This window comes from Schistocerca gregaria, chromosome 2, assembly GCF_023897955.1.
Source record: "Schistocerca gregaria isolate iqSchGreg1 chromosome 2, iqSchGreg1.2, whole genome shotgun sequence".
Lineage (NCBI taxonomy): Eukaryota > Metazoa > Arthropoda > Insecta > Orthoptera > Acrididae > Schistocerca > Schistocerca gregaria.
The window spans coordinates 537268815-537340903 of record NC_064921.1 but is presented as its reverse complement, the minus strand read 5'-3'; positions in this window follow the sequence as shown (position 1 = coordinate 537340903).

Sequence of the window (72089 nt, the reverse complement as noted above, 5' to 3'; positions counted from 1 at the left end):
GTTAGCTCTAGCCGTCTTTTGTTTTCACTACTCATGCCTTGTTGAATCACATCACAATAGTGGAGGTTCGGTAGAACGAGTGCTTGCACGAGCTGGCGTTTCAAGTCCTGTGGGAATATGTTCCGAAACTTTTTGAGAGCATAGAGACAAGCAGACGTCTTTCGGCACACTGCGACTGTATTCTCCGCCCAGTTGAGATGCTCGTCCAAAGTTACACCCAAGTTCTTCACTGTTTTCTGATATGGTATTGGAGTACCTTCGAGCAGAATAGGAGGTAGCCGTTGGCGGAAATCTGAACTTATTAATTTCTGATGGGCTATTAAGATTACTTGCGTCTTTTTTGCATTTAATTTAAGCCCCAGATTTTTCGCCCATGTCACTACTGAAGACAGATCATCATTCATCAGAGCGATTGCAGTGTTTACGTCTTCAGGTCTGACGCTTAGGTAGAGCTGGAGGTCGTCGGCATAGAAATGATGTTTACAGGAGGACAAAACCGACGAAATATCGTTGACATATAAAGAAAACAAAAGTGGTCCTAAGACTGATCCTTGTGGCACTCCCGAAGAAACATGTTTCCAGGAAGATTTTTCATTTGCGCAGACAACACATTGCTGTCTGTCTTTTAAGTAGCTTTCAAACCATCTCATTGCACTATCAGAGAAATTAAGCTGTTGCATTTTTCTGAGTAATATGTCAAAGTTAACAGTGTCAAAAGCTTTGCTGAAGTCCAGTAGCGTCAATATTGTTGCCTTTCGATTGTCGATGGCATATTTCAGGTCATCAGTTACTTTAATTAGAGCAGTGTTTGTGCTGTGATGTTTACGGAAACCGGATTGAAATTTGTCATATAGACTGAATTCATGCAAGTGTTCAGTGATTTGGTCATGAACAATATATTCCAGTGCTTTGGAAACAGCAGGCAGTATGCTAATTGGTCGGTAATCACTAGGCAGTTGCGGGTTTTCGACCTTAGGGATGGGTCGAATTATGCTTCTTTTCCATGCAGTGGGGTATATTCCGTTCACGAGGGAAAAATTAAATATGTCAGTTAAGACAGGTACTAAGATATCGGCAACATTCTTAATCATGGCTATACCGATACTGTCGTTGCCTATTGCATCAGAAGAGATTCTCATTATTGCTTTTCTTGCCGTATTTGTTGTTACATGTTTTAGATGGAAGGTATCGTTGTTAGTTATCCTGTTTGGAGATCCTTGTGGACGGTAATTATCAGCCGTGCTGGTATTCAGAGGTGCAGAGAAGAATTCATTTAATTCGTTAGCTGACACATGAAAAGTAGTTTCCGATTTTGCCTTTCCGACCCCCAAGCTACGGAGATTCTTCCATAGAGTCGTGGGTGTCAGATCGCTGCATACAAGGGAGCGAGCGTGCCTGATTTTGGCATTGCGAATGCATTGTTTCACTCTGTTCCGTAGCTTTCTATATTCTTCAAAACGTTCGGGTTTCGGATCTGCCTTGAAACGCCTGTGGGCAGCATCCCTATTAGTCATCATTTGACGTAATTCAGCTGTCAGCCATGGAGCAGGAGATTTTCTTACACGGACTGTGCGCACAGGTGCATGTTTGTCATAGAGGGCAGTGAGTTTATCACCAAGTTCATTAATTTTGCCGTCGATTGTAGGTTCTCTGATTATTTGATGCCATGAGATTTCTGAGCAATCGGCTGTTAGAGCGTCAAGGTCAATACGTTTCATGTTCCTACAAGTTATGTAACGCGATTTGATCCTTGGGGGCTGCACAGAGTAGGCCAGGAATATTACATCATGTGCTGAGAGGCCAGGGGCCGATGATTGACCAACATCTCTTACTTTGTCAGTCTGTTTCGTTGCGATCACGTCTATAAGAGTATGACTGTGCGCCGTATGGTGTGTAGGTTGCAATGGAAGAATGTTCATGCTATTGCAACTAAACAATCTTCTTAGGTTTATTGCGGAGGGAGTGTCTCTTAGCAGGTCTATGTTCAAGTCACCCATTACGATGACATGTTCGTATTGACACTGAAGTGAATGTAATTCCGACTGGAAGGAACTCATTGAGCTTATTTTTGGCGGCTTGTACACGACGCCAGTCAGGAATTTCCGACTTTGTATATTTATTTCAATGAACATGAATTCAGCCTCTTTTTGTTCAGCAGGATTTGACGTACATAAGACTTTCGCTTTGAGATCTGTTCGTATATATGCGCCGACCCCGCCACCTCGCTTTTTTGATCTGTCTGCCCTAAGAAATGTGTACCCTGGGAGATGAATAGATGCAGAGGATATGTGTGGTTTCAACCACGTTTCGGATAAGAGGATTACGTGGTAGTTTAGTTGGTGGAAGAGGAGGCTAAGTTCTTCGTAATGCGCAGGTAAAGACTGAATGTTGCAGTGAGCTGCTAAAACCTCGGACGCGTTCCGCTGAGCAGCCTGGAGTAGGGTGGCAGACTGGTTTGTCCCTTTGTTAGGCACTACCTGCCGCGAGGGGCACTGACCGGTGTTTCCGCCAAGTGACATATTACAGGGGTGTCCGAGATTTTGCGCGCCCTGTTTGTGACTCCACGAGAGCCGAAAGAAAAGCGACTGCAAGAGATTTCCTGAGGTTGCGGGAGTATAGAAAATGGATTAGTGGTATTCGGTGCAGGGAGAATATGACCAAAATGGTGACAGCTGTGTGTCACTGAGTATCCTATGTCGTAAGAGGAAAAATGTAATTAGAGTATTTGAAACAGCTTAGGGTGGAAATAAGGGAAAGAGGAGTGATTTAAGAGGCCGATGCTGCCAGCAGAGAGAAGTAAGCTTAATATTTAATAGAGTATCGTAGGAAGCTAGAATTAAATTGAAATTTGCTAAAGTGATACTGATAGTGATTTTTGTTATGAACAATTTAAACCGAAGAGATGGTTGACTAATGAACTAAAGGAGAGACTAATAATTGCAATAGAACTACTACAGAATGGAAGAGAATAAACTGAGAAAATGAAAAAAGTATTAGCAGTAACTAAAACTAAGCAATGGCTACAGCTAAAGACACAAAAAAATAGTAAAAAGTTAATACAGTTACAAAAACAATTAGTTGAAGGTACAAATAATTAAAAAGTCAATACAGTTACAAGAACAATTAGTTGAAGGTACAAATAATTAAAAAGTTAATACATTTACAAGACTATATCTGAGTATAGGACTGTTAAGATTTGCAAATGGTGTTAAGTTTGACTTTTGGCTCGAGTAGGTTCACTTAATACTATTTAGTTCTGTCATGTTTGTGACTGTCTTCTTTCCAGCTGCAGTCTTAATGATTACTCTGCCATCCAGAGTCCACACATTCTGAAGACCGAAATGGGATATGGCACTGTTTAAAATCTTTAGCCGCTCGTGTGTCAGATCTTCCCTTATTGTAATCCCTGTCCTTGCTAACTTCTTCTTCTGGGTAAAGATCTCAGCCCTTTTTCGGTACGACACAAATTTAATTATTATTGGACGAGGTTTGGTAGCACCTGGTAGTTTTCGTCCCACCCGGTGGCTCCTGTCAATGTCTGCCTTGGTCACTTCGACGCCTAATTTTTCACGCGCAACCTGTATAAGCAGGTTGTCCGTGTCTTCTTCTTTAGTTTCTGCTACTCCAAACAGTCGTAGACTATTTCGCCTTTGGTACTGTTCTAGCTCGTCTGTGGCGGCAGATAGTTTCACTTCCAACTCTCGTGCCTTTTTCTCGTATTCAGACACAGACTTTTTTAGTGCTGTAATTTCGGCAGTATTGGCCTCAACAGTTTCACGCATTTTGGCCAATACTGCTGCCGTTACAGTATATGATATGGTGCCTGCTATCAGATCGAGATTGTTTTTATCGCGAAGCGCAGCGTTTACCTCAGAGCGAACCAGCTCCGCTATACCGGGAGCCGCGGCCGCACCTTCCGCCAGGAGCAGGCCCGCCGCACCTGCTGCTTCCCCGCTGCTGGACGCGCTGCTGTTGATTCTTCTGTTTACCATTTTCTCACAGATATTGGCGGAGCACAGAAAAAAAACTACTACACAGAGCACTGTTGTTTACACGATTTCCACTTGTAGTAGACAACACCACCTGCGAGAAACACCTTCGAATTCGACTAAATTTCGCGAGCCGAACTTAACACGTGTTACACTGCAGCCGCCATGAGCTAAATTTACATAAAATGAAGGCAACTTTGGTCCTAAAGCAGAAGGTTGTGAGGCTAAACCAGAAGGTTGTGAGGCTATTTGGAAACTCGGTCTCCAGAGTTATAAATAAATCCCTATGCCTGAGGTGACAAATAAACAATGTAGTGTACGATTTGAGTGGAATAGGCTTTGTTTGTATTTGGGGTTGTGCAGGCATGTACTTGTTTTACAAAAACAATTATTAACGACAAAAATATCTGACAAAAAACAAATGATATGAACAGAATGTTAAACAAGAATAAGAAATCAGTGGTATTTGGTCTGTATCTAATCCTTTTACAATATGAGCATCAGACAATAACAGAATAAATAAGAAAGACTGTAAAAATATCATAAATACAACGAAATTTTGATTCAGCCCCTCTGACACATAAAAGAGGGCATCAAACAAGAACAAAAAAGGGGAATAAAATATTCCCAATCTCTTTCCATAGAACGTTACCATTGGGCGATAAACTCAATACAGAACAGTAAATGAATACAATTCCAATAGAATCTTTCTCGATTACCAAGGACCTCCATTAGCTACTGACTATTACTTCAGACAACAAGGCTACAAATTTCCTACGCTAAGACAAAAAGTAACCAAAAATATGTAGAAACTTATGGCTACATGCAATACAGGATACATACTCGCCTTGACCAAAAAAAAAAAAAAAATAAATAAATAAAAAAAAAATGCAGCAGTGACACATGTAGACAGCGTGTAGTGAAATACAGTACTGCGACATAATTCTGCCCTCTCGGCCACGATGTCCAATATTGTGGCTATAAGGAACACGTCGGACTCTAAACAGATATGTTATGCGCTTCACTGTACACGGTACCAGCTGTACCCTACTCTGAATCTGACCATTTGCCAAGTGCCTGAGAATCTCTACAAGCCACTAAAGCACACTCCTAGCACTCCCTATTTGCAGTAATAAGAAAACCACTCTTCTCCGTATCTGGCTGTAGTTGCAGTCTTCCCCGGCCACTGGTAAAAGACGCTGACCGCCCTCCAGGTAGGCGATTACAACTCTATCACGCCCCACACACACCATCGACTCAAGAGACTGCCCGGCTGCATGGCACAGCAGAGACCAGCTGACTCCATCTCGGGTGCTGGCCGCCAAACAACTCCTCCCTCAGCTTCACTCTGTGACTCCAGCTTAGCTCGACCGGCGCTGTCATCGAAGCCCACACACAGAGCGAGTTCTCTGGTGGAGTGCATCACGGAACGTCTGCCAAAACCTTGACCTGCTGGCCTCCATGGCACATTCTATCTCCCCCCCCTCCCCCCCCCCCCCCAAGAAAAAGGTTTTGACCCCTTAACCCAAGACCTGGGGCAGGAGGTTCACTGAATATAACCATACGGTAACTTACTTGAATGTTGCAATGAACTTTACAATAGCCACAAATATTACATTTAATTCTGACTACAGTATTGCGCTGTACTTAATTTACTTGGCACACCTGGGTGAAACTGAAACACTGCTCATAGCTAATGGAAGGAAGTCAATTCAGGCTAGCTAGTAAAAGTTACAATAGGAGTTACTTGCTGATATGGCAAGTACTGTGTCCTATGCATTAAGGTGGATAACCACATGCTACGTTGAAACAGAGGAACCAGAGGTGTAATAGAATTGATGAAACAGAACTCCCTGATTTAGTAAAGCAGAGACGAGTCAGTCCCTTATAGATACTATTCATTTCCAGAAAGAGGCATTACAAGTCTGTTGGCTACTAGCTTCGAGGGGGGTCCTAAGATGGTCTACAGGTCTACTAGTACATGGTTCAACAAGTCACTACTTGTGAACTCTGCTGCTGTTCGCTGAGGCCCTCATGTTTTCGATGAGTCTGATGCGGCTGACTTAGCGTCCTTCAACTGGTGAGCCACCTGCTGGCTTATTTCGGCCGTTCCATGGAGGAATGCAGTATGAGCCCGAGGTGATGCAGCTGCTCAGCTACCATTGCCCGTGTGGGCTAATTCTTTGCTGCCCGCCGGCGCTCGCGTGGGGGACACTGCCTCTGTGAGCTGTCTGGTCCACGTTAGATCCATGACGTGATTCTGTGCGCCACGGTGGGATCTGGCACAAGCAGACATGCTGCCTCTAGTCTTCATTGTGGGCTGCCACCCGCTGCTGGTGTCAGCCACCGTGTCGGGCCGCTGGCTCGTCTTTTCACCAGCCGTGTGATGCTGCGATCTACTGGGGTGCCTGGTGATGATCACACAACTTTGCCAGACATAAATAGCTTACGCTTTGGGGGCGTTGGCTTCCTCAAGCATTATCACTACTGGTGTAATTTCTTGAGCAATAATGAATGTTTTAACGATGTTGTCATGATACATCAGACGGCTACCTGTTATCCCTCGCCGCTCTATCACTACCCTACCTAGGGATCTCTGCCAACACAATTCCACCGCCAACCACAGAGGCCTGCCCGCTATCCTCTATAATAGGGCAGTTTAAGCTGGAAATAAGCTCCCTGTATACCCTTAATGTTGCCAGATCTTTACTTGAGCCTGTGACTGCGGTTACAAAAGGGATAATTGCATAGTGCGTCTTAAAGAATGGCGATAGTTTTACCATCAGTTTCGCCTTTGTTCTACTCATCTTGCCAAAAATGGATTGGAACCTTTTCCTCCCTATTGTATCCCTGAGAACTCTGCTCAAGGGCAGCCAATTTATTTTTCAAGGCTCTACACTACCTTCCCCTGATCTCCTTGCAGGATATCTTACCGGGTAATACTTCTTCGATCGACCATATAATAGCCAATGGGGAATTACTTCAAAAGACAAACATCAATCCCACTGGCGTATTCTTCTGTCCCTCATGTTTTGTCATATTAAATGCAGATGTTAACCATTCCATTTTGTATGATCTAATTGATGATATGCAATCAATGCCACCCTCGGCTAAGGGCTGCTCGTACTTTAGTGAACAAGGGTTGCAACAGTCTTACTTACAACTATTCATGACGTCGCCTTTCCGGCTTAGATCTTTTTTAATATGTGACTTGTAAGTATTGCATCTTTTTCCAGTCAGTACAAACTTTAATTTTATTAATGTATTATATACTTCATACCCCCCATGAACCATGGACCTTGCCGTTGGTGGCGAGGCTTGCGTGCTTCAGCGATACAGATGGCCGTACCGTAGGTGCAACCACAACGGAGAGGTATCTGTTGAGAGGCCAGACAAACGTGTGGTTCCTGAAGAGGGGCAGCAGCCTTTTCAGTAGTTGCAGGGGCAACAGTCTGGATGATTGACTGATCTGGCCTTGCAACATTAACCAAAACGGCCTTGCTGTGCTGGTACTGCGAACGGCTGAAAGCAAGGGGAAACTACAGCCGTAATTTTTCCCGAGGACATGCAGCTTTACTGTATGATTAAATGATGATGGCATCCTCTTGGGTAAAATATTCCGGAGGTAAAATAGTCCCCCATTCGGATCTCCGGGCGGGGACTACTCAGGAGGATGTCGTTATCAGGAGAAAGAAAACTGGCGTTCTACGGATCGGAGCGTGGAATGTCAGATCCCTTAATCGGGCAGGTAGGTTAGAAAATTTAAAAAGGGAAATGGATAGGTTAAAGTTAGATATAGTGGGAATTAGTGAAGTTCGGTGGCAGGAGGAACAAGACTTCTGGTCAGGTGACTACAGGGTTATAAACACAAAATCAAATAGGGGTAATGCAGGAGTAGGTTTAATAATGAATAGGAAAATAGGAATGCGGGTAAGCTACTACAAACAGCATAGTGAACGCATTATTGTGGCCAAGATAGATACGAAGCCCACACCTACTACAGTAGTACAAGTTTATAAGACAACTAGCTCTGCAGATGATGAAGAAATTGAAGAAATGTACGATGAAATAAAAGAAATTGTTCAGATAGTGAAGGGAGACGAAAATTTAATAGTAATGGGTGACTGGAATTCGAGTGTAGGAAAAGGGAGAAAAGGAAACATAGTAGGTGAATATGGATTGGGGCTAAGAAATGAAAGAGGAAGCCGCCTAGTAGAATTTTGCACAGAGCACAACTTAATCATAGCTAACACTTGGTTTAAGAATCATGAAAGAAGGTTGTATACGTGGAAGAACCCTGGAGATACTAAAAGGTATCAAATAGATTATATAATGGTAAGACAGAGATTTAGGAACCAGGTTTTAAATTGTAAGACATTCCCAGGGGCAGATGTGGACTCGGACCACAATCTATTGGTTATAACCTGTAGATTAAAACTGAAGAAACTGCAAAAATGTGGGAAATTAAGGAGATGGGACCTGGATAAACTGAAAGAACCAGAGGTTGTACAGAGTTTCAGGGAGAGCATAAGGGGACAATTGACAGGAATAGGGGAAAGAAATACAGTAGAAGAAGAATGGGTAGCTCTGAGGGATGAAGTAGTGAAGGCAGCAGAGGATAAAGTAGGTAAAAAGATGAGGGCTGCTAGAAATCCTTGGGTAACAGAAGAAATATTGAATTTAATTGATGAAAGGAGAAAATATAAAAATGCAGTAAATGAAGCAGACAAAAAGGAATACAGACGTCTCAAAAATGAGATCGACAGGAAGTGCAAAATGGCTAAACAGGGATGGCTAGAGGACAAATGTAAGGATGTAGAAGCTTATCTCACTAGGGGTAAGATAGATACTGCCTACAGGAAAATTAAAGTGACCTTTGGAGAGAAGAGAACCATGTGTATGAATATCAAGAGCTCAGATGGCAACCCAGTTCTAAGCAAAGAAGGGAAGGCAGAAAGGTGGAAGGAGTATATAGAAGGTTTATACAAGGGTGATGTACGTGAGGACAATATTATGGAAATGGAAGAGGATGTAGATGAAGACGAAATGGGAGATACGATACTGCGTGAAGAGTTTGACAGAGCACTGAAAGACCTGAGTCGAAACAAGGCCCCAGAAGTAGACAACATTCTATTAGAACTACTGACGGCCTTGGGAGAGCCAGTCATGACAAAACTCTACCAGCTGGTGAGCAATATGTATGAGACAGGCGAAATACCCTCAGACTTCAAGAAGAATATAATAATTCCAATCCCAAAGAAAGCAGGTGCTGACAGATGTGAAAATTACCGAACTATCAGTTTAATAAGTCACAGCTGCAAAATACTAACGCGAATTCTTTACAGACGAATGGAAAAACTGGTAGATGCGGACCTCGGGGAGGATCAGTTTGGATTCCGTCGAAATGTTGGAACACGTGAGGCAATACTGACCTTACGACTTATCTTAGAAGAAAGATTAAGAAAAGGCAAACCTACGTTTCTAGCATTTATAGACTTAGAGAAAGCTTTCGACAATGTTGACTGGAATACTCTTTTTCAAATTCTTAAGGTGGCAGGGGTAAAATACAGGGAGCGAAAGGCTATTTACAATTTGTACAGAAACCAGACGGCAGTCATAAAAGTCGAGGGGCATGAAAGGGAAGCAGTGGTTGGGAAAGGAGTAAGACAGGGTTGTAGCCTGTTATTCAATCTGTATATTGAGCAAGCAGTAAAGGAAACAAAAGAAAAATTTGGAGTAGGTATTAAAATTCATGGAGACGAAGTAAAAATTTGAGGTTCGCCGATGACATTGTAATTCTGTCAGAGACGGCAAAGGACTTGGAAGAGCAGTTGAACGGAATGGACAGTGTCTTGAAAGGAGGATATAAGATGAACATCAACAAAAGCAAAACGAGGATTATGGAATGTAGTCAAATTAAATCGGGTGATGCTGAGGGAATTAGATTAGGAAATGAGACACTTCAAGTAGTAAAGGAGTTTTGCTATTTAGGAAGTAAAATAACTGATGATGGTCGAAGTAGAGAGGATATAAAATGTAGACTGGCAATGGCAAGGAAAGCGTTTCTGAAGAAGAGAAATTTGTTAACATCGAAAGTATTTGTTTGGAGTGTAGCCATGTATGGAAGTGAAACATGGACGATAACTAGTTTGGACAAGAAGAGAATAGAAGCTTTCGAAATGTAGTGCTACAGAAGAATACTGAAGAGAAGGTGGATAGATCACGTAACTAATGAGGAGGTATTGAATAGGATTGGGGAGAAGAGAAGTTTGTGGCACAACTTGACTAGAAGAAGGGATCGGTTGGTAGGACATGTTTTGAGGCATCAAGGGATCACAAATTTAGCGTTAGAGGGCAGCGTGGAGGGTAAAAATCGTAGAGGGAGACCGAGAGGTGAGTACACTAAGCAGATTCAGAAGGATGTAGGTCGCAGTAGGTACTGGGAGATGAAGCAGCTTGCACAGGATAGAGTAGCATGGAGAGCTGCATCAAACCAGTCTCAGGACTGAAGACAACAACAACATATACTTCATATGTTTTAGAACAGTTAGTATAATTCTGAAGACGACGCTCATAGTAGCGTCGAAACCTGGTCAATTTTGACTTAATATTTATGACTGAGGGCTTATTTGTTCTAATACCAAACTCTTGTTTCTGCTTTCCCAGTGACACATATTGTATAAACATTTCATCCTCCCTGATATCGAATCTAACGAGAATTGATTTCTCAATACTCCTGCTAAAAGGTGAAATAACCCAATGAATAGTGTTTTCCATATCCTGCCCTCTTTTACATCTCTGCTTTCACTGTTGGGTTAACATCCTCTCACAGCACCAAAATTAAATCTACCCTGCTTCCCTACAAGAATGATGCTGGCAATAAATCACTAATTATATCTTCTACTCATGCTGTCCTAACCTATAGCTCACTCCCATTCTTTCACTCAGAACAAAAATCATCAACCTGTTGACATAATGTTTAGCCCTAGCTTACAACCTAAAGAGTTGTCCACAGGAAGGCGTCCCACTTTCGAAAAACTGGAGAAATAATTCGATCTCCCATGAGGACCATTCTAATGTTGTCTATTTCGCTCACATCTGTCTGCTCTCCCACTTTTTACTCCAACGGCTCACCCGTAAGCCGTCAAAGTTGCTGGGACAACTCAGCCTCATTGCTTGCAGGGGCCTGCTCATGAATGGATACTTTATACACTAATTTGTCCCTAGGCATCTGTGCCGCGCCCGGTACCTCTCTAGTAGTCATACCTTCCACAGAACATGGGAAAATAAGACATACTTACTAAATATTCTGAAACTAAGGCTACAAGTACCACAGCGGCATATCTCCCAATCACACTCTGCTACCAATGGTAGTGTAGGGTTTTCGGTGGGGTAGGATTTGAGAGGAGAGGCGGGGGGGGGGGGGGGGGAGTGTTGTGCAGATGTGGGCTTCTTTTACGAAGACATTTGTTAATGACATAAATACTTTCACACAAACAAATGACGTGTTCAGAATATAAAATGAGAATAATAAATCAGTGTTATATTGTACAGAACAAGTCCTTGTATAACCTGGGCATTATGCAATAACAGAATAAATAAGAAACACTTCGAGAACTGTAAATAGAGCCCAATTTTGATTCGGACCCTGTGATTCATAATAGGGGTATCAAGGAAGAACAACGAAATAGAGAATAGAACGTTACAAATAGGTTATCAACTCAGTACTGCAGACAACAGGACTACCAAGCTACCTATCCTACAACAAACAGCAACAAAAAATTTATAGTGAATTATAGCTATGTACAATAATGGATATGCTATCAGTGAGATAAAGAAAAAAATATATAGAGCTTACTATTTTGTACAACAGTAACACACGCCCCGTGCATGTAGTGAAGCACTATACAAGAACAATATTCCGCCTGAGGGCTGTGAAATACTGCAGATGTAACGAACACATCACACTCGAAACATCCATGTTATCCACTTCTATGTACACTGTACTGACGGTACCCTATGTTCTGGAGTAAGCTGGCGCCAGCACACCATGCGGCACTGAGGTCACAAGAAGATCGATCGAGGCCAACGACAGACTCCCTGGAAACGTTCCGCCAACGCCCTCTCGGCCGCCAGTATTTAGGATCGCCGCCGCAGACCGGAGGGCCTGTTAGTTTAGATTGCTCGAATTAGTTCGAGCCTGCTGCACCTAGTGAGTTCTAGCGTGTCACCGAGATGGAGCCGCAGTCACAATCTCTAGCTTAGAATCAGGCAGCACATAGCGAACATAATAGTGTTCGTAGCGGATTTTGTACTTCAACAACAGTAAGTGGACTATATAGGAGAGCTTGTACCACAGCACATTGAATCTTAAATTAAGTTTTTTAACTTTGTGTTCTGCCTTACGGCAGCTCTTATCGTCAGAGAGCCCCACCGCATGAGCATCTAGGGAAGCGATTCCAATGGTGGTTTCCCATTGCCTTCCACTGGTGATGACGAAATGATAATAACACAACAGCAGGCCCTCAGCGGAGGCAATATCAGACCCAGCTGGGTATCGAACCTGGGCCCCTTGGCATGACAGACCGCCATGCGGGGCGGACTAAGTAGCTCACTGTTTATGAATAAAAAACCTAGTTAATAATTGCGTCTAGTGTGTGTTGTAGAACGAGGATACCAGCCATCAACCGACACCCTCTCCCTAGCCTACCATGGTCCAGCTCTGCAGAGACAACGAGACGACATAAAAGCGTCTAGCGAGGATTCAACATCCTACTCTGAATATGACCACTTGTCGACTACCTGAGAGTCACTAAAAGCCACTAAAACATACTCCTAGTGGTCTCTGTTTATAATTAAAAAAAAAACGTTCTTCTTCGTATCTGGCTGCTGGAAAAAGACACTGACTACCCACCAAGTACGCGAGAACCACAACAGCCCGGTCACGATCAACATTGACCGTTGGCTCTATAGACTGTCCAGCTTCACGGCAGACCAGCTCCCAGCTGATTCCATCTCGGCTGCTGGCCTCCAACCAATTCCCCCTCTGCTTCGCTCCATGCCTCCAGCTTGGCCCAAGAGGCACTGGTCTCGAAGGGCGCGTAAAGGGCGGGCAAATCGCGCCACGGAAAATCCGCCAAAACTTCGGCGGAAAGTTAAAAAGTGCAGATTCACATGGCACAATCTGCCCCCTCCACCCCCACCCAAAATAATCACCAAAACACCCGAAAATCTGGCTTCCTCCGCCGCCATCTGGCAGAAGGAAATTCACAGAAATACAAAAATATTACATTTCTTTATGATCATAGGCCGGTGTAAGCCGTGAAATTTGCATCCTGCACAAAACGGAAAAATTTCATAGCACTGCCTCTGATTCTGTAACTTTCTAATTACCGAGCGAGGAGGTGCAGTGGTTAGCACACTGGACTCGCATTCGGGAGGACGACGGTTCAATCCCTTGTCCGGCCATCGTGATTTAGGTTATCCGTGATTTCCCTAAATCGCTTCAGGCAAATGCCGTGATGGTTCCTTTGACAGGGCACGGCCGACTTTCTTCCCCATCCTTCCCTAATCCAATGAGACCGATGACCTCGCTGTTTGGTCTCGTCCTCCAAATCAGTCCAGTCCAGATCTTTCTAATTTTCTTATAAGCAGAATGTTCTTCATCCAAATTCCCTCACAAAGTCACGAAAGTTTCTGTAAACTTTTGGAGCTTTTCCAAAGAGAAAATAAATTTTTCCGCAAATTAGAAACTGTAAGTTATTTGCTCAGGTGTCTAACAGCTATGTAGAAGGCGACTTCCTACTAGATAAAAGGAAAAATGGTATAGTGACTAGAGTTATGTAAAGGTAGACAGAATGAAAATTGAAATGGCAGTGAATATTGCTCAGATTGTTAAGGATAGCTAATGTCACCAGAGAAGCAACTGTGACACTGCACTCAATAACAGGAGATTGACTGAAGAAAACTCAAAATATCTTCATATTATTTGTAGACCTCAATAAGGCTTTCTGCAGTTTATGCTGAAATATTTGTATCCTGTAAATCATGAGATAAGGTGTGAGTACTAACTATATGACTAACTATGACTAACTATGTGACAAATATTCTGTTCCTTCCTTTCTGGTAGCCAGACTGATATTCTATGATGTTATTAAAATTTCATGTTTAGTTTCTTCACGTCCATTTCAAAAGAGTTTGAGAAAGATGGCAGTCCGAGAGTGCTTCTTGAGTGCTTGCTTTATATTTAAACACTTTAGAGCTCCTAGGAAGCGTCCTTCTTCAAATGACAAAGTAGTTACTTTTGACATGAATTACTGTATTATCGCTGAAATTCTATTGTTAGCAGACCTACAGCGACGAAAAGCTGTCTCAAAATTCAACAGGAACCATAATGTTCGATGTAAATCAAACTAACGCAGTGGTTGAGTAGGTGTGAGACAGGGACGCAGCCGATCCCTCACGTATTGAATCTGTTCGCAGAGGAAGCCGAAAACATGATTAAGGAGGAATCTGGAGAAGGAATTGCAGTTAGGTCAGAGGCGGAAGATCAATTGAGCTGAATGGACAGCGTATTAAAATATTCAAAGCTGAACAAGGTCATGGGTCAAAGGTCAATTTCTACCCAAAGTCGCCGTTGCATTCCTGCTGTAGAGGGATGTCAAGACTCGACTACAGTTTGAGTTGATGGATGTCGCAGAAGTTATGAAGAGGTGAAGACTATTGCACAGGATACGATAGCGAGGCGAACTGCGTCAAACTAATCTTCTAACTGAAAAAACCACAACAGTAATACCGGAAACTGCTTGTATTAGTCATTTGGATGTTCCCTAACACACAGCTGAACTTATATTTTAAAAGTAATTCTACATATTTTGATACAGTTTCCTTTAACTAGAATTACACATTTTTCTTAACAAATTCGTCAATTCATTTAAATATCACGATCTTATTGAGAGTTTTAACGCGAGTTAATTACCTAGTTTGATCTTCCAAATTTATTGATTACGATTACTGCACAAGTTCATATTTTGAAATCGATCATAGTGCCTATGACTACTTTTCTTACTCAGAATGAATGTTTTAGTGTGCTACCTAGGGCGCTTTCGGAACGCTACTATGTTAAATATTATATTATAGTTTACAAAACTCATAGATGCAAGTTATGTATCTGCACCGTGGTCGTCGCGTAATATGGTGACGCAATATGGAAGAACAATTAGAAAAAGTGGAAACCAAAGAGGAATTCTGCAATAATTTCAACATACAATCAACATTAACTGTCTCTCATCTTGTCTCTCCTCTCGAAGTGAGTGAATGGTGGTTGTGTGCCACAGGAATACTCAAAAATTTAGCTCCGCATGCATTACCCTTACATTGTGTTGAGTTTCTTCTGAAACCTAGAAAGCAATGCGTAGCTTTCTTTGCTCTAATTCTTCCAGTGCACGTAAATTTCTCTCCAAATTAGTGTCAGCAGCATCATAAATTCTAATTAGGTTTGAAGCTGGACTTGTTGAAGTGATGCTGACATTTATCCCGACGAAGTCCCGCATACCTCCCACGACTGTGGCGCCATTGAAACTTTCCAGAAAAGAAATGTTTCTCGGGGAAAGTAACGTGGGCGAAGCTCTGTAGGGAAAGCCTGCACCGTTCTGCAACAAGGTTCGCGTGTTGCTAGAGCAGGCTGGAAACGTCTCTACTTGATAGTGAAAGGCTTTATTGTTTACGACAAAAATGGACTAATTTTTTTGGGTCAGTGCACTTTGAACAATGAATTTCTAGTGAATGGATCCCAGTTTTGAAACAATTTCTCCTTTCCATTTGAAAAAGACTCGTGTATCGCTGTCGTATAAGAATAAAAGCGTACCAGGCACTGTAAATAAAGTGTTCCTGGAATACGTATTTTGAATACCTTGATTTTCTTAATGTCAAGGCATCTTCGACTGACTGACTCAAAGCTCTTCTGTTGTCAGAGAAAATTTAGGGCGCTTCTAATGTATTTTTTCATTTGGTCTTCATCTACTTACATTTACATACATGCTCCTCAAGGCACTGTGCAATGCATGCCGGCTAATAGTTCGTAAAATTTTAACTATTCCCTGTTATTTGCCTTTGGCTTTTGTATGCCTCTGTACGTGTCCTAATTTCTCTCATCTTACTCTCATACTTTCTACACCGGAAGTACTATGGAGCCAAAAAAGTGTTGCCAACCAGTCTGGAATACCTGTTATTTAAATTTTCTCAGGAGGCCAAACGACGTCTTTTTTCTTCGAAAGATTCTCACTTTACTTCGCGGAGAATAATCTCTGTTATGATTTCGTATGCACTATACCTTCCTTTACTATCATACAGAAGCGTATCTATATTTCATAGCGTTGCTACTCGGTAAAGATTCCAATTACTGTCACAATGCTTTAGGATAGGTTTCACTACATACTCATTACCGATTTCCTTCACAGATTGGTAACCGTCTCCCAGTATCATCCAAACACGTCGGATCTTAGTGTTAGCCAGAGACATTTGAATACTTAACAGTGTGAAAGCTGCTAGAACTTTATAACTAATCGTGGTCCATTCTCACTCATTAATGTCGAATGAGGCGGCACAGTGATACAATAACAGACTGGTGTCCGGCAAAATAACAGTTCGATCACCGAAAGGACATCAAAATATAGATTTCCCGTGAGTTTCACAAATAATTTACGGCAAATATTTTCACTGTCCATGCCACTCGAATCCGAGTTTGTGCTGTGCTTCTAATAACCTAGACACCGTCGCGATGTTAAGCTCTCGTCTTTCTTTCCTTGCTGTAAACAAGATCAGCTGCTATGGCGTAACGGAAACTGCTAATATTGTTTCTGGCAGATGAAATCAACTTCGTCTTTTGTTAGTGTTAAGGCTATCAGCTTCCACCCACTACTTTGATTCTTGTTCCATTTTTATTTGAGTATTGGACTCACGGATAGGTCACTATAAAAAATCGTCGCAGAAGGCCAGTTGAATTCATTTCAAAATGCATCGAATGTGGCTAAGACCGCTGTTTCTGTCAAAAAATGTAACACCCGTCCGGTACCAATCTTTCTCACAGATAATCTATCGTGTAAAGGGTGCCGCCTCTTTCTTTAGCTATATTTAAGGCGTCAGATTTTTCACACAGCTTTTATCACGGATTGTGCAATAACATAGTGCGTGTGATTTCTCGATGTTTTCGTCTGTGGCCGCCATTTCGAGAAATTCTTCACGTGGGTTACCTTCAGGGGAAGTAGTCTTATTTTTGAATCCAAAATGAGTGATCTGCTTTTCCCACCCTCAACAGCTTCCGATGAACTCCCGACAAACCGTCTGAAACGAAGAATTTTACTACGGCACGGTATTTAAATTCGCTCACAATCAGTAGACCGAAACACACACAAAGAGTTGAAAACTGTTGCTGTTGTAGTGGTCTTCATTCCGAAGAGTGATTTGACACAGCTCTCCATGCTACTTAATCTAGTGCAAATCTCTTCAACCCCGAATAACTATTGCAACTGACATCCTTCTGAATCTGTTTACTGTATTCCTCTCTTGGTTTCTACCTACGATTTTTAGCCCCACACTTCTCTACAATACTAAATTGCTGATCCCTTGATGTCTCAGAATGTGTCCTACCAACTGATCGCTCCTTGTAGTTGTGCCATCAATTTCTTTTCTTCTCAGTTCTCTTCAGTTACCATCTAATCTTCAGCTTTCTTCTGCATAACTACATTTCAGAATATCCTATTCTCTTCTTATCCAAGCTGTTTATTGTCCATGTTTCGCTTCCAAACATGGCTACACTCCATACAAATGTTTTCAGAAGAGCCTTCATGACACTTAAATCTGTATACAATGTTAAGAAATTTCCCTTCTTTAGCAACGGTTTTCTTGCCATTGCCAGTCTACATTTGATATCCTCTCTACTTCGGCCCTCATCTGTTATTTTGTTGCCCAAACTGCAAAACTCATCTACTACTTTCAGTATCTCGTTTTCTGATCTAATTCCCTTAGCATAATCTTATTTAATTTGACTACATTCCGTTATCCCTGTTTTGCTTTTGTTTATGTTCATTCTGTATTCTCCTTTCATTCCGTTCAATTGCTCTTCCAAGTCCTTTAGTGTCATTGGCAAACCTGAAAGCTTTTATGTTTCTCCTTGAACTTTAATTCCTAATCTAAATTTTTCTTTGGTTTCCTTTACTGCTTATCCATTGTACCGATTAAATGACATCAGGTATAGGCTACAACGCTGTATTATGCCCTTTTCAGTCAATGTTTCCTTTTCATGCTCCTCGACCTTTATAACTGTTGACTGGCTTCTGTACAAATCGTAGGGTCAGTATGGCCTCGCGCGTTCCTAAATTTCTCCGGAATTCAAACTGATCTTCCCCGAGGTCGGCTTCTACCAGTTATTCCATTCTTCTTCTGTAAAGAATTTGTGTTAGTATTTTCCAACCATGACTTATTAAACCGATAGTTCGGTAATGTTCACACCTGTTAGCACTTGCTTTCTTTGGAATTGTAATTATTATATTTCTTGAAATGTAAGACTATTTCCCCTGTCTCATACATCTTGCACATCAGATGGAAGAGTTTTGTCGTGGGTGGCTCTCCCAAGGCCATGAGTAGTTCTGACGGAATGTCGTCTACTCCAGGGGGCTTGTTTTGACTTAGGCTTATCAGTGCACTGTCGAATTCTTCTTGCAATTCCATATTTCTCAGCTCGGCGTCACTTACGTCCTCTTCCATTTCTATGATACTTCATATGTTTGATACTTCAAGTTGGTCTTCCTTGTATAAACTCGCTATGTGCTTCTTCCACCCTTCAGCTTTCTCTTCTTCGCTTAGGAATGGCATTCCACATGAGCTCTTCATATTGATACTGTTTCTCTTTTCTACAAAGGCCTCCTTAATTTTCCTGTAGGCACTATCAATCTTTCCCCTAGTGGTACACAGATCAGTCAGGACATTATGGCCACCGACTTACTATCGATATAAACCCGTCCGGGCGATAGCAGTGTCACCTGGTGAAAAATGACTGCTAGTCACACGCACTGTGTATGTAGTATCCGTGAATGTGCTGTCCGTGTGTGGACTGGGGAAGGCGCGCGAGCTATCTGAGTTTGACCGAGAGCAGGTTGTGATGGCCCAGAGGCTCAACACGAGAATTTCTGAACGAGCACGATTTGTCGGGTGTTTGAGGAGTGCTGTGGTGAGTGTCTTCAACAAGTGGCGAAACTAAAGTGAAACCACTTTACGATGACGTAGGGTTGGGCGGATATCCCGCTTCCCCCCCCCCCCCCCCCTCCGTTCCAGATGTCGGACGTCGTAGTCTGGGCAGACTGGTAAAACAGGGCTAGGGGCGAAATGTGGTGGAACTAACACCAGGCTTTTATATCTGACTTTAATGCTGGGCAGAGTACAAGTGTGTCTGAGCACGCACTGTACCAAATACTCCTAACGATGGCCCTCTGCAGCCGACGCCCCGTGCATGTGGCAATGTTAACACCACGACATCGGCAGCTACGATTGATATAGGCACGTGACCTTCGACACTGGACATTGGCGCAGTGGCAGAGCGTTGCTTGGTCTAATGAACCCCGACACCTTCTTCATCACGGCGATGGGAGGGTCTGAATCCGTCGTCTTCCAGGGAAACAGCTCCTTGACACCTGTACTGCGGGACGGAAACAAGCTGTAGGTGGCTTTTTATGCTCTGGGGAACATTCACATGAGCATCCATGGATCCAGTAGAGTTCGTGCAAGGCACCGTGACGGCGAAGGATTATCGAACAGTGGTTGCAGACCACGTACACCCCTTCACGAATGTAATGTTTCCTGACGACAGCGGTATTTTTCAACAAGACAATGTGCCATGTTACAAGGTCAGGAGTGATTCGAGGAACACAGTGGCGAGTTTCAAATGATGCGATGTCCCCCTCCCCCCCCCCCCCAACCCCCCAAAGTGCGACATTTGAACCCGATCGAACACATCTTGAATGTGAATGGACGTGGAGTCAGAGCTCATCGCCCCCCTCCCGGGAATTTACGGAAAGTGGGTGACGTGTATGTGCAGATCTGGTACCAACTCCCTCCAGCGGCCTACCAAGGCCTCATTGGTTCCATACCAACACGCGTCGCCTCTGTTATCCGCGCCAAAGGTGGACGTTCTTGCTATTAGGTAGGTGGTCATAATGTTCTAGCTGATAGGAGTATATGCTTCTAAATACTTAAAAACTGCCGGCCGCTGTGGCCGAGCGGTTATAGGCGCTTCAGTCCGGAATCGCGCTGCTGCTACGGTCGCAGGTTCGAATATTGCCCCGGGCATGGATGTGTGTGATGTCCTTAGGTTGGTTAGGTTTAAGTAGTTCTAAGTCTAAGGGACTGATGACCTTAGATGTTAAGTCCCATAACGCTTAGAGCCATTTGAACCTTAAAAACTATATAAAAATATAAACAGGCTATTACACAGACCAAGTTGACTGTTATATTGTTGTGCAGTATGCAACAAAATCTGATTGACATTAACTCCATTCTGATGCCAAGCTGAGACCTTTTTATTTTATCATAATACTTCTCATGTCATTTTCCATAGGAGGGTATCGATCTCTACCGAAACAGTTAAGAATTATGTATGTCACAAAATTCCGCTGTAAAGGTGGAATCCTAAATCAAGGCTTTCGCCTCGAAGCATAGGATTATGTCTTACTGTATATACTTGACAGAACACTGCAACGCAGGACTGACAGACAAAATTTTATGTCTACCTGTAGCTGTTGGGACCTTTGTGCAAAATGAAATTTTACCGCGCCTCTGTTAATATCCTTCTCGGACAATGTCACGATAGTCTACACTGTTGGTGCGTTCTAAGTGCTGTAAGGTTTAAGGATCGACGCTGGCTTAACATAGATCTTTACCTCGTCTGTATACTAGAGTTACGAGGATAGGTATCATAAGTTTTGTTTGATTCGGGGGAGTAAAACAGATTTAATTTAGAAAATCACATTGTAGTTATTGTGCCATTTTTAGCAGTAGCATCCATTTTCTATATTTTCTCATTTATTTCTTATTCTTACTGTTACCATGTAACATTTGCATTATTTCCTAGTTTGATATGTGGTGTCAGGTATTCAGATAGAATTCATTCTGCAAGCAGTACTATAGGCTGTGGCTTTGATTCAGGTTTTCTAAGCCCGCAAGTTATAGAAGAGAATTTTAGTGAAGTCAGAAAGACCGGAGAGAGAGACTATAGCGGAAATAGAACTAGTGTGACGGATCGTCAGTCGTGCTTGGATAATCGGCACAGCATTTGCCCGCAAAAAGCATAGGTCCCAAGTGCGAGTTATGCTCCGGGTTACAGTTTTGATGTGCCAGGCAGTGTCACATTATTTTTTTCGGTCGTTTTAAGCATTTCTCAAGTACTTCCAAATTTTTAATTTCCCATTCCGTCTAGTTACATGTCCTCTTTCCATTTACTTATAGAACGGCAGTATAGCCATATATGATTTATTGTGACTGATCGATCTGTTCTGTTACATTTTAAACTACTGATCTGATAACTGTTGAACTGTGTAAGATAACAATACGTTACTAGTGGGGAGACCCTTATCCTTCCAACTGACTCGCTATTGTAGTTCATTCGTTTCTTGCGATTGGTTTACTTGCTTCGGCTCTTTTTCAGCCTCCCATCAAAACAACCCTACGTCTCAGAAAGAGGTGTTTTTTTCCCCTATACTGTTATGTTATCCCCCTCGCCCCCTAGAAGCGGGAGGTGGGTTCTAAGCGATACATTATTTCGCTCTTCAGCCAAGTATAGTTACAAAGACGTCTGTTCATAACACACTTCTCTTTTCCATACGTTTAAGTTGCCTCCTCGCGTCCGTATATATGTGAAGGATACTCTCAGGAACAGCTGTAATGATTTTGATTCGGTTTTCACTAAAAAATATACTGACTGATGAGGAAGGTTTCCGTATAAAGTTTATAGATATTGCACAGAAATTGTCTGAAATATGATGAATTAACCCTCAGAATGCCAAGGAGAGAGGGGGTGAGGAGATACTTTGTGCTCACCTTTTTGAAAATATTGTTACATAGCCGGTTACTTTGCATTTTAAAATTTTGAAAAAAAATAGTGTCTTTAATGAATTATTCTTTCAGATCCCAGAAATATGTCACTTCCACAATGAATGTCATACTCAATATTTTCAAGTTCAGGGCCTTACTTACACATTAGTAAATCTTTAACAAGTATGTTGTGAGTAAAAGTCAACAACAATTAACAAAATTTGCATTTTAAATTTTTTTTAGACTGTGCATAAGTTGCCCCCCCCCCCCTATCCTTGGTAGTACACGTTACTGAAAGTGCGTTGATTTTGCTTAGAGAGTGCTAAAAGATATTTTCATGTTCAGGACATTACTAACACATCTGTAAAAATGTGTTGTTAATATAAGTCAACAACAGTTAACGAATTTTGTATTGTTTTTCAAATTTTTTTAGGGTGGGCGCAAAGGGTGGGGTGCACCCCCGCCTCCCCATCCCCCTCTCTCCCCCGCTTTGGAAATGTGTGTCGTGGAAAATGCATTGGCATTGCTGAGTTTAAAGTTGAGTTGTGAAAACGAAGACACTGCCACCTAGCGAAGAGTCACCATAAATCGAGAGGGCAGCAGCGCCTTGAGACAGGAACAAATTCGCTTGTGGTGGGCTGGTGTAGTGGATAAAATATCGTCAAACTGTGTTATCGAAGAAAATTCCCTTTTTTCAATAATATTAAAACGAGAACCAGTTTTAGGAAGGAATTATCTTTTTTTGGGTGTTGTTACGCAGTGGCCTTTTGGGATTTTGTCCAAAAATTCTGCATAAAGTATGTAACCAATCAGCGGCGCCATGCTAAAGAATCTCGATGGTTGTCTCGTCCATCAGAATTAAGCGTACAGTCGACGACAAGGTCATTAGAAACAGAGCAGGAGCACGGACAGGACAAGGAGGGGGAGGAATTGGGCCGCGAGTGCTTCGCAAAAATCCCCATGGTCGATTTAGGGCAAACGGGTATATGAACCTCACTTCTCTAGACTGCTGTTTGTCAGTGTCTTAAGCGAGCCGGTGCGTGGTGAGGAAAAAACAGAGAGACATTGGGAAGCGCACACAGTACGGCTAGTCTACGGCAACGTCGGAGGTGGTTTATTCGTGGCGTTTCTGGGTAGGAGAGAGCAACGAGGTGGCCGCTGGTGCACGCATTGTGGAGGCAGGCGGCTGACTGGTTGCCGCGCGTCCGTCTTTGTCTGCGCAGATCCGGCCGCGCCTTGCTGCCGCACGCCCCGCACCCACAGCAACACGCCGCCGCTGTTATGTTAATGCACCAGGCCCCTCAACGGTGTAAACTGTCGGTGCAGTATTTCTGTCTCACGGTCGCACATACGACAGGTGTCCTCCGCTGCTCCGTATGCTACTTTGGATGTTACCTGCCGTCGCACGGTGTTTACTTTTGCTCCAACATTCTTTTATCGTTTCACCATGTCTCTTTATTCGGACCACGTACCATCTGTTCTCTCCCTTATTCTGCTTTGAAACCCTTCCAAATTTAATTCTGAAAATTTCTCTTTCTGTTTCTTCACCTGCTTTAATGTTGGGTATTACTAAGTTTCATTGATCTATTCTCATTCATCTGGTATAAATGTAGAAAAAAAAATCAAGACATTGTTTCGTTATTGCGTCTGCTAACCTCCTTTTACCATACTAATATTATCAATACTGCAGTATGTTTGAAACCCCTAGACCGATTTTGATGAAATTTGTCCTATGGAGACAGTTTGAACGCAGAGGAAGACTATATGTAGGTCTCTCTCTCTTTTTCTTTGTTTCTTATTTTTTTCAAGACCCTTAAGACGGTGACGTAGTGAATGGAAAATGTCTTTTACTTCGGTGAAAAAATGAAAATGTCGTGTGACTAGGGCCTCCCGTCAGGTTGGCGGTTCACCGGGTGCAAATCTTTCGATTTGGCGCCACTTCGGCGACTTGCGCGTTGATGGGGATGAAATGATGAAGACTAGGACAACACAACACCCAGTCCATGAGCGGAAAAAATCTCAGATCCAGCCGGGAATCGAACTGGGGCCCTTAGGATTGACATTCTGTCTCGCTGACCACTTTTATTTTTATCTCATTTTGTTCGTTGTTGTTCGTTCTGTTTGTTCGGAGCGGGCGTCCCATAACGCTTGTTCAACTTCAACATTAACCCATTAACTCAGGTTTTTTTTTTTTTTATTACAGGGGGCAGCTAACCATCTGACTGAACACGCTGAGCTACCGTGCTGCCGTCACTCAGCTACAGGGGGCGGACACTTCGGTCAACATAAAACATGATAACATTATTATATTTCTTGCATAATATACGCGTTGTACAAAGTATAGTTACCTCAGTGGCACGATGCACACAAGCACGTTGCTGCTCAAATCCCTCTGCAGGCACTGCTCGACAGCGACACTGAGTGTGCCGCATGGCCGTGCGTTCGTGCAGTTGGGTGGAAGGGGGAGAGGGGGGGGGGCAGAGTGTCCGAGCGGTTCTAGGTGCTTCAGTTTGCAACCGCACGACCGCTACGGTCGCAGGTTCGATTCCTGCCTCGGGCATGGATGTGTGTGATGTCCTTAGGTTAGTTAGGTTTAAGTAGTTCTAAGTTCTAGGGGACTGATGACCACAGCAGTTGAGTCCCATAGCGCTCAGAGCCATTTGAAGCACTTTTTGGAAGGGGGTAGACAGGGGGCGCACTTCACGAGGTATGCTTAGTCAGACAGGCAGATACATGAGCGCAGCTGTTGTTATTGCGCTTACAACGACGTACTTACTCCCAATCACTTATCATAACAAGTCTACTGATATGTGAGTAGAGCTGCTTTTAAAGTATTTTATTTCTGCTTCTTAATTTCCAGTGTTCTGTGCTTCTAATTTGACCCAAAATATTCCTCATGATTCTTTTCTTCACTTGTTTCAGTTTGTATAATTTATAATTCAAAGTTAGACTTTCATTTGAGTAGAGGCATTTTGGTTTCACTGCCGTGTTGCAATTGTTGTATTCACTAAAGACACATGGTTGCAAACGCAAACAGGTGTCAGAAAGAGAACCATTTACTAACAAAAGTACTTGCTTGCATGGCTTGCTTCCATGCTAGGGGCGTAGATCCGGGAGTGATAGTGGTGGTGCTCTCCAAACCGAGAGCAACGTTTTAATTTATTTTTATTTTTTAGCAGTTTTAAAGTCTCTGAAGTTATATTGCGGCAAACATTAGTTATAATAAATATGAGATTACATTTAACTGTTGAACACTTACAATCAATGTTGAATTGCAAAGTTTGGCAGCGGAAGTTCCGATGCTAAGTTGCGCCTCGGCTCCCTGTTTCTTATCGGTGCATTTTGGCACACTCCCTGTCGACTGTCTTGATTTGACAACTGCTGCCAACTCTAGTGATCTGCCAGCCGATGTGGCCGAGCGGTTCTAGGCGCTCCAGTCTGGATCCGCGCGACCGATATGGCCGCAGGTTAGAATCCTGCCTCGGGCATGGATGTGTGTGATATCCTTAGGTTAGTTAGGTTGAAGTAGTTCTAAGTTCTAGGGTACCGATGACCTCAGCTGTTAAGTCCCATAGTGCTCAGAACCATTTGAACCATCTAGTGATCTAACAGCTGTAGCGCTATAGTAGGGCGCCGAAATCGTGTTGTGTATGTCAACTGAAAAATAAATACCGTAAAGAATAAGTCTGAACCCGAACACGAATGATGTACTTTCATATAACATTGTAACGCCAGTGTGTAATTATAGCACAGCTGCTGATTCTCTGCGAGCATTCGTGCATAAAGTGGCAACGTTGCATAGCAGACAGATAACATCCCGTCTCATGTCGCGCCTCATTGTGCGGGAAAAATTCGCTTTCATGCTTTTTCCGCACCTCACACTTCAGGAGTCGAAGCTTAAGTCAGCACCGACAACTTAAACTGACTTCTGTCGATATGTATGGAGCGGAACTGTGGCGTCTGATATTTATGAACTTGAAATGAAAAGGAAAAAAAAGACTGAAATAAGATCACTTATAATGCTTTACACTTAAGAGCATTTCAGAGTTTAAGTTGTGGTTATGTATCAAGAGCATATCCATAGGCGTCAGGAAGGGAGAGGCGATAGGGTACCCTTGACACCCGCCCATCCCCCCCCCCCTCCCTCCCCCTGAATCTGGAATACAGAGTGTTTATTCTTATACTGAGTGAATAACCATCAGTTTCCTGTGGAAAAAATTTCATTTATATAAAAAAAAATCGAAATTCTTAAGTCTTGCACTCTCCACCCTCCTGGAAAAGTTTCTGTGAACTCCAAAGAGTATAACTAATATAAGTTGGACGTATTTCCAATTGCATTACGACACCCAGTGACTGTGTCCTAAGGTCACTTATCAGTGAGCGTGCGTGTATTTGTTTACTTGGGAGTTAAAAGGCGGATAAAGTCTGCGGTCCTATTAAAAATTTCGCCACACGGACAGCAAGAAGTCACTTGCAGTGCTTAGTGAGACCGGGATCATCTTCTTTGTGAAGTCCACATAAACTGGTATTTCACGGTTTTTAAAAATTATGTTTAGGAAGTGTAACTTCTTTAATTTAATGAAGTTAATCTTACAGGACAATAAATCTGACTTATGTGTCATCCATTCAATATTATGTTTAGGGGATTAGCGCTTAAATAAGCTATACCATTTTGTTTCTATTAGCCTTTTAAATGCATTAAAAACGATGGTAATGCTCCAGAAGACAGACCGTTGGAGAAAGAACACTTTAAGAGCGGAAATGTGACTTCATATGCAAAGTGATGTATAGAATAATGTTCATAAATGAACTGAAAATTATTAACTTAATTACAGGGATGTAATTATCATATCCACAGGGCCTGCTGTATGGGGGAAGGGGGAGGCCACAAATAAGTCGTCTTATAATTTTCTGTACCCAAATAAATAATTTAGCATTCGATTCATGTTTCATTTCTGTAACAACTCCAAATCTCTGAGCCTTTTCCTAGTAATCTATGCTTACAAGTTATGTATTAAAACATGTAATTTTGATAATATTTTCACATTATGTTCATCCAGAAAGCGGCAAATACTGACAACATGGTGAAAAACACTGAAAACTATTGTATACGGCGAAATCACAAAAGCGATCTTTCCCATTTCAGGCAAAAAAAAAAAAAAAGAAAAAAAAAAGCGAGTTACGTGACTGCAGTGAGATGACACACTTTTCATTTAAACTGAAAAAGTTTCAAACTTAAAGTTTAAGTCATGGAAACATAACTTGACACACTCGAATCACAGTCTTCAGTTTACCAGATAGAGCTATGAAGGGGGGGAAAAAGAACTGCTGACTGCCATAGTAATACCTCCAAAGTTATCTAGTTGTAATAAATAAAAATTGCGGTGATGTTGTCTTTTTGAATCTTCTCGAGTGTTACCAATGTCAGTTTCTGGAATTTTTAAACATTTCATTCTGTGTAATTTCTCACTTTTCAAATTATACGTAAAAAAAAAACAAATTCTAGAAAATCATCTTACTTAGACTATTTTCATTCATTTACTTCAAGCCACGGTATTTATGGTTATTTTAGCCATGCAGTGCCACAACGTTTCAACACTGAAAAGTTTACATGTTTATTGTCTCTTTCTAGAAGCTAAGTCTGGTTTTTTTCAAGGTAAATATACAAAACTGGAATCACCCAGTGAAGACCTTAAAGGAATTTGTCCAAATGTCAGAAATACGGGAAGCTAGCTATAGATTCATTTCTTGTTCTCAGTTTGATGTAGTCATTTCAGAAGACAGGTGCGATTGTGTTAACGTTTCTCCATTTCCTACATCAGTGAAAAAATTATATTTTTTCGTTTATTGACAGAAGTAACTTAAGCTATGGTGACCGATTTGAAATATGAAACACTATATGGGTAACTGCTAAGAAAGGCAGCATCTGAGGTGGACTGCCGCATACCATGCATGTGTCGCAATTTTTCTACTATAATGGTTTCATTTTCAGTCATTTGTATCATATGTTCAGTAAATCCAAATTGTATTCCAATTATAAACGTTGAAACGGTTTATGACAGTTCAGCTGTTAATATTTTGGGAAATCGATCTGAATGACCATCTTGTACTTGAACAGAACTGAATCAATCCCCCCACCCTCAAAACAAAAAAATTCTCTTTTCCCCTGTTGCATGCAGAAAGCATACAGCCTCATTACTGGTCCTTATACAGCCTCGTTACTGGGACTAGTAGGGTTAAGCAACAAAACGACAAAAATGATGGCAACACACATCAGCAATAATTTACAGTAATTTATTAGCAGGAACATAAGATTACTTAAACTTTAGTGTGAAGTTGGTCCGTGGCAACTTAAAGCTCTCTTGTACTGAACTGTCTTTAAGTCTGGTCTAATGCTGAAACCAGTGAACAATAACTATGATCACTAGTAAAATGTCCAATGGGTATTGGCGGTGAGTATGGACATGATACTGATGTTGTCCTGAGGTGCTGTTGATATTAGCCCTGAGACGCATTTGAGTGAATCGATGTGTTTTACATGGTATCCTAGCTTGGCGGATGAACATTCACAAGGGATATATTGCAGCGGCATGTGGAGGAAACGTAATATAGATCTCGCCATATGCGGTGCTCCCTGGACTCTAGTCTTTACTCATCGGAGCCCAACTTGGCAGCTCAGTGCTCTTCTTCGTATGGCAGCATCTCGTATGATCCAGAGAATACAGCAGGAATGCATTATGCAATATTGCCATATGATGACATGGTTGGAGACCGTGGCTTTTATTTGAAGACAAATATTGATGGTGTTGGGACAGCAACCAACCACAAATTTACTTTCAGTTCCTTTATTCAAAGGGTACCGTTACCGGTTTGGGATCGCTATGATTCATCTTCAGACGGTTTCCATGCTTTCCATACAACATGTACTCCAAGCCAAATCAGTGTGGCACAGAAGCCAATCCTAAATATGCTACTCTACCATACATAGGACCACTATCATGCCAAATAGCAAACTTATTTAAAAAGAAAAATATCACAATCTGCTTTTCCACAAATAATAAATTACAACAAAAAGTAATCAATGATGTAAGTACCTCCAAATGTCCCTACTGTAAATCAGGAATATACAAACTCAAATGCGAAACATACCCAAAATTCTACATTGGACAGACAGGCAGAAGTTTTGAAATTAGATGCAAAGAACACGTTGATGCTTTAAGGCTTGGCAACTTGCACAAATCTGCATTTGCAGCGCATATTTCTGAAGAAAACCATTCAGTGAGAAACATCGAGACCACTATGAATATATTAAAAGAAATAGAAATACACAGACACAAAAACAGCATCCCAGACTATATTCTTAATGAACAAACACAGTTAGCTAACACTCCTTTCCTGAAAAATTTCCAAAAATTATTTTCCACCCTCCAAAGCAAATAATATTCCTGCCCCTCTCTGCAGATCAAGTAGCAAATTTATAGCTTACTATAATTCTCATGGTGCTAAATGTAAATAAATAATGTACTGTTTTACCTATACAGCACTTACAAAAAGGAACAACTATATTTAATGTAACAGTGTCTCTCTGTACTAGCGTAAAAGGTGTTTCAGTTGTATAAGTGAGTATAAGATCTTTTTCCAAACATGGGACATCTTCAAATGTTACGATACATCGTAGCATCTTTGACACTCATATGTTTGTAAGCACTTTGTATGAACATGTAGTGTGTGGTAGAAATCTTTTCTGTGGCAAATCTAAAGTGTTCAGGGAAAAAAAATTACGTTTGGAACGATAAAAATGCAGTGGGAATGTAATCACATCTGTTGGACGAATGTTGTGAAAACAAACACTCCAAACCGATATTTCACGTAAGTCACATCCAGTGAAAATCTGTAACGCAACCATCTGTGTATCGTGCGTATAATCATGTATTATTTATATTTTAGGACAATTAATCTGTGAAAAAAGCACCACATGTTGTAAGGAAAGATGAATCATAACAATTCGAAACCGGTAACGGTACCCTTTGAATAAAGGGTACACAACACCGACAAGGAATGCATTATTTTTGCATGATACCGGACATTTTTGTAAATATTTATTATCATTCCATATGCTCAATCCATTTCGTTTACGCAAGATTTTTCTAAACTATTTTCCTGAATCATCTCTCCTAGATACTTGACCTTTTTGACATTTCCTACTTGACCAATGTCTGTTTGCAAAAGTTTTGAGGAATTTTTTGTATGAGTGATATATTTTACTTACTCTTTAGATATTCTTATACCTGCATTGCTGGATATCAGTTCCATGAGATTGATATGTATTTCCCATCTGCTAGATTTACAGACAGTACGGTAAAATACACTCCTGGAAATGGAAAGAAGAACACATTGACACCGGGGTGTCAGACCCACCATACTTGCTCCGGACACTGAGAGAGGGCTGTACAAGCAAATGATCACACGCACGGCACAGCGGACACACCAGGAACCGCGGTGTTGGCCGTCGAATGGCGCTAGCTGCGCAGCATTTGTGCACCGCCGCCGTCATTGTCAGCCAGTTTGCCGTGGCATACGGAGCTCCATCGCAGTCTTTAACACTGGTAGCATGCCGCGACAGCGTGGACGTGAACCGTATGTGCAGTTGACGGACTTCGAGCGAGGGCGTATAGTGGGCATGCGGGAGGCCGTGTGGACGTACCACCGAATTGCTCAACACGTGGGGCGTGAGGTCTCCACAGTACATCGATGTTGTCGCCAGTGGTCGGCGGAAGGTGCACGTGCCCGTCGACCTGGGACCGGACCACAGCGACGCACGGATGCACTCCTAGACCGTAGGATCCTACGCTGTGCCGTAGGGGACCGCTCCGCCACTTCCCAGCAAATTAGGGACACTGTTGCTCCTGGGGTATCGGCGAGGACCATTCGCAACCGTCTCCATGAAGCTGGGCTACGGTCCCGAACACCGTTAGGCCGTCTTCCGCTTACGCCCCAACATCGTGCAGCCCGCCTCCAGTGGTGTCGCGACAGGCGTGAATGGAGGGACGAATGGAGACGTGTCGTCTTCAGCGATGAGAGTCGCTTCTGCCTTGGTGCCAATGATGGTCGTATGCGTGTTTGGCGCTGTGCAGGTGAGCGCCACAATCAGGACTGCATACGACCGAGGCACACAGGGCCAACACCCGGCATCATGGTGTGGGGATCGAACTCCTACACTGGCCGTACACCTCTGGTGATCGTCGAGGGGACACTGAATAGTGCACGATACATCCAAACCATCATCGAACCCATCGTTCTACCACTCCTAGACCGGCAAGGGAACTTGCTGTTCCTACAGGACAATGCACGTTCGCATGTATCCCGTGCCACCCAACGTGCTCTAGAAGGTGTAAGTCAACTACCCTGGCCAGCAAGATCTCCGGATTTGTCCCCTATTGAGCATGTTTGGGACTGGATGAAGCGTCGTCTCACGCGATCTGCACGTCCAGCACGTAAGCTGGTCCAACTGAGGCGCCAGGTGGAAATGGCATGGCAAGCCGTTCCACAGGACTACATCCAGCATCTCTACGATCGTCTCCATGGGAGAATAGCAGCCTGCATTGCTGCGAAAGGTGGATATACACTGTACTAGTGCCGACATTGTGCATGCTCTGTTGCCTGTGTCTATGTGCCTGTGGTTCTGTCAGTGTGATCATGTGATGTATCTGACCCCAGGAATGTGTCAATAAAGTTTCCCCTTCCTGGGACAATGAATTCACGGTGTTCTTATTTCAATTTCCAGGAGTGTAGTCTGCAAATGCCAGGCTGTTTACTTCAATACACAGTTCCTTTCCAGAAAGTTTTATTAGTGATACATTCTACTTTGTCTAGAGTTTTCCTGTCGATTCAGTGAAATACCTTCTCGAAATTCTCTCATGCTTCAACCGTGCATTTAGAGTTCAGTAGTCTACAACGGATTATTTATACATTCGTTTTATATAGCCTTATTTACATGTAACCAAGCAGCTTCTAGACATACTATTCGTAATTACAGTGCGTCTCTTTCACCATTTTAGAAAAACAATTAAGTAAATAATTTTCTGGTACTAATTGTCTTACTGATTCTCAAAAATTCCTCTTATAAATTTATGCACTTCTGTATGCCTTCGAACCGGTCTTGGAAACATTTTTCCCACTCAGATGATGATATCACAGAAACGTAACTGGGAAAGATTTAGTAGCTTATTGAGCCAATGAAAATCACTGGCCCGCATTCTTTGACATAAGGGAGCAAAATAGCTCGGTAGGCGATAAATGAGGAGAACACGGATATCGAGACATCAGTTTGAAGCTTCCAGTTTTTTGTGACATCCGGCATTATCATGATGAAGAATGATATAATGTTGCCAGCTGTTTTTCCTGATTTCACCAACGAGCTGTCGCGAATGAGTTGTTGTATACCATTTAGTATGAACTGTTCTTCGATCCTCTAAACTAGATATCGAGACATGTTCAAAGTAACAGAAAAACGAGCGATAATTTCCTTGGAATCTCTTCGCGAAAGAAGACACTTTTCTTGGCTTCGTCTCACTTTGCAGCAGCCAAACAGTTGACTGCTGTTGATTTTCCGGTTCGTACGAATGTATCAAAGTTTCATCTACTATTAAGATGTTGTATACGGATTTTGCATTTACTCGACGGAATGTTTTAAGAATTATTTTACACCTACATGACCCTGTTTATGAGTTTTTGTCATATTGTGTGAAACCCAGCAGGAACTAGTCTTTTTCCCAGCTAAATGTTCGTACAAAATCATATGTACGGCAGTCACCCCCTATCGCGCGGTAAGTTGCATGACAATCATTTCAATAAATAATATTGCTTAGAGCAACCATGTTCGTTGACCTTCATGAATTCATCGCCAACAGAAGCGCGTACAAAACGAAATTTTGGAAACCAATTTCAGAAAGTATTTCCTGAAAGTGATTGATTACGAAAAGTTTAACGAAATGATTCGATGTAGGCCTATTGTCCACGAGTTAGGCCTTTTCAAAAATCTTGAGATATCATCCAGGAAAATCCAAGAGAACATTTCATGTCTTTGTAACACCGTTTTCAATGAGCGTTCAAAGAAACAAACTACGTTACTCAGACAACTTCTGAGTTGCTGTAACAGTAGCGGACGACAAAACGTAAACTGATAGCAGTTCCTGATAACTTGGAAGGCAACCCTCATAGAATTACACTGAACGTAGAAGCATTTGTAGTATTTAGATTATGGCAACGATTCAAGTAACAGTCCGAAAAATAATAAGGGTAGTAACATTATAATAAAAATAATGAGTTATATTAGTGGTTGTGATGGTAACATAGTAAAGTACATCTATAGTGAATTAGCACTATGGTCTGAGTTAGCTGATAACATTGTCAGAGAATGAGGGACTAAGAAAAGTCAGTGGAAGACGAGCTGAAGAAGAAAACGAATGGATACAGAGAAAGGGGGGAGACAATAAATGAAAAGTTATGAGGCGAGGTAAAAATAATACGAGAGAAGCGTGAAGGGTGGGACAGGGAAGTTCCCACTCTGTTACTCTGGAAAAGACTATTTCGATGTATCGAGAAGGAAGCTATGCCCTTAACAATTGTTGTTGTTGTTGTTGTTGTTGTTGCTATTGTGGCCTTCGGTCCTGAGACTGGATTGATGCAGCTCTCCATGCTAATCTATCCTGTGCAAGCTCCTTCATCTCGCAGTACCTACTGCAACCTACATCCTTCTGAATTTGCTTAGTGTATTCATCTCTTGGTCTCCCTCTACGATGTTTACCCTCCACGCTGCCCTTCCAATGCTAAATTTGTGATCCCTTGATGCCTCAGGACATGTCCTACCAGCCGATCCCTTCTTCTAGTCAAGTTGTGCCACAAACTTCTCTTCTCCCCAATCCGATTCAATACCTCCTCATTAGTTACGTGATCAATCCACCTAATCTTCAACATTCTTCTGTAGCACCACATTTCGAAAGCTTCTATTCTCTTCTTGTCCAAACTATTTATCGTCCATGTTTCACTTCCATACATGGCTACGCTCCATACAAATACTTTCAGAAACGACTTCCTGCCACTTAAATCTATACTCGATGTTAACAAATTTCTCTTCTTCAGAAACGCTTTCGTTGCCATTGGCAGTCTACATTTTATATCTTCTCTACTTCGACCATCATCAGTTATTTTGCTCCCATTACCCGACTTAATTCGACTACATTCCATTGTTCTCTTAACAATAGGGAATGCTTTAGTCGTGTCCTTAATTCGTTATGGAGTGCTAGATACACCATTGTCATTTTGTATATGTCCTACCAATCTTCATTCGATAAATTGAATACGATTGTTGCCTCAGTGCATATTGACCGTCTTCGCTACTAAATAAAAGGCTTTAACTAGTCCGCCAAGTTCGTGCTCCATCTTCTTTCATCTTTGGTCTGCTATGTAGCTTTTTCTTTTTTAAATACTGCTTCTGTCCTGATGAAAGAAGACTAACGCCAAAAACATCAATGTAGGTAACATTTTATAGCATATTATTACGTAACTTGTACACATAACACAAAACAAAACACATATTGCAGGCACTAATGATACGTGTCAGGCAGACAATAGGAAAGTCCCCAAATACAAAAAAATAAACGTAATTATTAGATAATGTTATTCTGTGTTACATAACTGAAATGGATCATGTGTCATGCATTGCCTTACGTTAGTCTGTGTTAAGTACGTAGGCTTCCGCGGCCAGAGTCAGTAGACATAAAAGTTTTCTCGGAATGTGGGCGCCTCATATTGTGAAATGACTGTCACTAACTAAAACCAGCGTATCGGCCACGGTTGTACTAGGGTTTCTCTTGGATTACTGTTTTAGTCTTATGTGTAAGTACAGCGATGAGGCTTGAGGTATTCCATCTTTATTATAGTAATGAGGAGATGATAAATATGTTAAGTGTGAAGATATCGTTAAATGGAGACCAGGAGAAGAGGATACAGGACGTGAAAATCGGATCAGTTGTCTGGCCATATGCAGCAGAGCTGAGTATGTGGGACGTGCTAACATGACTAGACAACTTAATCTCGTAGACCTTTCATATATAAACATTCATAGATAACTCGAGTCGTTTGCATGTGAAACTACACCACAACGGTAGAGTTTCGGCAGAGCCAGTGTCTGGACCAGTTTATGTTGTATCTGTGAGGGAAATATCTTCCTAAAATCTGAAAACCATACAGGAAGCCAACAATACAGTATTACGCACAGCCCTTACTCATGTTTCACAGTGAACCAGTCAATAGGCCCAAAACAAGTGCAGTACTGCATACTTTGGCTAAATTCCAGATGCTCTATCACAAAAGTTAAAACATAGCAATTATAGACCTGGATTTTAAAATAACAATGACGTTGCAAATTGTTATTAAATGGCAAAGGCGCACGAAATGATGTGTCTTACATGTAAGCACTGTGGAAAAAGGAATACACTGGTTAGCGAGGCACAGCGGAGGCAGTTAAGTTGTCGCAACATGAGAGAAGAACTTCTACAGAAAATGTTTTAATAGAAAATAGCCATATCATGTACACTGTAATGTTTTTCATGTTGTTAAGAATAACATAAAAGTGACACTACTGAAAATACTTGAAATCAATAAACATACTCCTCTGCTCCCCCACTTGGGAATTGGCGAAAAAGGACTCAGTCTGCGCTGGAGAGGAAGGATCTCATGACAGGAAATGCAATTACATAGCTAAGGATATACTGTTTATTTACAAAATTCAGTTAGCAGGGATTGGATCTCTCTTTCATTTGGTGGGAAAAGCTCATCATTCTGTGCTGTTTTGGAAGATGCAGGTCTTTAAATCGATCGTTTTTTTCCGATCGTGCAAGAAATACTGCCACGAAATCGACATCAACATCACTCACTGCACATCGCGTCCTCTCACTGACTGCAGGGCAGCCGTGCCGGAACCCACACTGGCCGAGACAGTGTGCGCTCATGTGCCTGCCACCTACCATATTCCCATGCGTGTAGAACCGGCTCGTGCGGTGCACAGATCGGAAGTCACGCCAATCTCTGAACAAAGCGTCAGGTGATAGCAACACTTCGGGTGGTTGTGCCAACAGGTAAGAGGTGGTAGGAAACACTAGCTTTCTGCTCCCACAAGCATCAGATGTGATATCTTGCTCTAGTTACAGTGCCACAGATTAGCGACAGCCTAACACATACGCCACGAATAGACTATAAATTCCACACTCGCTAACAGCTCCTAGCAAATTCCCGTTGTCAGAAAAAATGAACTCTCTAACTGAACTCCGCCAGGACCGTCACAACATGTCTGCTTCTCACGGTGTCGAAAGCCTTGTTCCCAGATCCGTGGACAACTAGAGAATGATCTCAGAGTCCCCAAGCACCGATGGTTGGAACTTTTGAGTGGTGATCAAACCACAAAGAGTGACGTGGTACAACCCTACGTGTATAGATAGACGAAAGCAAATTAGTAGTTAAATTTCAAGAACACTTGTCATATATCAGGGGTCATGTATGCAGAGACGTTTGGGAACACAAGCACACTCCTCCATGCGCTACCCACAACCCATGTGGTCACGAAGGTGGGCAAACGCATAATAAGCAGTAGTTTACTATTCACCCGCCCAGGGAACACCTCGAGGATCACCACTTGAACAGTCCAGAGACCCTAGAGCAGAAGTTGGCGACCTACTGATATTTTTTACCTGGGAAAGCAGCTTCACTCTCTCTCAAGTGGTTACATCCTGTTTATGCATGCGTGAACGAACCTGTCGAAACCTGTTGACCGAGGTATCCTTGAACACTGCAAGCTGCCTTGTTTCCGCCAAATTTGTGCGAAGTGCTTGAGTCTATATAAACTCTACCCTCTCTACCCTAGCGTCATTCAACCATTATCTGTGTGAGATTGTCTACTTGCACATGTGCATGCTACCAGTTTTTATTTGGAGAATTGAAGTGTGGCAGTAGTAGCAGCGACAATGCCAGTGGTGGCGAACACCCAGATCAGTAGCAATTGCCTGGCAAGTTAATATTCAAATCGGACTACAATTTTTTTTCGCTAAGAATTTCCTAGTAGCGATATTCAATACACTTCATCTCATTGATTGAGCACATATCCACCAATGAATTGTGGATGAAATTAAAGCAGCAGCAGCAGCAGCAACAGTGTCGTGTCATACGTAGTGTATACATTCTTTTTGTGTTTTTTCGTATACATAATATGGTGCTGTTATTTAGTGGTCAATCAATGACTCTTCGTTTTTATACATGATTTCGAAAATCAAAATTGGCAACTGTAACTCTTTCACAAAGAATTTCATACTATTGAATACATGTCATCTTATTTTTTCTGTATATGGCCAACATGATCTGGCTGCTGAAAGCCAGCAACAGCAGCAGCACCTGAACTGTAAGTAGTATATATTCCTTCTTCGTAGTACTATGCATACGTAATATGCTGCTGTTTGACAAAAATTTCATCATATATGTAATATAGTGCATATTCTTTGTTGTTATTGTGGAGGATTTCCCAGTAGAAGAAGATAAAACACGAAAGGGTGTAAGTCGAGGATAAGCAGGAGCTATCACAGATCTCCTGTAGTTGCATATTCTAAAAAACTATTTTTTTAGTGTTTTGCCACAGTCGATGGAGAAGCGGTGTGAGTAGGTGTTGGATGATCTGAAGGAGATGCCAAGGAGAAAGAGTGAACTAGCTACTTCATATAATCCCTCTGCTTACAAATAATCAGTGTTCTTTCTTTCCTTGCAACAAGCAGCAGCTGGAGATGTCTGGAACGTTGTACATAATTGTGTTTGTTATTCTGTCTCTACAGCACTATCGACCGTGCAATAAGCATCGCCGGCTGTTCCGGGGGCGGCGATGCCTACTTCGGCAAAGTGGTGCACGGTGAGGCATGCCTCACCGAAAGGGTGCCGCCACCGCCACAGCCGCTGCCACCACCGCTGCTACCCCTACACCAGCTCTGTTCTGGCGTCCATGGGCAACCATCCCTCAAGCAAGCGGGTCAGGGCTGCAGCTGCAGCCACAGCCAAGCAGCTTGCACTGGCCTGATACTGCAGCATCTCCTCCCCCTTCCTGCCGATCTCGCGAGGTACGGTACATACCCCTCAACACATCACTGCAAGCAGCTTCGTCATCTAGTTGTGTTGGTATAGGATGTAGTAATCCTGTGGCTGGTGTCAGTTCCCTCTGCCATCCTATTAGCGAAGGACATCAGGGCAATGACACCACACCGCAGGATACTCGGTGATTGAGGTCGCCTTTGAGGAGCGAACCTCATTGACAAGGATCGAAAATCCGGTAGGAGGGTACCGTGACCCTATTGGGTTTCTAAGAGCATGACTTCCTGCTGCGGAAACAGAGCTCCGCAAAGTTGTTAATGATCCGCGCCATAAATGCAGTGTGCTTTGTGCATTGAATTGTCGCAACCCTGAAAAGTCGCCTTTGGCATTGAAGAGACAAGTCTTCATCATCTTTGGGGGGGGGGGGGGGATAATGACGTGATAATGCGGAGCCCATGAATCACCGAGTGGTTCTGTGAACACACCTAGAGAGCTATGCTGGCCCAGTTTTCCGAGATGGAAATCTGGGGGTCAGCGAAAGACCTCAGCCGAATACTACATCTTGACATTCATACACATGTCTGTCATCCAATGATCGGAGGGTCCAGCTATATCAAGTTTCCTAAGGATATAGTATACAAGACGAATGTGTGTGTGTGTGTGTGTGTGTGTGTGTGTGTGTGTGTACAGATTAGTATGGCCCTTTTATCATAGTGTAAATAATTGTGTGTATGTTGTTGTTGTGGTCTTCAGCCCTGAGACTGGTTAGATGCAGCTCTCCATTCTACTCTATCCGGTGCAAGCTTCTTCATCTCCCAGTACCTACTGCAGCCTACATCCTTCTGAATCTGCTTAGTGTATTCATTTCTTGGTCCCCTCTACGATTTTTAACCTCCACGCTGCCCTCCAATACTAAATTGGTGATCCCTTGATGTCTCAGAACATGTCTTACCAACCGATCCCTTCTTCTAGTCAAGTTGTGCCACAAACTCCTCCCCAATTCTGTTCAGTACCTCCTCATTATATGTGATCTACTCATCTAATCTTCAGCATTTTTCTGTAGCACCACATTCCGAAAGCTTCTATTCTCTTCTTGTGCAAACTATTTATCGTCCATGTTTCACTTCCATACATGGCTACACTCCATACAAAAACTTTCCGGAAAGACTTCCTCACACTTAAATCTATTCTCGATGTTAACAAATTTTTCTTCTTTATAAACGCTTTCCTTGCCATTTCCAGTCTGCATTTTATATCCTCTCTACTTCGACCATCATCAGTTATTTTGCTCCCTAAACAGCAAAACTCATGTACTACTTTAAGCGCCTCATTTCCTAATCTAATTCCCTCAGCATCACCTGACTTAATTCGACTACATTCCATTATCCTCATTTTGCTTTTGTTGATGCTCTTCTTATACCCTCGTTTCAAGACACTGTCGATTCCGTTCAACTGCTCTTCCAAGTCCTTTGCTGTCTCTGACAGAATTGCAATGTCATCGGCGAACCTCAAAGCTTTTATTTCTTCTCCATGGATTTTAATACCTACTCCGAAATTTTCTTTTATTTCCTTTACTACGTGCTCAACATACAGATTGAATAACATCAGGGAGAGGCTACAACCATGTCTCACTCCCTTCCCAGCGACTGCTACCCTTACATGTCCCTCGACTCTTATAACTGCCATCTGCTTTCTGTACAAATTGTAAGTAGCCTTTCGCTCCCTGTATTTTACCCCTACCACCTTCAGAATTTGAAGGAGAGTATTCCAGTCAACAATGTCAAATGCTTTCTCTAAGTCTACAAATGCTAGAAACGTAGGTTTGCATTTCGTTAATCTTTTTTGTAAGATAAATCGTAGGGTCAGTGTTGCCTCCCGTATTCCAGAATTTCTACGCGGTCCAAACTGATCATCCCCGAGGTCGGCTTCTACCAGTTTTTCCATTCGTCTCTAAAGAATTCGCGTTAGTATTTTGCTGCTGTGACTTATTAAACTGATAGTTCGGTAATGTTCACATGTGTCAACAATTGCTTTCTTTGGGATTGGAATTATTATTTTCTTCTTGAAGTCTGAGGGTATTTCGCCTGTCACCTATATCTTGCTCACTAGATGGTAGTGTTTTGTCAGGACTGGCTCTCCCAAGGCTGTCAGTAGTTCTAATGGAACTCCCGGGGCCTTGTTTCGACTCAGGTCTTTCAGTTCTCTGTCAAACTCTTCATGCAATATCATATCTCCCATTTCATCTTCATCTACATCCTCTTCCATTTCTATAATATTGTCCTCAAGTACATCGCTCTTGTATAGACCCTCTATATGCTCCTTCCACCTTTCTGATGTCCCTTTTTTGCTTAGAACTGGGTTTCCATCTGAGCTCTTGATATTCGTGCAAGTGGTTCTCTTTTCTCCAAAGGTCTGTTTAATTTTCCTGTAGGCAGTATCTATCTTACGCCTAGTGAGATAAGCCTCTACATCCTTACATTTGTCCTCTAGCTATGCCTGCTTAGCCATTTTGCACTTCCTGTCGATCTCATTTTTGAGACGTTTGTATTCCTTTTTGCCTACTTCATTTACTGCATTTTTATACTTTCTCCTTTCGTCAATTAAATTCAATATTTTTTCTGTCACCCAAGGATTTCTATTAGCCTTTTTACCTACTTGATCATCTGCTGCCTTCACTACTTCATCCCTCAAAGCTACCCATTCTTCTTCTACTGTATTTATTTTCCTCATTCCTGTCAATTGTTCCCTTATGTTCTCCCTGAAGCTGTGTACAACCTCTGGTTCTTTCAGTTTATCCAGGTCCCATCTCCTTAAATTCCCACCTTTTTACAGTTTCTTCAGTTTTAATCTACAGATTGTGGTCAGAGTCCACATCTGCCCCTGGAAATGTCTTACAATTTAAAACCTGGTTTCTAAATCTCTGTATTACCATTATATAATCTATTTGGAACCTTCTAGTATCTCGAGGGCTCTTCCATGTATACAACCTTCTTTCATGACTCTTGAACCAAGTGTTAGCTACGATTAAGTTATGCTGTGTGCAAAATTCTACCAGGCGGCTTCCTCCTACATTTATCAGCCCCAGTCCATATTCACCAACTATGTTTCCTTCTCTCCCTGTTCCTACTGTCGTATTCCAGTCACCCATGACTATTACATTTTCGTCTCCCTTCACTTTACTTCTGCCAGTCCCTCGTCTCCTACCTTCCAAACATTACAACAGCTCTCCTGCGAACCTTGCAGAACTAGCACTCCTGAAAGAAAGGATATTGCGGAGAAATGGCTTAGCCATAGCCCGGGGGATGTTTCCAGAGTGAGATTTTCACACTGCGGCGGAGTGTGCGTTGATATGAAACTTCCTGGCAGGCTGTGAGGATGGGCGGTGAGTCGTGCTTGGGTAGCTCAGCCTCTGTAATAAAAAACTGAGTGGAAGGATCAATCACTGAACTTGAACAGGATGTCTTGCGACGTCCGCAACGACCACACACAACGATCGATAACGAACAAAACGGAAAAAAAGTTGGTAGAGCACTTGCCCGCGATAGGCAGAGGTCCCGAGTTCGAGTCTCTGTCCGGCACACAGTTTTAATCTGCCAGGAAGTTTCATATCAGCGCACACTGCGCTGCAGAGTGAAAATCTCATTCTGGAACCATTCATTTTCTTATTATTTTTCTATTTTAATTATGTAAAATCATTCTCAAATTGTTTCATAAACTCGACTTCTATACGTAATGGATGTACGAGTACATGTTTTCGTCACATGGTTGACGACATACACTATGTGAGCAAAAGTATTCGGATATCTCCAAAAACATACCTTTTTCCTATTAGGTGCACTGTGCTGCCACCTACTGCCAGGTGCTCCATGTCAGCGACCCCAGTAGTCATCAGAAATCGTGCGAGAGCGGATTGGGCGCTGCGCGGAACTCACGAACTTCGAAAGTGTTAGGTGATTGGGTGACACTTGTGTCATACGTCTGTACGCGAGATTTTCACACTCCTAAGCATCCTTAGATCCACTGTTTCCGATGTGATAGTGAAGTGGAAACGTGAAGGGACAGGTACAGTACAAAAGCGTACAGGCCGCCCTCGTCTATTGACTGACAGAGACCACGGACAGTTGAAGAGGGTCGTAATGTGTAACAGGCAAACATCTATCGAGACCAACACACAGGAATTCCAGACTGCATCAAGATCAGCTGCAAGTACTATGAAAGTCACCGAGAGGTGAGAAAACCTGGATTTCATGGCCGAGCGGCTGCTTATAAGCTACACATCACGCCGGTAAATGCCAAACGACACCTCGATTGTTGTAAGGAGAGTAAACATTGGACAACTGAACAGTGGAATGACGTTGTGTGGGGTGACGAAGCACGGTACAAAATATGGCGATGCGATGGCAGGGCGCGAGTATAATGAATGCCCGGTAAACGTCGTCTGCCACCGTGTGTAGTGCCAACTGTAAAATTCGGAGGCAGTGGTGTTATGGTGTGGTCGTGTTTTCCATGGAGAAGGCTTGCATCCCTTGTTGTTTTCGATTACCGGATGGGTCGGAGATTTTCTCCGCTCAGGGACTGCGTGTTGTGTTGTCCTTATCATCATCATTTCATCCTAATCGACATGTAAGTCGCTGAAGTACAAATTGCTCCTTTCATGTATCTGAAACTCTTCGTCTCATGGGTTTCCCCTCAACTGTTGCGCTAAACCGGCAGGCCAACCTCAATTTTTTATTATTCCCTTATCCTACTATGGCTTTGTGAGCAACATCGATGTATATTCATATTCCCCTCTGCATGTGGAACAAAAACTAAAACAAGCGTGAAAGAACATCTGCATAATATCTACGAAAGTAACAACACTGACACTTATAACCGCCTCTAAAATGGATTGGCACAAAACACCAATAGGGCCAAATATCTGCATCACTGAAGAGATTAAATAAGTTCAGGAAAAAGGTAACTTTTTTTTTAACACTCATCTCTGTTGTCATGTATCTGCTCCTTGCCTTCGTGTTTTAAGAATAATACGTCCGCGGTTGCCACGATGGCTGGCGTCACGGTTTTGCTGTCTATGGTCACAAACTTTTCGTTAACAGATTGCCGGTTTCGGTGTATAATGGCCATCATCAGATCTGCAGCAAAAAACTGGGAGAAAAACGTAAATAGACTCGCAGATTGTATACAGCTTAAAAACAAAAAATAGACCATAATGAAAAGTACTACTGACAAATACACTCCTGGAAATTGAAATAAGAACACCGTGAATTCATTGTTCCAGGAAGGGGAAACTTTATTGACACATTCCTGGGGTCAGATACAGCACAGGATCACACTGACAGAACCACAGGCACATAGACACAGGCAACAGAGCATGCACAGTGTCGGCACTAGTACAGTGTATATCCACCTTTCGCAGCAATGCAGGCTGCTATTCTCCCATGGAGACGATCGTAGAGATGCTGGATGTAGTCCTGTGGAACGGCTTGCCATGCCATTTCCACCTGGCGCCTCAGTTGGACCAGCGTTCGTGCTGGACGTGCAGACCGCGTGAGACGACGCTTCATCCAGTCCCAAACATGCTCAATGGGGGAACAGATCCGGAGATCTTGCTGGCCAGGGTAGTTGACTTACACCTTCTAGAGCCCGTTGGGTGGCACAGGATACATGCGGACGTGCATTGTCCTGTTGGAACAGCAAGTTCCCTTGCCGGTATAGGAATGGTAGAACGATAGGTTCGATGACGGTTTGGATGTACCGTGCACTATTCAGTGTCCCCTCGACGATCACCAGAGGTGTACGGCCAGTGTAGGAGATCGCTCCACACACCATGATGCCGGGTGTTGGCCCTGTGTGCCTCAGTCGTATGCAGTCCTGATTGTGGCGCTCACCTGCACGGCGCCAAACACGCATACGACCATCATTGGCACCAAGGCAGAAACGACTCTCATCGCTGAAGACGACCCGTCTCCATTCGTCCCTCCATTCACGCCTGAAGCGACACCACTGGAGGCGGGCTGCACGATGTTGGGGCGTGAGCGGAAGACGGCCTAACGGTGTGCGGGACCGTAGCCCAGCTTCATGGAGACGGTTGCGAATGGTCCTCGCCGATACCCCAGGAGCAACAGTGTCTGTAATTTGCTGGGAAGTGGCGGTGCGGTCCCCTACGGCACTGTGTACGATCCTACGGTCTTGGCGTGCATCCGTGCGTCGCTGCGGTCCGGTCCCAGGTCGACGGGCACGTGCACCTTCCGCCGACCACTGGCGACAATATCGATGTACTGTGGAGACCTCACGCCCCATGTGTTGAGCAATTCGGCGGTACGTCCACCCGGCCTCCCGCATGCCCATTATACGCCCTCGCTCAAAGTCCGTCAACTGCACATACGGTTCACGTCCACGCTGTCGCGGCATGCTACCAGTGTTAAAGACTGCGATGGAGCTCCGTATGCCACTGCAAACTGGCTGACACTGACGGCGGCGGTGCACAAATGCTGCACAGCTAGCGCCATTCGACGGCCAACACCTCGGTTCCTGGTGTGTCCGCTGTGCCGTGCGTGTGATCATTGCTTGTACAGCCCTCTCGCAGTGTCCGGAGCAAGTATGGTGGGTCTGACACACCGGTGTCAATGTGTTCTTTTTTCCATTTCCAGGAGTGTATATGCATTTGTGCGCTTTAAGTATGAAGAGGCATCCCTGTTTTATAAACCAAAGTCCTAATGTACTGCAGCCATAGAGGCATCGTCAAATGTTAAATTCAGAATCAGCACTAACATCGTCAAATGTATATAAATTACATCATATGCATGAGTCATGTTGTCAGTAGCACTTCTGTTCAAAACAAGGTGCCATACAGTAGCCACAATCTGTTTGTGTTGTCAGTTCACCAGATATTGCTAATGTCGGAATACACTAGTTTTCAATAATTAATAGAACAGCGGAAAGAAAGGGGGATACAATAGTTGAAGTCTGTAATGAGCTTATAACGTATAAAAGGCATTACAGTAATAAAAAGCAATGAAATAGAACACGACAAAAATAAGATTGTTAAAAAGAGGAAGAGTTAAGGTTTTAGGTTAACAATGCACACAATGCACCAGTTTCCTACACACTAAAATTACGAGCTACGTACTGTAAACTGACTACTCCACTTCCTCACGGTCGCCTCTGCTATTGTTTATCACGAGTTAGTTTATCTGTTTCGCACACGTGATCGGTTCCGGTCACTGCTGGTTTGTGGTTGATTGAGCCATGGGTCGAGTGCTCTCACTTCGACAGTCTGGGCACCTTGCCTCTCATGTTTGTGGTGCTGTGTGCTTTCATTCCCTCGTCTATAATCATTATTGTTGCAACGAGTGTTCCACCAGTTTCCCGTGCTGCGGTGACTGCTGTGACTGCCGTGGTACGGCTGTCTTGCCCGTGAGCGGAACCTGTTCTCCCTACGCTTGCTGTAGAAACAGTCTGGTCTTGCAACGTGTTGTTCGTTGCCTGTGAACTGGACTGCTATTTATATGCCCACTATTAATGCGTTCAAATGCTTGTAATAGGGTCTTTAATGTTCGCTCGTTGTCTCCACAATGTCCTATTAGTAGCCGGCCGGAGTGGCCATGCGGTTCTAGGCGCTACAGTCTGGAGCCGAGCAACCGCTACGGTCGCAGGTTCGAATCCTGCTTCGGGGATGGATGTGTATGATGTCCTTAGGTTAGTTGGGTTTAATTAGTTCTAAGTTCTAGGCGACTGATGACCTCAGAAGTTATGTCGCATAGTGATCAGAGCCATTTGAACCAATCCTATTAGTACCATCTGATAATAGTGTGACAGCTTGCCGTAGCAGAATCGTATTAAACCAGTTAGTGCAAAAGGGGAGTCAAAAAATGGGGTCTCATGACACATTTTCTCGAAAAATTTGACAGAGTTGCGTATACCCGAGTTTGCAAATGTTTTTTCCCCAAAGTGATTTCGTCCTTAACTCGTGCCTCAGCCTCTTGCGACCAATACGTCGCGAGGAACTACTCTCCAAACTCTCGGTAAGAGTGGCAATTTTGTCGCAGCTTCGCCTTCGAGAAAAAGCGAACAGATCGCGGTGGTGGGACTGAATAATCAAACTGTTTGTCTCAAGCTCTGGTAGGGACGTTTGAAGTATTTTCCATAAACACCTGAATATTGCAAAGTTTCAGGTAGGAGTTAAATCGAAGGGTTCCACTTCCGTGACCTGGTGGCTTTGTTGGAAGCCGCACGCGGCTCATAACTTGCAGCACTCGGTGTCCGTGATGGCACGGTCCTGTTGTCTGTGAGTGATCGACTTTGGTTTGCGAGTGATCGAGTTTACTCACTGCCTACCACCATGTCAAGTACAGACGAGATGCTGTCCTCAGTTGTACCGGCGCCTCCTGGCACGCCCAACGCTTGTGATACTTTCAATCGCAGATGTCTGAGTTCCTAGGAAATTATCTCCATCTGTTGCTTGCGGGCCTTGAGTTTTCTTAAACTACAACTGTTGTGAGAGCCGGGAGAGCCCTGTCTCATTGACAGCCGGCGATTAGCGCCCTGATGGAGACACGCAGGTCCTCCACTCCCCAAGCCAGACGCCTCGCCTTCTATCGTAATACTCGGTTCCGTAAAAAGTGTATTTAAAGGATTTCAGAACGTTTTATATTTAATGTTTAACTGTTATTTCAAAACTTTATAGTTATTATTATGCGACAATTAATTACACTAACTAAGAAAATACTAGGCATGTCCCTGGTCGGAGTTATTGCTTATGGCGCTAAATATCGGGCATAATGAAGGTAATATTTAAACAGCCGAACCGTCATCGAAAGTGGGACAGAGATTACAAGAAAAGTTTATTATACACATATCATTTTACTATTTCATTGAAGATAAAACGTTAATACCACAGAATAGTTTATTTACGTAAAAGTGTGGTTGACATGTACCCCTATTTTCCTTGCTCTGTTTTCCTGTGGCGGACTACACAGTTTTACATGCGGGAGGGAGCCCCGACGGACCTAAATCCACTATTGACTGACAATGTAAATATAAATGCCGTGTGGCTAGGGCTTCCCGTCGGGTAGACCGTACGCCTGGTGCAAGTCTTTCGAGTTCATGCCACATCGGCGACTTGCGTATGGCAATGAACTGATGATGATAAGGACAACACAGCACCCAGTCCCTGAGCGGAGAAGATACCCGACCCAGCCGGGAACCGAACCCGGGCCGTTAGGTATGATATTCCGTCGCGCTGACCTCTCAGCTACCAGGGGCAGACATTGACTGACAGTGATAACAGATGACGATCAGGATGCACGGAAAAATCTAGGGGAACTATTTATCAGACAATGGATGTGGTGGTGGTGGTTAGTGTTTAACGTCCCGTCGACAACGAGGTCATTAGAGACGGAGCAGAAGCTCGGGTTAAGGAAGGATATCGGCCGTGCCCTTTCAAAGGAACCATCCCGGCATTTGCCTGAAGCGATTTAGGGAAATCACGGAAAACCTAAATCATGATGGCCGGAGACGGGATTGAACCGTCGTCCTCCCGAATGCGAGTCCAGTGTGCTAACCACTGCGCCACCTCGCTCGGTCAATGGATGTTAATTGGCTCTTGTTGGTAATAATGATTACGTCTCTTGGCTGATTATACACAGTTTCGAAGTCGGCCTAAGAGAAATATAGTGCCTTCGAAATAACGTACACATGACGTGAACAAAAAAGTCGAGCAACGCCTTTGTATTGTTGAACATGTACTAACGCTTTCAATAGCGACAGCCTACGGCAGGCAGAGAGGGCAGATAGGAGCAGAAGAAAAACTTTTCTGAAGTTGCGAGAACCTAAATTTCAGTATGAAATGAGGTGAGGTGCGTGGTTAGCGGAAAGTAGCTTTTATCTGATGACGTTACCTGCCTATCGGACAGTGTTGTAGTAATGGTGGTCAGACGGTCCAGTGCAGGCCGCCTTGCTTCTGCTTCTGCCGTGGCGTCGCTGCAAAGCGAGCTCCTTTTCAGAGCTCGAGTTTCACTGCAGCGCCTCACGTGCTCAACGGCGCGTGTGAGCGGCCGCTTCTCACAACTCGCTAACACACTCACGTCTTTATTTACACACACCCTCAATACTTAATGCCAAGACTGGTTCCAATTAAACATAACTTACAACGCTCCCGTTTTGGACTCGCTACTTCTACTGTGGCAAATACATGCTGGTAGCAGCAATAGGTTCTTGGACCCAGAGTAAGCAACAAGGAAGTAGCATCTTAGCGGAGAGTTTTCGTGTTTTGGCGATAAAGTCAATCCAATAAGTCAACACTGTTATTTGATAATCTGGAATAACATCAGGTGTTAAAAGGACTGTTATATAGTCGGCAAATATTGCTGCTCAGCAAGCGCGTTAAGAAACGCATTAGGGATTACCTGAGCAATCGATATCAGCCATTCATTACACGGGCTAAAATGCGGGCCGGCCGCGGTCGCCGAGAGGTTCTAGGCGCTTCAGTCCGGAACCGCGCGACTGCCACGGTCGCAGGTTCGACTCCTGTCTCGGGCATGGATGTGTGTGATGTCCTTAGGTTAGTTAGGTTTAAGTAGTTCTAAGTTCTAGGGGACTAATGACCTCAGATATTAAGTCCCATAGTCCTCAGAGCCATATGAACCATTTCGAACTAAAATGCGTAGTATCCATCAACAAAATTCAAGGATATTATGCAATACACACTAGAGCCTAGACGTAGTTTTATGTTCTGTGAAAGATTACGGGAAATTAGAATATCTCAATGACGGTTGGGCAACGATGTTGAAAAGTTGTTACAAATGCGAAGAGAGTTTGTAATAGAATAAACGACGTCAAAGCATTCTTCGCAAATGAAAGATGAACTAAATGAAGAGTTCACTGACAAAAAAAACTGACTGACGAAGGCTTTTCTGAAACTATATCTCTGAAGTACAGTATGCCGAAAAGGTAAAATGTGCGTCATGCCGGCCGGTGTGGCCGTGCGGTTCTAGGCGCTTCAGTCTGGAACGGCGTGACCGCTACGGTCGCAGGTTCGAATCCTGCCTCGGGCATGGATGTGTGTGATGTCCTTAGGTTAGTTAGGTTTAAATAGTTCTAAGTTGTAGGTGATTAATGACCTCAGAAGTTAAGTCGCACAGTGCTCAGAGCCTTTTTTTTGTGTGTCATTGGTAAACTGGAGGATAAAGTATTGGCAGGTTTCTAAAAATGTTCAAATGTGTGTGAATTCCTAAGGCACCAAACTGCTGAGGTCATTGGTCCCTAGACCTACACACTACATAAACTAATCTAAATGAACTTGTACTAAGAACAACACACATACACCCATGCCCGAGGGAGGATTCGAACGTCCGGCGGGTGGGGAGGCGCAGCCCGTGACATGGCGCCGGAGACCACGCGGCCACTCCGCGCGGCTGCAGATTTCTAAAAGTTGTATAATAGAAAGATACTGAAAATTGAACTGAAAGGGTGCCACAATAGAAGGACCTAAAATGAGTAATCATGGAACGACGTCAATGAAAAATTCTTGTCACAAAGAGATAGTTGGATATTTTCCAGGCTATCCAGGAATACTTAAAATAAGAAATAGAAAGGGCGGTGGAGTGCAAAAATTGTAAATGGAGGACAATGACTGAAGTAAATGAAACACATGGCAGAAGATGCTAGGAATAATAGGTGGAAAGTGATTAAATGATTTACAGCAACATATGATGGCACAAAGGACGACACAAAAAGGTAAAATAAAGGCCAGAAGTATCTAGGCACTGATAATGCTATTATAATTAGAACGAAACAGAATAATTACAGTTCCATATCCAAAGAAAGGTGACGCAGTTTTTAAATCCCACCAAACAATGAGCATGACTCTTATTATTTTTGTGCCTTTTGACCATCACAATAGATACTGCTACGGCGTTTTCTACTTTTCTCGTGCAAGCAATTCAAGTTATCTCTTTAAACACGTTCTTGTATTAGAAAGACACACAGAGAGAAAAAACTAAAGTGAGGAAAGATGAGCCACAGTTGTGCGAAGCGAACTGGAGATGTTTACTCCATCAGTGAACGCAGTTAAAGGGTATTAACTCGGCAGCTTTATTGTATGGATAAATGATGATGGCGTCCTCTCTGGTAAAATATTCCGGAGGTAAAATAGTCCCCCATTCGGATCTCCGGGCGGGGACTACTCAAGAGGACGTCGTTATCGGGAGAAAGAAAACTGGCGTTCTACGGATCGGAGCGTGGAATGTCAGACCCTTAATCGGGCTGTTAAGTTAGAAAATTTAAAAACGGAAATGGATAGGTTAAAGTTGGATGTAGTGGGAATTAGTGAAGTTCGGTGGCAGGAGGAACAAGACTTTTGTTCAAATGAATACAGGGTTATAAATACAAAATGAAATAGGGGTAATGCAGGGTAGGTTTGATAATGAATAAAACAATAGGAATGCGGGTAAGCTACTACAAACAGCACAGCGAACGCACTGTTGTGGCCAAGACAGACACGAAGCCCAAGCCTACGACAGTAGCACAAGTCTATATGCCAACTATCTCTGCAGATGACGAAGTAATTGAAGAAATGTATGATGAAATAAAAGAAATTATTCAGATAGTGAAGGGAGACGAAAACTTTAATAGTCATGGGTGACTGGAATTCGGTAGTAGGAAAAGGGAGAGAAGGAAACGTAGTAGGTGAATATGAATTGGGGGTAAGAAATGAAAAAGGAAGCCGCCTGGTAGAATTTTGCGCAAAGCATAACGTAATCATAGCTAACACTTGGTTCAAGAATCATCAAAGAAGATTGTATACATGGAAAACCCTGGAGATACTAAAAGGTATCAGATAAATTATATAATGATAAGACAGAGATTTAGGAACCAGGTTTTAAATTGTAAGACATTTCCAGGGGCAGATGTGGACTTTACAACAACCTAGTGGTTATGAACTGTAGATTAAAACTGAAGAAACTGCAAAAAGGTGGGAATTTAAGGAGATGTGACCTGGATAAACTGAAAGAACCAGAGGTTGTAGAGAGTTTCAGGGATAGCATAAGGGAACAATTGACAGGAATGGGGGAAAGAAATACAGTAGAAGAAGAATGGGTGAAGGCAGCAGAGGATCAGTAGGTAAAAAGACGAGGGCTAGTAGAAATCCTTGGGTGACAGAAGAAATATTGAATTTAATTGACGGAAGGAGAAAATATAAAAATGCAGTAAATGAAGTAGGCAAAAAGGAATACAAACGTCTCAAAAATGAGATCGACAGGAAGTGCAAAATGGCTAAGCAGGCATGGCTAGAGGACAAATGTAAGGATGTAGAGGCTTATCTCACTAGGGATAAGACAGATACTGCCTACAGGAAAATTAAAGAGATCTTTGGAGAAAAGAGAACCACTTGTACGAATATCAAGAGCTCAGATGGAAACCCAGTTCTAAGCAAAAAAGGGAAATCAGAAAGGTGGAAGGAGCATATAGAGGGTCTATACAAGGGCGATGTACTTGAGGACAATATTATAGAAATGGAAGAGGATGTAGATGAAGATGAAATGGGAGATATGATACTGCGTGAAGAGTTTGACAGAGAACTGAGAGACCTGAGTCGGAACAAGGCCCCGGGAGTAGACAACATTCCATTAGAACTACTGACAGCCTTGGGAGTGCCAGTCCTGACAAAACACTACCATCTGGCGAGCAAGATATATGAGACAGCTGAAATACCCTCAGACTTCAAGAAGAAAATAATAATTCCAATCCCAAAGAAAGCAGTTGTTGACAGATGTGAAAATTACCGAACTATCAGTTTAATAATTCACAGCTGCAAAATACTAACGCGAATTCTTTACAGACGAATGGAAAAACTGGTAGAAGCCGACCCCGGGGATGATCAGTTTGGACCGCGTAGTAATTCTGGAATACGGGAGGCAACACTGACCCTACGATTTATCTTAGAAGAAAGATTAACGAAATGCAAACCTACGGTTCTAGCATTTGTAGACTTAGAGAAAGCATTTGACATTGTTGAGTGGAATGCTCTCTTTCAAATTCTGAAGGTGGTAGGAGTAAAATACAGGGAACGAAAGGCTATTTACAATTTGTACAAAAACCAGATGGCAGTTATGTGTCGAGGGGCATGAAAGGGAAGCAGCTTTTGGGAAGGGAGTGAGATAGGTTTGTAGCCTCTCCTCGATGTTATTCAATCTGTATATTGAGCAAGCAGTAAAATAAACAAAAGAAAAATTCGCAGTAGGTATTAAAATCCATGGAGAAGGAGTAAAAAACCTTAAAGTTCGCCGATGACATTGTAATTCTGTCAGAGACAGCAAAGGACTTGGAAGAGCAGTTGAACGGAATGGACAGTGTCTTGAAAGGAGGATAAAAGAAGAACATCAACAAAAGCAAAACGAGGATAATGCAATGTAGTCGAATTAAGTCGGGTGATACTGAGGGTATTAGATTAGGAAATGAGACACTTAAAGTAGTAAAGGAGTGTTGCTATTTGGGGAGCAAAATAACTGACGACGGTCGAAGTAGAGAGGATATAAAATGTAGACTGGCAATGGCAACGAAAGCATTTCTGAAGAAGAGAAATTTGTTAGCATCCGGTATAGATTTAGGTGTCAGGAAGTCGTTTCTGAAGGTATTTTTATGGAGTGTAGCCATGTATGGAAGTGAAACATGGACGATAAATAGTTTGGACATGAAGAGAATAGAAGCTTTCGAAATGTGTTGCTACAGATGAATGCTGAAGATTAGATGGGTGTATCACATAACTAATGAGGAGGTTCTGAACAGGATTGGGGAGAAGAGGAATTTGTGGCACAACTTGACTAGAAGAAGGGACCGCTTGGTATTACATGTTCTGAGGCATCAAGGGATCACAAATTTAGTATTGGAAGGGCAGCGTGGAGGGTAAAAATCGTAGAGGGAGACCAAGAGATGAATACACTAAGCAGATTCAGAAGGATGTCGGTTGCAGTAGGTACTGGGACATGAAGAAGCTTGGACAGGATAGAGTAGAATGAAGAGCTGCATCAAACCAGTCTCAGGACTGAAGACCACAACAACAACAACAACAACTCTTATCGAAAGTGATATACTGACACGTGTTGTAGTAAGTACAACAACCAAAATTGTCTCTGCCATGGTTGCTTAACCTCCAATAGTTTTACGAATATATTACTGCAACGTCTCTGCCGTTCAGGTATCGCTCTCTTGTTTGTGTGCTGTTCCAGCAATCTGTATACGGAAGACTATGATTTGAAGAAGCTGAGGCATTCTTTACCGGGCCAGGAGAATGGGTAGAGCCAGACATTCTATAAGTAATATGACAATCAGAAACGAAGCAGTATGTTAGATCTACAGGGTAGTCCATTGATCGTGACGGGGCCAAATATCTCACGATATAAGCATGAAACGAAAAAACTACAAAGAATGAAACTCGTCTAACTTGAAGGGGGAAACCAGATGGCGTTATGGTTGGCCCGCTAGTTGGCGCTGCCATAGGTCAAAAGGATATCAATTGCGTTTTTTTAAAAATAGGAATCCCCATTTTTTATTACATATTCGTGTAGTACGTAAAGAAATATGAATGTTTTAGTTGGACCACTTTTTTCGCTTTGTGATAGATGGCGCTGTAATAGTCACAAACATGTGGCTGACAATTTTCGATGAATAGTTGGTAACAGGTACGTTTTTTAAATTAAAATACAGAACGTAGGTACGTTTGAACATTTTATTTCGGTTGTTCCAATGTGATACATGTACCTTTGGGAACTTAGTTCTGAGTACGCATGCTGTTACAGCGTGATTACCTGTAAATAACTCATTAGTGCAATAAATGCTCAAAATGATGTCCGTCAACCTCAATGCATTTGGCAATACCTGTAACGACATTCCTCTCAACAGCGAGTAGTTTGCCTTCCTTAATGTTTGCACATGCACTGACAATGCGCTGACGCATGTTTCCTCACAGAAAGTAATCTGGGGACGTCAGACCCGGTGAACGTGCGGGCCTGGGATGGTGCTTCGACGACCAATCTACCTGTCATGAAATATGCTACTCAATACCGCTTCAACCGAACGCGAGCTATGTGCCAGACATCCATGATGTTGGAAGTATATCGCCATTCTGTCATGCAGTGAGTGATACATCTTGTAAAACATCGGTAGAACATTACATAGGAAATCAGCATACATTGCACCATTTAGATTGCCATCGATAAAATGGGGGCCAATTATCCTTCCTCCCATAATGCTGCACCATAAATTAACCCGCCAAGGTCGCTGATGTTCCACTTGTCGCAGCCATCGTGGATTTTCCGTTGCCCAATAGTGCATATTATGCCGGTTTACGTTACCGCTGTTGGTGAATGACGCTTCGTCTTTAAATAGAACGCGTGCAAAAAATATGTCATCGTTCCGTAATTTCTCTTGTGCCCAGTGGCAGAACTGTACACGACGTTCAAAGTCGCCGCCATGCAATTCCTGGTGCATAGAAATATGGTACGGGTAAAATCGATGTTGATGTAGCATTCTCAACACCGACGTTTTTAAGATTCCCGATTCTCGCGCAATTTGTCTGCTACTGATGTGCGAATTAGCCGCGACAGCAGCTAAAGCACCTACTTGAGCATCATCATTTGTTGCAGGTTGTGGTTGGCGTTTCACATGTGGCTGAACACTTCCTGCTTCCTTAAATAACATAGCTATCCTGCGAACGGTCTGGACACTTGGATGATGTCGTCCAGGATACCGAGCAGCATACATAGCACACGCCCGTTGGGCACTTTGATCACAATAACCATACATCAACACGATATCGACATTTTCCGTAATGTATCACGAAGCAAATACCGTCCGCATTGGAAGAATGTTATTTTTTTTTCCTTTATTGATTTTCAATTCACCCCGAAGGGGGCGGACTGGCAGCAGCTTAGTACGTTGCTCTACAGCCTACAGACTTATTTTAAAAAAGGAAGAAGAAAGAAACAAGAAAAAAAGGCGATAAAATGGTGACTTAAGTGTAAAATGGCGTAAAAATGCGGGAAGTTAAAACAGAAAGCAAAAGGGGTTGGCAATGTTGATAAAATACGCAGGAATCAGACAAGTAACATAGTAGACACACAATTAAAAAAACATGGCGACAGTCTGGTTTCTGTTTCCAAGAGATAAAAAATCACACCCAGTGACAGTATGATGGCTGAAAAACACTCAGACGAAAATGGCGGCACAAATATGACACTCCCGAGCCAAAGGCAGATGGGGGAGGGGGGGGGGGAGAGGGACCTGGAGCAGAATGTTACGTGATACCGAATACTTATACGTTTGTGACTATTACAGCGCCATCTATCACATAGCGAAAAAAGTGGTCCAACTAAAACATTCATACTTCTTTACGTACTACACGAATATCTAATAAAAATGGGGGTTCCTATTTTTAAAAACGCAGTTGATATCGGTTGACCTATCGCAGCGCCATCTAGCGGTCCAATCATAGCGCCATCTGGTTTCCCCCTTCAAGCTAGACGAGTTTCGTTCTTTGTAGTTTTTTCGTTTCTTGCTTATTTCGTGAGAAATTTGGCAACCGGTAGTGTTCCTTACGAAACCACAACGGCATTCGTACCAGGTGGTTTAGGATAATCATACACTACCTGACTTCGGATGTACACTGACAAAAAAAGAATCGCAACACCAAAAAATAATTGAAGTGGAATAGTGAAATTTCGGAATTACATTTGTAACATAGCTAAGTGATTAACATTGCAAGATCACACTGTAATGTAAGCGCCAGGTAAGCCATTGCAATGATGAAATACTGGTACATTAATAATCGGTGTAACTGCCACAATGATCAATGCAAGCAGGCAAACTTGCACGCATTGTGTACTACAGGTGCCGGGTGTCAATTTGTGGGATGGAGTTCCGTGACTGATGCACTTGGTCAGTCAATACAGGGACTGTTAAAGTCGTTTGTGCATGAGGCTACAGTTGTTGTCCGATAATTGCATGAGGCTACAGTTGTTGTCCGATAATGTCCAATTTGCGTTCGATTGTGGACGATTGATATCCTGTTGGAAAACACACTCAGGTATGCTGTTCACGAATGGCCGCACAACAGGCCGAATCGCCAGCTGACGTACAAATTTGCAATCAGGGTGAGTAGGATAACCACAATAGTCCTCCTGCTGTCATAGGAAAACGCACCCCAGACTATAACTCCAGTGTGTCTAGCACACAGGCAGGTTGGTTGCAGACTCTCAGTCGGCGTCTTTCTAACCAGCACACAGCCATCACTGCCCACCAAGGCAGAACCAGCTTCCATCAGAAAACACAACAGATCTCCATGATCTCTAATGAGCTCTTGCTTGACACCACTGAAGTCACAAATGGCCATGGTTTAGGGTGAACGGAATGCACGCTACTGGGTGGTCTCGCTCGAAGTTATCGTTGAAGTGACCGATTTGTAACCGTTCTTTGTGTCCCTATGGTGCCCGATTTGTAACCGTTCTTTGTGTCGCTATGGTGCTAACTGCTGCTCAGATTGCTGCTGCAGATGAAATTCTATGCGCGAGACCCATACTCCGAACACGACAGTCTTGCGTCTCGGTAGTGCCACGTGGACGTACGGAACCCGGTCTTGTTGTGACCGTACATTCTCGTGATCACCGCAGGCAGCAATCATGCACAGTGGCTGCATTCCTGTCAAGTCTTTCTGCAATATCGCAGAAAGAGCATCTACCTTCTTGTAGCCCTATTACATACCATATTCGTGAGGTGTTGATAAAGGCGCCTTTGTCGCTTTAAACGTATTCAAGACTAATATCAACTCGACACCTCCAATCTCAAAGGTAATGGAAATGCCGTTTGGCTAGGGCCTCCCGTCGGGTAGACCGTTCGACTGGTGCAAGTCTCTCGAGTTGACGCCACTTCGGCGACGTGCGTGTCGAATCTCAAAGGTAAGTAACGCTGACGACCGATACAGCGTGTATTTAAAGCAAACCTGACTTGCATCCTCATAGTAGCACTACAGCACCACGCTAATGCGCCCAGCGCAAAATTTGGATAGACATAAGCTTTCAGATGTAGAAGCACGGCTACCAACTTTGCTTCATTTCGCACAACTCATTCTTGGTGTTGGGATTTTTTCCGCCAGTGCATGCATAGCGTGTTTGACTCAGTTTCTCACAAATTTAAATCTAGTACAAGTTTACTATTAAATGATTCATTCGTTTTCAGAGTTCTGCATTTTCTGAAGTATTACGTTCACAAATGTATTGATGCATAAACCGAACCGCAAAGTCACCGAGTTCGCATTGGTCCCCCAGTCTACGTTACAAGTGCAAAGTGCATTGCCTTGACAAAAAGGTGACAAAGTGAGAACAGTTTTAGTATGTTGGAATATGCGAAATGTTTATCTGTTACAACGGTGCAGCGTGGATCAGAAGGAATTATGGAAGAGAACCACCATGTAAACAGGGTATTGAGCGTTGGATCGACAGTTTAGGGGCACTGATTCTCTCTGTAAAGAGAAAAATACCGGTTGACCAATTGTACCAAATGTAACCATAGAGAGGGCGAGGAAAGCAGAAAAAAAATTAAAAAAAATAAACCGTCCACGCAAGCTACGGTCCACGAGTACCTCAGCAGACTGTCTGTAGTTTTCCTAGAGGGTGAATATTTTGTGTCCACACTAATATTCAGTAACGAAGCAACGTTCCATTTATCTGGAAATGTTATTCGCCACAATGTGAGGATGCAAAGCACTGAAAACCCTCATGAACGACATTCGCCGAACAGTAATGTTTTCTGTGCAGTGTTACAGACGAAGCTGTATGGACCGTTTTCTTCTGAGAGAAGACTTTCAGAGGTACCTTTACAGCGAAATGTTGCAGCAATGGTTGTTTCCACTGTTAACTGCTGATTTCGAGAATTTCATGTTTCAACAGGACGGGGCGTTTCCTCACTACTCGATCACCAATTTTGGTCGCTAGCTATACGGTGAACTTTCGCATCTACATCTACATTTATACTCCGCAAGCCACCCAACGGTGTGTGGTATCACTGGATGGGTCGTAGATATGCAAATGATGTGGCTCTATTCCCTTGGAATCCCCCCACCATCCTGACAGGTCGTCTGAAATTGCATTGCGACTTTTTCTTTTGAGAGTACTTTAAGGATCGTGTTTACGTCCTCCCCAATGCGAAGAACACGAGCACAGGTTAGAGAACGCAACAGTGCTGCTGTGATGACCACTGAAATGATGTTTCTACACATCTTTGAACGAACTTCGCTACCACATGACCAGAGGGGTACCCGTAGAACATTTGTAGAGTGCAAAATACAAACGTGGTGAGTGAATTGTTCTATTCGTGCATCAGGCATATTTGTACATGAAATCATTTATAGTAGCCGTGTATATAGCCATTACATTTTCTCAGATGATGCTACTACTCAGCTACAGTTAGACAATGCAATGATGCTCATCTGTAGGACAAAATGGAACGAAACCAAAACGAAACGACTAAGAAAATCGGTATGCTCAGAGGTTGTACCAGGTTAAAGAGAATTTACGAAATTTAAAAAAAAAGGGTTAAGGAAACAACCAACCGCTACACACAATTGCCCAGTTTCTTACTACACTAGTGGTACACAGAAAAGTGATATTGCCTTGTGATTGAGTCAGCTATACGAGTACATGGACCATAGATGAACAGCGCATAATGTCGGTTGCTTCTGTTAGAGTGAGAGAAATAGTTGATGGCATAGTCAACTGTATTGAACTACATCGAGGCACCATTTACCGGACGAACTACGATAGAGTGTCAGTGACGTTGGGGGTGAATGAAACTGAGACAGGGGTGCCCGGTCTTTCGATGTGCGTCTTTTTGTTATTGTTTATGCCAACCAAGTATTATGCATTCACGACACTCAAAGGTACAAAACTGTCACCACATTGCAGTATCCGTCGACCATTTCTACTGACATCAAGCTGATGAAGTAATAATTTGATATGACCAAGTTCTGTGCCAAGAAGATATCATATGCCGTGCGATATGCTACGTGCGTCCTGATCTCCGGTCGCTCTGGATGGTGAGGTTGCTGAGAGCACTCTAAGGCGCCCACTGGGCTACGGATCCAGGGATAAGCCTTAGCTTAACTCGTTACGTGATTGCAGACACATCTTAATTTGGACAATGGAGCCCGTTATGACCCACCCGCCATCGATGAAACAGATGCTGACAGAGCTACCAATGCTTGTGTTCGGCTTGGAGTATCTTTAAGCAGTTATTCGGATCTCGACGTTTTCCCACAGGGAACTATAACCACACGTGCCCTGCAGACCTGACGTCTTTGGTTCTTATACGAATATGAACTTACTTATGCTGGTGCAGCAGACGAACGTGTTTTGTTGACTACGCACGAGCACATTGGGCTCGAACCCTGGACGATTAAATACAACAGGTAAAGATGGCCATCTTGATCGCCTGGTGTTGGGGATGTTCTCGATAAACGAGTATTTACTCGTAGTCTTGTACAGAAAATTTTCACTTTAAGAGAATCTTTGTAAGGAAAACGAAGTCCACTTCCTAGGTGGCTCATGTAACACGTCACGACATTTGTGGTGTATCGGTGTATCAAAGATCATCGATAAACTACTGCACTGACAAAACAGCAGATTTATTTCATACATTTCAGAGATATTTAGAACTCGTTCACATTTTATTAGGCAGGAGATGTCATGTACTCTGCACATTAAATTAAAACACGTCAGATCCCTATTGTTAGAGAAGCCATTGTGTTACGGATTTTTGCTTGATTATGTAAATTATCGTTTTTGGTTTTTGTCTTGCTTGTGATTCAGCAACAAAACACGTTTCCCACATCTGATAGAATTGTCATTCCGTCTAGCCAGTTTCTAAAGCGTCATTTTAAACAAAGTCATGAACAACGTCATTTTGGCTGTTAGGCAGTGATTTCTATGATCATAATCTAACAGGCCTGCTGAGACCGAAGGATTACTTTCAGCGGTGAAGAAGGCCTACGTGCTGACAGCGTCGTGTTGAAGAATTTTTATAAAGTTCAGAATCTACATCTACATCTACATCTAGTGATCAAATGGTTCTCTTCTTCATGTACCCAGTCTTGTTCCCAAGTCATTGGTGGTCACTGTGACAAAAGGTAGTCTGTCATACAGAAGTTGCAGCAGCTACGAAGCATTTGAATTTTTACCTGTTTTTGGCAAGATATACTCCTGCATCAGCCTACTTGGTTGTTCTAAATTTACTGTTAGATTATTAACCGCAGTTACAAACAGAGGTTGGACAGAAATATGGAAACGCCACGAGAAACGCATACTTCAATATAAATGCAGAAACTGGAGAAGCCTGCAGGTGGCGCTGTTTCTTGTGACCACGGCCGCCACCTGCGCAATGCCCTCAATACTTGCTGTCAGTCGTCGTCAGAACAGCGTTGTCTGCACTTGTAGGCGCATTACGTTGGAGTCAAAAATATTCGTGCGTGGGAGAACTGTTGGTGCTCTTAGGGTCCGTAACCGAGGTAACCGAAGTGTTGGTGTTTCAAAAGGCGTCGTAGCCAAGATTTATACCGCATATATGGAAAGTGGAAAAGTATCATTCGCTAAATCACAACGTGAACGAAAGTGTGTGTTGAGTGATCGTAACAGACGCTCATTGAAAAGAATTGTGAGGAAAAATAAGAAAACAACAGCTGCAAAAATCAATGCAGAACTGAATATCACACTCGCGCACATTGTCAGCACCAAAACAACACGAAGGGGCTCCATGAATTTGGAATTGCAGAGTGATTTGGAAGTCTAAAACCACATACGAGTGATGCAAATACCCATAAATGGAAAACGTGTGTCGGAGGAATAAAAAACCTGGGCCATTTTACTCGCCTGAGTATACTGCTTTTGTAATACTTGTTTTGTATAGGAATCAGCGTATGTTAACTTCGTACCAGCCTACGACTTAAACTAACGCGTCTGCTCGGAATTGTCACAACAAACTGTAATACTGCATTTCCAGCGCTGAGATGGCTGTATGGGCACGTTCCGAAGCCACTAAATCGAATATACAGGACGAGTCACGTAACACATAACACCCCTTTTATTTCGTGAACGGTTACATATATCGAAACGCCGTTCTCAGCAAATGTTAGAGAGTCGAGGAATGCGTTTGTTTTTGTTTGGCTAATGTTTTTAGCGTTGTTATCAACTCTGATACTGAAGTATGTAAGTTTTTTGTAACGAAACAGTGTGCTTTTTATAACTGCATTATATAGCTCTTGAGAAGACAATTACAGTGATACAGCGTTTGTAATGTTGACGTTGAAACGTGTCGCTAAAAAACTCAAGAAATGTCCTAGATTGTAAGAGCACGGTGTCCGAAAACGGCATTCGTGGTGCAAACACTGCCAAGCCGGCGTCTCGGAACAGGACGCGTAGATCTATATCGTGAGCTAGGCCTACGCTACAAGAATAAAGTTTTAGTTGCCTTTGAACCAACATACGACCTGGATGCAGGTTTACATACAAATGTTGTATATGGAAATACGAGATACATTAGAATCTATCGTATGGGGTTGGGTTGGGTTGTTTGGAGGAGAAGACCAGACAGCGAGGTCATCGGTCTCATAGGATTAGGGAAGGAAGTCGGCCGCGCCCTTTCAAAGGAACCATCCCAGCATTTACCCGGAGCGCTTCTCCCAGATTTACGTGACCTGAAACAGATAAATCAGCTGTTCATTTTTCAAAAATAAAGAGGTATATTACGCTGCAAAAAGCAACTACTGTATTAAATATGTAAATGTTAGGAGGAAGACTCGACCTATCTTTTCCTGGATGTGACTGCGTGCTTCTTACAAGGGAACCTCTCCATCGCAACCCCCTCAAATTTAGTTATGAGTTGGCACAGTGGATAGGCCTTGAAAAACTGAACACAGATCTATCGAAAAAACAGGAAAAACTTGTGTGGAACTATGAACAAATAAGCAAAATATACAAACTGAGTAGTCCATGCGGAACATAGGCAACATCACAGAGAGTGTGAGCTCAGGAGCGCCATGGTGTAGAGCCGCCGACAAATATACGTGGTTAGCGTGAGCAGCTGCGGATCGAGAGGTCCTTGGTTCAAGCCTTCCCTCGAGTGAAAAGTTTATTTTCTTTATTTTCGCAAAGTTATGATCTGTCCGTTCGTTCATTGACGTCTCTGTTCACTGTAATAAGTTTAGTGTCTGTGTTTTGCGACCGCACCGCAAAACCGTGCGATTAGTAGACGGAAGGAGGTGCCTCTCCAATGGGAATCGAAAACATTTGATCGCAAGGTCATAGGTCAACCGATTCCTCCATAGGAAAACACATCTGATATATTCTATACGACAATGGTGACGGCATGTGCGTCACATGATAGGAATATGTTGCCGACCCACCTAACTTGTACACTTGGCGAATGGGTTAAAAGATTCTTCTACCTTCCCCGATTTAGGTTTTCTTGTGGATGTGATAATCACTCCCAAAAAAGTGATGAAAATGTAAGAGTTTGTCACATAAACTGCAACAAATGAATGCAACAGTTTCACAGTCGCACAGTTTTCCATGTGCTCTGTCAAAACACATGTTTTTAACGTTTTCAATTTTTTCCGTGTGTAGACCGTTAAATCCTGCATATGTCCAAGCAAATCTGAACATGTCCTGGAATTTTGGAGAGCGAAGTTGATTACATAAAAAACTGAGCTTTTCAGTCGACGGAAGACTTGAACCAAGGACCTCTCGTTCCGCAGCTGCTCACGCTAACCACGGGACCAGGGCGCGCCGGAGCGGAAACTATCTTTGATGTTGCCTATCTTGCGCATGGTCTACTCAGTTTGCATATTTTGCTTATTTTTTTTCATAGTTCCACTCAACTTCTTTCTGTTTTCTCGATTGATCTGTGTTCAGTTTTTCAAGGCTTATCCACTGTGCCAACTTATAACTAAATCTGAGAGGGGTGCGATGAGGAGGTTCCCTTGTAAAATACATGCTGTCGGACAACTGTCGTCACCTACCTCTGTATTATATAATTTGGGATGCATTCGCTGAACTAAACATTTTATAAAAAATACTTTGTTGACACCTGTACACCAGAAAATAAATATTGCTCTTGAAGAAACTTCATTTCATAATGAACTTAAGCGAGTAATGACTGTGTTACCAGCTACGTGCATTACACGCTGTCATCTTATTTGACATTGTATTGCAATTTCGTACACACGTAAATGAAACAAATAGTTTATTAACGATGACTTTGTAGCCACCCTAATCACATGACAAACTTTGTCTTCTAAAAAGTAACTTTATCCTTTATTTAAGCATGTGTTCAGATTGTTGACCATGGACTGAAAGGCACATTTTCAATCGCTACTATCACTGGAGACACACTTATCAACGTTTGGGAAGAACTCGGCTACAGACTTAACGTGTGCCGTGTGACAAATGGTGCTCACATTGAACATTTATAAGGTTCTTGGTAAAACTGTTAGAGTTGCTCTTTCATTTTACATATCATTTATAACAGTAAGTTTAATATAATAAATATTATAAAGCGGTAAAACCCAGATATTCTTTTACACACCCTGTATGCTCGTCAGAAAGTGTGAGTACCAATGTCCATATAGAAGACCTGAGATGAAGTAAGGCCGCGCAATGTAATTTCCTATGTTATCACACCATAAGTTTACGCTCCACAGCCGTTGATGTTGCATCTGACGAACCCAGTGAGAATTTTCGGCTCTGCAGTACTGCAAGTTATACAAATCAGCGTTAGCGAGGTTAGTAAACGTTGCTTCATCGGTGAAGAACACACGCTGGAAAACGTAGTGCCGTCTCTCGGATACAAGCCGACAGAATTCTGAACGACGTTCGAAATCACGATCGTCGAGTGCGTGATGTAGTGACAGATGTCAGGGATGGATGTTCTGTCGATGCAGGATGCGAATGACACTCGTCTGGTTGATTCCACATTCCTTGGCGATATGTCTCGTACTACTGTGCAGATTCATTAGCGTCGTAGCTAGAACAGCTTCTCCGTGTTCTGTCAGTTGGAGTCTTCTGCATTCTTTTCGTTTTGACGTCCGAGCAGCCTGTTCACGCCAGCGTCTTAATCATTTCTGCTGTTTCCTGGCGTGTTGGACATTGGCGATCCTGATAGATAGCTCTCTGCAGCTGTACTGTTTTTACGGAATTTCTTTTACATTCACTATATAAAAGTAGTATAAATCCAACTTCTCCTGATTGGTGTACATGTCTGCACGCAAGAATGTTGAAGCGCAAATGAGCGGCCTGCTCTGCAGACAAGTTAACAGTCAAATGGTGTTGACATTAAGAGAGCGTAGCACGAGAGCTCTGCTTGGCGATGTTTGCACCGCTAATGGCGCCTCCGGCCATCGTGCTCTCAGATCTACGACAGCTTTCAGCGTCAACATTAACAAACGCTGTCTCACCGTAACTGGCTTCTCGAGAGCTGTCGAATGCAGTTATAAAAATTGTGCAACTCCATATTTACTTCCAACATCTCCTCCATTAATAACGGCGCTAAAAACATTATCCAAACAGAAATATGAGCGCCCCTCGGCGTTATAACATTTGCCGAAAACCGCGTTTCGATTTGTGTAACCACTCACAGAATAAAACGGATTTTACGTCTTATTTGACTTACTCTGTATACGTAGTTGTCAGAAACAGTCTGAAAAGCTTGTAAGGGTGCTGCAGAGTAGGTTTTGCTGATAAATAAGGAATAGATTCGTTACGTTGCGTCGTTTCCGAGTTAATTAGCGCTGAAGTGAGCCATTCAAGCCGTTGCACTTACAAATTCCAGCGGCTTGCCAGATGCAATTACTATCATTTGTTCTCATGGCGTAGGTTATTTAACGCACGAGACTGCTCAGCCTTTGGCTCGGGTTCGATCCTTATTGCCATCCCGCGTCCAATTTTTGTCTCGCTCCCTTGTTAGGTTTTGGGAAACCAAACGAAGAATACGTTTGGCGACACCGTCTCCGGCTGGCCACTTGAATCTGCGGGCAGCGGAGTGATTAGCTAACTTCAGGTAACTCGGAAATAGCCAAGTGTATAGAATTTTATTTGTAACAATTATTTCTCAGCACTGCCTACCCTACAACACACTTACAAGCTTCTAAAATTGTTTCCGACAATCCTATACAGGGTGATTCACGAAGATATGCAAATATTTTAACGTGTTATTCTATATCGTTTAATTGCGGAGTTACGGCTAATAAAATATTTTGGATGAAATTTAGCAACTTCGCTAATATGAAGCCATAGCAAAGTTGTACGAGGTTAAAGTAAAGCACGATTTCCATTTATTTTGTTGATGCTAATCTGGTGAATTTAATAAAACATGTCCAAGACGTGTATTTGCAGTAGTGATCCAGAACAAACAGAGAAGCATCCCTATTTCATAAATAATGTACAAACTACAGCAGGTACTATGTGGTTTCACTTAAATGCACTGTTGTTATTATGTTCTTTCACTGAATAATACAGAAAACTAACTCGTTTGAAGGCTAGGAAACGACTGAAACAACTAACGAATGGTTGCCAACAACAATATAAGCGTTTCTACATTCTTAATGGAAAGAAAACAAATTTACTTGTATAATAATCTTTGCTTCTTTCGATGTTCTGGAAAACTACTGCAGATACACGTCTGGGACATGTTATATTAGAGTCAGCAGACCAGTAGCACGAAAATAAAATTTTACTTGTTAAATAACATATTGAAACATTTGCATATCTTCGTGAATCACCCAGTATATATCAAGGGAAGAATGGAAGAAAGTCATTTATTCGGTTGAGTCTTGATTCACACTGTTTCCTACTTCTGGCCGACTTTACCTCTAGCATACGCCGTTGCCAGACGGTTACTCTCGCTACTCTGTAACGTTGCATTACTGCCAAAGCTTATGTGACCGTTTTGGCTGAGGTACACACAGAGTAGAGTCAAAGATTTTGGGCTGTGGGGGGACTGACATTAGAGGCAATTGGCATGACATGCCATTAAAAAATCGCCAGAGTAAGCGAAGGTATTCGCTTAATCTATTGTAATACCAACTACGATCAATAGTGAGAAAATGTTCGAGACTGCTAAGTCTGCGTGCGACGTTGCAGTTTTTTTTTTTTAGACCTCTGGGGGGAGATGCAGTCCCATGGCCGCCATCCCCATCCCTGATTCACCTCAGGGTCCATCCCATGCTGTGTTCCAAGACGACAGGAGCCCCTGTTCAGGCAGCTCACATCGTGCAGGACTGGTTTCGTGAATACGATGAATTATTGCGTCCTCCTGACAGTCACAGTCACCATATCTCAATATTATTGAGCCTTTGTGGTCTACTTTGGAGAGAAGGGCGTATGATCTGTATCCTCCGCCATCATCGTTACTTGATATTGCCACTCTTTTGCAGAAAAAAATGATCTAAAATTCCCAGGAGATCCATACAGTGCCTGTATTTATCCACTCCGTGACGACTGGTAGCTGTTTCGAATGAGAACGATTTTCCTGTACCGTATTAGGGATCGTAATGTGTTATGTTTTTGGTGACTCTATGTTTTTCTTAGGCCCTCGTATATTCCTTTCTATGCGTAATGTCATCGAAGTACAATATTTTCTTCAGTTTACGACAAGAGATGTCGTTCCTTGACCACTTGACGACTTAATACAAAATGTCGTGTGACTGGGGCATCCCGTTGGGTAGGCCGTTCGCCGGGTGCAAGTCTTCGGATTTGACGCCACTTCGGCCACTTGCGCGTCGATGAGGATGAAATGATGATGATTATGACAACACAACACCCAGTTCCTGAGCGTAAAAAATCTCCGACCCATTCGGGAATGGAACCCGGGCCCATAGGATTGACACCCTGACACGCTGACCACTTTTTTTCCCATTTTGTTCGATGTAGTTCGTTGCGTCACAAGACATCCGTTCTAGTTGATCGTTGATGCCTTGATTCAGTTTTTTTTTTTTTTTTATTACAGAGAGCACGCAGCCCTCTGACCACTCAGCTGCCGGGGGCGGACTGATGACTTAATGAAGCGACTAAGGCTGGACTTGATTTACAGGAGAGCAATATGCAGATACGGGTTTGTCACGTTGATTTAGGGTTTTGAGTGATCCCTAACTTAGCGAAGCGAGCGAAAGGAGTATTCTTTTGAGAAGGGCACAGCTGAAATCGTTTCTCAGCCTTAATGAAACTGAACATGTGCTTTATATGTAATGACCTCGTTATCATTTCTTTAGCATTTCGATTTTTTTTTAATACAGGGCGAACATTAATAAAACCGACAAACTGCGCCGGTCCAGGTGTGGCCGAGCGGTTGTAGACGCTGCAGTCTGGAACCGCGCTACCGCTACGGTCGCAGGTTCGAATCCTGTCTCGGGCATGGATGTGTGTGATGTCCTTAGGTTAGTTAGGTTTAAGTAGTCCTAAGTTGTAGGGGACTAATGACCTGAGATGTTAAGGCCTATAGTGCTCAGAGCCATTTTTGAACCGACAAACTGCAATGACGAATTGCTGACTGGAAATGGAGGAAAAGAAGTCCTATGAACATGTGGCCGGAAATGCATGGTTGCCACGTTAGACGACGCTGACGAATGACAGTTCCTCTGACCACGTGCCGCGTGTTCCTTGTGTGCTGCAGGCTGTGTCATTGACGCAGCGTACTCTAAACAGCAGAATGGTCCGGTATTGGCCGGAGTGTCCGTGCGGTTCTTGGCGCTACAGTCTGGAGCCGAGCGACCGCTCCGGTCGCAGGTTCTAATCCTGCCTCGGGCATGGATGTGTGTGATGTCCTTAGGTTAGTTAGGTTTAAGCAGTTCTAATTTCTAGGGGACTGATGACCTCAGATGTTAAGTCGCATAGTGCTCAGAGCCATTTGAACCATTTGGTCCGGTATTCAATTGGGAACAAGCCGAGCTGGCGTTTGTGTACGGTCAAGCAAATGGAAACAGTCGAGAGACAGTACGGCTATACCGAAACAAGTACCTTCGCAGACACCAACCACATCACACAACATTCGAAGCCCTTTTTGGGATTTTGTATGACCGTGAGTCCTTATAGGCATGGCGGCGGATTGAGCGTATACCAAATTAAGAAGAACTTGTTCTGCTTTTCGCCCGCTTCCATCCGCTTGGCCGTACACATACACCATTTCGGCTTCTTCCCCACATGAATACCGCATCACTCTGCTGCTTAGTGAGCTGCGTCAGTCACACAGCCTGCAGCACACAAGGAACGCAAGACACGTGGTCAGAGGAATTTTCATTCGTCAGCGCCATGTACCGTGGCGTTATACATTTCCGGTTACACGTTCATAGGAACTTTCTTCCTCCAATTCCAGTGAATAATACGTCCCTCCTTTTTGTCGGTTTTATTAATGTTTTATTAGAGTTCACAGTACTCGAAGTATTTCAATGGACGTTTGATGTAAAAGCCTCTAGTGGTATAACCCTGATACATTTTATCATCAATGTTTCTCTTTCGAATAGTAACACTGATAACACGTAACTTTTTATCATTTTTACTCGTAATTAGAGTTCAAGATTATTTCTGAAACAACAGTGTTACCCATACGCCTTACACTTCTGAAGTCGACGCTTGAGGTAGTGCAGTTGTGACACAGAGATTTTCGGAAAACCGCGTTACGCTCATTTCCCGTACCGCTATTCCGGAAATTTAGACTGCTGGCATTTGAGGCCGGCTGCAAAACAGTTCTCTCAGCCTCTACTACCAACAACATATATTGCGCATTAAGGACCACGAAGATGAGGTGCGAGAAATTAGGGCTAGAAAGGAGGCTTCTAGACAGTCCTTCTTCCCTCGCTCTGTTTGCGAGTGGAACAGGAAAGGAAATGAATAATTGTGGTATGGGGTACCCTCAGCCATACGCCGTACGGTGACCTGCGGAGTATGTACGTACTGTAGATGTAGATGTAAACTGGTTATGCAGTAACGAGTTCAGTGGAGGAGGCATGGTGCTGTACGTCCTTTACATAAAAAGACGTTGAATTTAATCTGCACGTTTATCCATAAAAAGTACTTTACCCAAGCCAACTGAAGTTACTGATTGCTTGCATAAGCAGAGGGCTATCGAATGGCGGGGGCGAAGCAGTTTTCATGATTACCAGTCATTTAATTCTTAAAATAAGCGTGATGAGCGTAGGTCTACAGTAGTTTCATTGGCCGTTAGTTCAAACTCGAGTCGAGGAAACGGTTTCACGCAGAGACGCCGAACCGTCCAGAGAACAGAGTGTTGGCGCCGCCCCCAGATATGCCAAACTCTGCGTGGGTGGGCCGAACTGAACCTCCGCAGTTCAGCTGGCTGCAGGGGACCTTTTTTCTCTCGGAAAAAACACACAATGTGCGAGAACCCGAGATTAGAAAACTGCTGAGAGTCTCTCTCTCGGCCTCACTTTGTTGCAGTGCTTGGTGGGCTTCACCTCGTGAACGTACGTAGTGCGGTAGTTGCGACCATATTAGTGATATACATGTTTCTTTCGAACGCCTTGGTAGCAGTAAAGTACTGTTATGTTCTGGTTTAGCCAAGTAGTTGGTGGCAGAAGATTCGTAGCACTTCCGTCCGTGATTATGCTGAAAATATGCAAATTCACCACGAGAATTACATTTGCAGTATCTATAATGCTAGAGCAGCCACTGTCTAGATGGTCGCAACGTGTGTCTACCCACGGCATTACTTTTTTTTTTGCAAAAAAAATTGTGGTAAGGTCTTATGGGACCAAACTGCTGAGGTCATCGGACCCTGAGCCTACACACTACTTAATCTTACTTAGACTAACTTAAGCTATGCACAACGAACACACTCGTGTCCGAGGGAGGACTCGAACATCCGATGGCGGGAGCCGCACGGACCGTGACAAGGTGCCTCTGAACGCGTGGCTACCCTGCACCGCTTTTTTGCAATTCGAATCCTCGAGATTCATCTGTATTTTGCTGCATCAATACTCTCTCTGGGAACTGGACTAGCAAATATTTCTCTTGTATTTTAAGTGTTCTCATAAACTTTTGGTTTGACCAGCAGCAAGTCTGCTGCTCGACTGTGTATGCCATATAGAAGGGGAATGCCGAAGAAAACTGAACACCTGCCAGAACGGGCCAGTGGATCGGTTCCATTCAAAAGTGATCGCCACACGCGTTAAGATATGTATGCCACTGGGAGACGAGACGATCAATTACTGTTCCATAGAACGCGGCCAGCCGCTGACGAATCCACAACCGCACTCACGTCGCCAAGGATGTGAAAATCACACGGTGGATGATCGTAGCTATACGGAGGATGTTGCAGTGTTTCTCAACCAAAATGCTCCGATTGGCAGTGTGGGGGTGGGCGTTATAGTGCAACAGGATAATTCCCTCCGACAACATTCCTGGGCGTTTTCACTTTATGGCGCGTCGTACTTTCTGCGCACTGATTGTTGTGGCACATTCGAAGAACTCGACGAGCAGAGGTCGCCTGCAGTAGAAGAAGGAGGTCGTAGTAACTTTACCGGAACCTGTGTGGGTAGCCTTCCAGTTCTTCGGCGGGGCAGGTGCCTTATGTTTTCACTATTGGCTTTGCCGTTTATCATTGGACGGAAAAATTCTGTTACGCGATAACGCCTAACACTGCCAGTCGGACGAAGCCTACGCTTCAGCGACTTACTTGGGAATCACTGCAACATCTCCGTACAATCCGGATCTTTCACATGTTTAGCAATCTGAAGAAAGACATACTTGGACGTCAGTTTCAGTCGGATGAGGAAATGCAAGAGTGGGAACGGTTGTGGATCCGTCAGCGGCCGACCGCGTCCTACGGAACAGGAATTGATCGTCTCGTCTCCAAGGGGGATAAATGTCTTAACACGTGTGATGATTACTTTTGAATTGAACAATTCACGGTCCCTTTGTGTCGGATGTTTGGTTATCATTTAACTGTCCCTTATACTCGGAGCGTCAACTTCCGCTTGCTTTTTGTGTAATGAGAATCATTCACATTTCTTTGTCTTTTCAATAGTATATATAGTTTTACTTGAGCCATCTAACTGTTACTGTAATCTTACCCAGTCCCCTTCATTAATCAGTTAATTTTAACAGGCAGTCGAGATACGTGTCTGACCAAATGATGGCTGATGCAACAGTGGACCAAGGACTTGGGGTGATTTAAATCTGATAGTAAGAAAGTCAATAGCAGGCTGAACATATTCCTTTCACAAACCCTTCGAAGCCAACAGATCCATAAGTGATGTTTCGGAATTCGTCGGCAAAACTTCGGAAATCATTTCCTCGTATACCAAGAAGAAAAAATGGTTATGTCAACATGGATCCAGAAATGCATCATTGCAGACTAACTCGACCTTCAGTTCCCACAAACTGTACTGTACCTCTTCAATGCCAGCTGCCACACTCTGTTTACATATCAAAGGAAATGTTGAAAGTGACCTCCTCTGTCACCTCTTCGTTGAATTCCGCATACGATCAAAAATATCTGGTGTGGCCCGTACCGGATGGAAAGCTGCCACAATAGCGGTGGAGAGTGGGTTCATCCACAACGGCTGTTGAATACACGAGAGACTTTATGTGTCCACATAAGTGAAAGACCAGGCGGTTTAAGTTAGGCGAACGGGTCGGCTAAGCAATCGGTCCACCTCTGCCTAGCACTCAGGAAAATGACCATTCAGATTCCTCCTGGCAGACAGACTGAAATGCATGGGAGCACTATCGTGCGTGAAAAATAGTTGTCGACGCGATGCAAAATGGCCATGTATTCTAAGGACTCAGGTAACACAGTGTAGTTCTGTTCAGTAAGTCTCCCTGGAAGAACATGGGGTCAGAA